Source organism: Solanum dulcamara, chromosome 5 (assembly GCF_947179165.1).
Source record: "Solanum dulcamara chromosome 5, daSolDulc1.2, whole genome shotgun sequence".
NCBI classification, from domain to species: Eukaryota; Viridiplantae; Streptophyta; class Magnoliopsida; order Solanales; family Solanaceae; genus Solanum; species Solanum dulcamara.
Window position 1 is genome coordinate 71,140,013 of NC_077241.1, and position 71,405 is coordinate 71,211,417.

Here is a 71,405-nt window from a genome sequence, read left to right on the forward strand (position 1 = left end):
TAGAACGTTACTAGACTTAGAATGTGTGTGGTTGAGATCTATGATACAGTTCATTAAAGAAAGTTGCGGCCTGAAAAATGATGTCAAAGTATCCACAGTTATATTCGAAGACAATACCGCGTGCATAGCTCAATTGAAAGGTGACTTCATAAAAGGAGACAAAACGAAACATATTTCACCAAAATTATTTTTCACATGATCTCTAGAATGGTGATATTGATGTACAACAAGTTCATTCAAGTGATAATCTTGCAGATTTATTCAGAAAAGCATTACCAACATCAACTTTTGAGAAGCTAAGATATAAAATTGGAATGCGTCGTCTCCAAAATATCAAATGAAGTTTTCATTAGGGGGAGTAAAATACGCGCTGTACTTTTTTTCCCTTAACCACAGTTTTGTCCCACTAGGTTTTTTCTGGTAAAGTTTTTTAATGAGGCAACACTCAAGACGTATTATCAGATGTGTGTACTTTTTTTTTCTTCACTAGACTTTTTTCCATTGATTTTTTTCTAGTAAGGTTTTAACGATGAATAACATCTATGAATGTTCAAAATAATTATGTATATTATTTCTTGTAAAACTTTTATTAACGAGACACCTTACACGTGAACATCCAAGGGGGAGATGAAAGGTGGTATAGTGGATGTTCATTTATTGGACCCACTAGACAAGTTATCCACAACTTGTATTTTATTTTGTCTATAAAAAAACCCATCTTAAATGAAAGATGATGCATATACTTTTTTGACTCCTCTACTCTTCTTTCTTTCTCTAATTTTTCTTTTCTGTTTTTTTTTGTTAAGTTAATTTATTTTGTAAGAATTTTTTTTTTTTAATTTTTTGTGTGCAAGGATGATACTCCTTATCCGGCCCGAAATAAATAGAGTCCCCCTTTTGTTTTCTCCTCAGTGAAAAAGCAACTTCCCTTTCCTCATCTCTTACACCTAGTTCTCCCTTCTTTCTCTACCCAATGGAGTCCCTCACTCTTTCTACTTCTCTATCTCTTCACTGTTCCTCCTTCAATCTCCGCCACGGCTCTCTTCCCAAGCTTTCACCCACTTTTTCACGACACCCATCTCGTAAAACCCCCTTAACTCTCAAATCTTCACTCACTTCCCACCAACCCACTTCCAAAACCCTTTCTGATTCTTCAATTCACAACCCCAATTTCGAAATGGGTAAGGCTGAAAAGTTGTCCTTGTTACTTTCCTCTGCTCCTCAGACCCCGGCGACGGCTATGCGTGGTGCGGAAGGCGACGCAATGGGGCTATTGTTTAGGGAGAGGATAATTTTCTTGGGTAGTAACATTGATGACTTCTTCGCTGATGCTATTATTAGCCAGTTGTTGTTGCTGGATGCTGTGGATTCGACTAAAGATATTAGGCTCTTTATTAATTGCCCTGGTGGCTCTCTCAGGTATTTGGAATTTTTGGTATTCTAATTATTACCCTGGATGATGATTAGCTGAACACAGGAGTAGAATTTATATCTGATTTTTGAAGCTTAGCTTTAGTTTGATTGTGATACCTTTGTAATGCAAGGCGAATTATTGAGTACCGGGAATGAAATGAGCACAGTGACTCATGTAGTCGAGCCCAGTTAGTTTTGGATTGAGGTGTAGTGTTGTAGTAATCTATGTTGCTCGGCCTCTCAAAAAATGTTGACACGCCCGTGTCGGATACTCCAAAAATGCACTACTTTTGAAGGATCTGACACGCAACCGTCGGCACTTTTGAAGAGTCCGACAACATTGGTAGTAGTAGTAATTGTTGCTTGAAAAGGTGTTACCTTTTTGGGTAGCGTGTGGTTGTTCCGAAGGTGCAAGCTACTTTTTGGTTTTATTTTTATTTGTTTTAAATGACTATGCTGCTGAAGATTCATCTTAAGATGGTGAAATTTATGTACCACTTTACATAGTGTCGGGTATTTTAGAGATCGGACTGATGAAACAGTTCTGTACCTAGCATGATCATTTAGGAGGAATGACGTGTGTCTCCATCATAATTTGACGTAGTTGGATATTTCATACTGTTAGTAAGATGCAAACTCTGATGTTGTGTATGTTGAATATGCGGGCCATGTGTGCTGTTTAAGACAAGCAGCATGAATGCATGGTGATAAGTTATTATTTGATAGGTAAATGTGGTTATAAGTTATTTTCCTTCCGTAAAAACATCAAGGCCAGTCTTGAGATGATAAAAGAACTCTAACTTTCGTATAATGTGTTGATTTCGAGTGATCATGTATCATGTTTAATACAAGTTGCAGAAATATGTGGTGATAAGTTATTTATTTTTTCTTGATGAATAAGTTATTTATTTATTTTTTCTTTAATTTTTTTTCCTTCCGAAAGCACGTCAAATTCTTGGAATAAGATAGAACTTAGTAGACATTGTGTATTTCTCCCCTAAAAGCTTTGACTTTATAATGTATTGATTCAGAGTGCCACATACATGTTTTTAGTACAAGTAGCACAAATACGTGGTGATAGGTTGTTTAGTTTTCTTAAAATTCATTAAGTCCAGTTTTTGGTTTCTACCTTTTAACCCAGGACATGAATATGCTCAATTCTAAGAGAAAGTGAATCTAAAATAAAAAGTCACATATCCCAGAACTATGAAGGAACTTGATGTTTTCATGAACTTTTGACATGACCTATATATAGAATATAGTGAAAGTGTGATGGATCCTAGAGCCAGATTCTGTTTAACCTGCATATGCAGCTTAAAACATTCTGATGCAAGACCTCAAGGTGTATCTACATTGCGTTCCATTAAGACCACTAGACAAATTTTGGAGTACCTACTTAATATCTTATGTATGATACAGTGTCAGCAACAAAATATCTTTTTATAAAGTGATGAAGGGACCAAATGGATACCAGATTACATTGTTAGGTGTCTAAGAGACTGATGATTTTATATATGTCAAATGGTTTTCACTGCTCCATGTCATTTCTTAGATTCTGAATCTTGAAGCGCAAAAAGGTAATACACACTCAAAGGGTATATGATGCAGGGATGAGTTAAATGTATACTTTTTCAGCAACCCTTTTCTAGCTTGTGAGGAGAGGATAAGAGATACTTTACTGCCATGTGACCAGGAAACAGCCTTGGAAACAGCCTCTGGCAGAAATGCAAGGCAAGGCTGCGTACAATAGACCCTTGTGGTCAGGCCCTTCCCCGGACCCCGCGCATAGCGGGAGCTTTAGTGCACCGGGCTGCCCTTCAATTCTATTACATCTTAAAGCCATTGCATATGGAACTGGGATTAGATTAAGAATTGAAGAGCAGAAAAACTTCATGTTAATTAGTGTAACTTAATTTGGAGACTTCATGTGAATGTGTTGAAGGACTTTATCATAAAAAAATGTGTTGACGGAATTTAGTTTTTCAATTTGCAAATTCAGTTTTGTCAGCATTCACATGTTTATCTTAGTTTGTCTCCATGTCAATTGTTAATAAAAAAATGTTGGAATCTTTTGTAGAAATACTTTTTCCTTTTCTCTCTTCTGATGTACCTCTTCCTGTTTACCAGCGCAACAATGGCTATCTTTGACGTTGTGCAGTTGGTGAGGGCCGATGTATCCACAGTTGCACTTGGCATTTCAGCTTCCACAGCTTCAATAATCCTTGCTGGTGGCACCAAAGGAAAACGCTACGCAATGCCTAATACCCGAATTATGATACATCAACCACTTGGAGGTGCAAGCGGTCAAGCACTAGATGTAGAAATTCAAGCCCGAGAAATAATGCATAACAAGGATAATGTTGTCAAAATCTTTTCCAATTGCACTGGACGATCATATGAACAAGTTGAGAAAGATATTGATAGAGATCGTTACATGTCCCCTATTGAAGCTGTAGAATATGGGCTAATTGACGGTGTTATTGATAGAGACAGCATCATTCCACTTATGCCTGTTCCTGAAAGGGTTAAATCTACATTGAATTATCAAGAAATGATCCAAGACCCTCAAAAATTTTTGAACCCAGATATCCCTGATGATGAGATATATTAGCTGGTGCAACAGGTACTTCCTTTGTTTTCTGTCTATGTTCCATAATCTTGACAGCTTATGAGTGGAGTCAGAGTATGAGCAACTAGCTACCTTGCACTCAACTCCAAAGAGCAGAGTGTCTTTATGGTTGAGTCAGGTTATATCAAAGAAATGAGGATTGAGTATGGTTCTTGTTAGGCGTCTTAATGTTTACTTTTTTATTTATTTATGATAAAGGAGTGTTCATGTTTACTTATACACGTAACTAGCTTTAATAATTTTCTTGATGGGCAACATATGTTCCTTGCAGTAAAATCCACTAAATATAGAGTGGATTTTAGGTATTTGTGTTGACATGTAGAATATTGTTTAAGGGAAACCGCAGTTGGGCAAGATTTAGAAGTTCAAAGAGGCATTAACGTTAAAAAGAGGCTAAAGGGGAAAAGTTCTGTATGTTGCTCACTTGCTCATTCTTATAATAGGAAGTTTATAAATGGTATGTGTCCTAGAATTATTCATATGGGTCTTAAATGAGCTTAAATAGAGTGGTATGGTCAGTGAGGGTTCACATATATCCAACCCCAATTTGCTTGGAATTGAGGCGTAGTAGTATTTGTATGAATGTTAGGTTCAGCAAATAAAATAGAATAAGAATAAAGAAGAGCCAACACTACAAACTCTATGCAGTGATCTACTCTATAATATTGTATTTTTCCAATGAATAGTAGGTTACAATTTTTTTTTTTTGAAAAAGGGAACATTTTACAAACACCAAAATTAGGTCATTATTGGAAAGGGGGTAATTGTTGCATCACCATTTACCAAGAATTAATTTGAATTAGATGGTAAAGAAATCAACATGTAAAGTTTGTAGCAAAAAAATTGACAGCTGTTGTTCTTTGGATGACTTGGGGAATTGGATTAAATTTATCTCGGAGGAAAGCAACAGGGTTAGTGTTTCTATGCATCTCAACTCATGGTGATACTTGTAAGTTGGAGAGCTTACTTTTAGTATATGTAGCTAGGCGGATCTTTTTCAATCTAAAAACTACGAAGGAATATCAAAGATCTACCTATCAGAAAAAAAGGAATATCAAAGATATAGGCCTTTTGCAAGATATTCAGTTACATGTGGAAAAATTGCAAAATGTGCTTCTTCAAGTTTATGGTTGAGTTGAATTTTAATGCTGACAGTATGTGTTACATGTCTATTAGATGAACATCCTAATGAATACAGAAATGTAAATAAACATCCCATGCCTCAGTAATTCTGGCAGATATTTTTTATGAATCTGTTGTTGGAGGTAGAAGTTAATCTTGGACCTTTGCAAGGGTCAAGTAGATACTGTTTTACAGTATGCCTTGAACTTTTAGTTTAGAAACAGCCGTGTCTGTGAGAATGCTCGTCCGTGGAAGACTAAAAACAGAAATGGAAATGAAAAAAGTCAAAAAAGAGAGAGAACAATAAAAAAAGAAAAAGAAAAAGGATTGATGTTAGTCATAGAAGGAAATGCTATCAAAAGACCTACAATCTCACGGAATCCATGCAAATATATAGCACAATGGAAACAAAAGATCTGTATAGGTGATACAAATTAGTCTGAAATATGTTTGCCATTTTAGGACATTTACTTTAGGTCATATGCTTTCTAGAAGTGTTTTTAGCCTCATTGCAGATTTTTATACTAGAAGAAAATATAAAGTATTATAAAACAAACTAAATTAGCAAATTAAGAAGAAAGGGAGACAGTAAGAGAAAGAGAGAATGGTTGTCTGTGCATTTCAATGCTGAGAATGTATGGCTATTTATAGCCAAATTACAAGGAAAAAGGTAGAGCTAATAGCAACTTGGCCATTAAGTGGGTCCCATTTTATAATGGAACATCCACTTCTATTATTTTATAATACTTTCCCTTAGATGTCCACGTAAAAGACAAATTCTAGTGAATGAACAAATATATATAGTTATTTTCAATACGCATTGATTGCTGCCTCATTAAAAACCTTGCTAGGAAAATTCAGTGGGACAAAATCTAATCTAAGGAGAAAAGAGTGCATCGCATATTCTACTCCCCTGATGGACATCCAAGGGGGAGTATTGTATTATAAAATAATAGAAGTGGATGTTTCATTATAAAATGGGACCCACTTAATGGTCAAGTTGCTATTAGCTCCCCTTTTTTCTTGTAATTTGGCTATAAATAGCCATACATTCTCAGTAATGGGATACATAGACGATATTTTTTTCTTTCTTTTACTGTCTCTCTTTCTTCTTAATTTGTTAATTTAGTTTGTTTTATAACACGAACCCAAAAGGAAAATTGAGTGGAAAGTTTCATCATTATCTCATTTTGATCCACGTGCCTATATGTGAGCAGAAGGTCCTCCAGAAAATCATCCAATTACAGAAAATAGCAAATCAAATGTCAGATGCATTTACTGATTTGAAACGGATAACTAAGTCACATATTCCTGCAGCAAATGTGCCTATCCGGATTGACATTCCAAAAGGATCATCTACTAGTGTCATAGCCTCTAAATCCCAAACACGCCTGAAGCGTGGTAGACCATTGGGTTCAAATGATAAAAATCTAAGCAAAAGAAGCGCGAGAAATGATAAAGATGACACTATAAAAGAATTTCATGAAGAAGTTCAAGATCTAATTAATACTGATATTTCTAAAGAAATCAATGAATTCGAGACTCAAGTGAATGAAGAACTTTCAATGAGTTCTACTGGTGATGGGATAAATTTAGGTCGAACGAAAATTATTGTGGATAATTTTTTTGCATATAATGTTGCAATTAATCATATGCAAGACAGTGAGGATCTTTAGCCTTAATATGTCGAAGAATGTTGACGAAGGTGTGATTGACCGAAGTGGCAAGAGACAATTCAATTAGAATTAGACTCACTTGCTAAACGTAAGGTTTTTGGACGTGTAGTCCAAACCCTTGATAATATAAAACCAATGGACTATAAATGGGTTTTTGTTCGAAAACGAAATGAGAAATGAAATTGTAGGATACAGCACGCCTTGTTGCACAAGGATTCTCTCAAAGATCAGGTCAACTATGAAGAAACATAGTCACTTGTTATGGATGCAATAACTTTTCAATATCTCATCAATTTAGTTGTACATGAAAATCTTGAAATGCATCTAATGGATGTGGTTACAGCCTTATCTTTATGGTTCACTTGATAATAAAATTTATATGAAAATTCCAGAAGATTAAAATTGCTTGAAGCATGTAATTTTAAGTCTCGAGAGATGTTCTCAATCAGATTACAAAGATCATTGTATGGTCTAAAACAATCAGGACGTATATGGTATAATCGCCTTAGTGAGTACTTGATAAATGAAGATTATATAAATAATGTCATTTGTTCTTGTATTTTTATTAAGAAAACGGAATCAGAGTTTATTATACTCGCCGTTTATGTTGATGACATAAATCTTATTGGAACCCCTGAAGAGGTTCAAAAGGTAATTGAATATCTAAAGAAAGAATTTGAGATGAAAGATCTTGGAAAGAAAAAACTTTGTCTCGATTTGCAGATTGAACATTTAGAAAATTTGGAAAGACATCTGCCTACGTTGAGAAAATTTTAAAACGATTTTACATGGACAAAGTGCATCCCTTAAGTACTCCAGTAGTTGTTCGATCACTTGAAGTGAATAAAGATCCGTTCCGACCTCCAGAAGAGAATGAAGAATTTCTTGGTCCTAAAGTACTATATCTCAGTGTTATTGGTGTACTTATGTATCTTGCTAACGCAATCAGACCTGATATAGCATTTTATGTTAATTTGCTAGCAAGGCATAGTTCTTCCCTGACGCGAAGAGATTGGAAAGGTGTCAAATAGATTCTGCGATATCTAAAGGGGACTGTTGATATGAGTTTGTTTTATACTAACAAAGATTGTGTAGACCTTATTGATTATGCAGATGCAGGTTATTTATCGGACCCACGTAAAACTAGATCTCAAACAGGCTATCTGTTCACATACGGAGGAACTGCTATATCATGACGATCTACGAAACAGTCTATTGTTGCTACTTCTTCAAATCATGCCGAGGTAATAGCGATTCATGAAGCAAGTAGAGAATGTGTGTGGTTGAGATCAATGATACAGTTCATCAAAGAAAGATGCGGCCTAAAGTATGATGTCAAAGTACCCACGGTCATGTTCGAAGACAATATAACGTGCATATCTAAATTAAAAGGAGGCTTCATAAAAGGAGATAGAACGAAATACATTTCACGAAAATTATTCTTTACATATGATCTCCAGAAGAATGGTGATATTGATGTACAACAAATCCATTCAAGTGATAATCCAACAGATTTATTCACCAAATCTTTACCAGACTCAACTCTTGAAACGATGGTACATAAGATTGGAATGCGAAAGCTTAACCATCTGAATCGTGGTCTTCATCAGGGGGAGTAGAATACGTGTTGCACTTTTTTTTAACTTAGATTAGGTTTTGTCCCACTGGATTTTCTTAGCAAGGTTTTTAATGAGGCAACAATCAATGCGTATTGAGAATAATTATATATATTTCTTCTTTCCACTCAATTTCCCTTTTGGGTTCCTTTTTCTCTCCCCCTAAATTGTGGGAAATTTGTTTCATCAAATCGACAATCTGCAAATCGAGTAGTGAATAAATCTCTGGTCAACGGTTCAAGGTAGTGAATTATAGAAGGTGAGTCAAACCCAACATATATGCCTAACCTTCGTTGAGAGCCCGTCTTAGTGCGTTGTGGTGGTGCTACAGGCACGTAAACCGCACAATCAAAAATTCGTAGATGAGTTTATTTGGCTCATGATTAAATACTAATTGTGACGGAGAGTATTTATTATAATTAGTCGGTTTGAAACGAATGAGTGCTGCTGCATGTAAGATAGCATGACCTCAAACAGAGGTCATGCTAGTGCGTTGTGGTGGTGCTACAGGCACGTAAACCGCACAGCCAAAAATTCGTAGTTGAGTTATATTTGACTCATGATTAAATATTAATTGTGACAGAGAGTATTTATTATAATTAGTCGATCTGAAACGAATGAGTGCTGCTGCATGTAAGATAGCATGACCTTAAACAGAGGTGGGCAATTTCGTTTTCATAAGTAGTGGTCTTGCTATCAATTGTAGACGCTTAATAAATGACTCTGTGAGGTCATTTTGAGTATGAACATGAGCAACAAGATGTTCAATTTTTATCCAATTGATGAACAATAATCATCAAAAGCTTGGAATGTAAAATCTTCAGCATTATCGAGGCGAATAGCCCTAATAGGATAATCTGAAAATTGCTTCCTTAATTTTATCATTTGTGCCAATAACTTCGCAATCGCTAGGTTGCGATATGATAAGAGACACACATGAGACCATCTTGAAGATTCATCTATTAGGACCATAAAATATCTAAACAACCCATTAGGTGGATGAATAGGTCAAGCAACACATGAAAATTTATCATTTGTAAGAATCTTTAGTTCTTTAATGGATGTCAGTTGAATTTTCAAGAATTCATCTCATCATTATTGATTCAGGATGACCTATTCGGTCATGCCATAGCACAAAGACATTTAAATCAGTAAACTTCAGATTTACGATCGAATATGTTTCAATTGTTCTCATTTCTACATAATATAGGCCAGAAGACACGGTTGGTAATTTCTCTAAAATATATTTCTGGCCTGAGACACTCTTGGTTATATTAATGTATTCAATATTTATTTCATTTAGTGCCTTAACATGATATCCATTTCGACAGATATCTTTGAAACTTAACAAGTTTCTTGTGGATTTAGAAGAGAACAATGCATCTTCTATAACAAGTTTTGTCCTTTTAGGCAGAAATATAGTAGCTCTTTCGGAGCCTTCAATCAATTTTGAATTACCAGAAATTGTTGTAACATTTGCTTTCCTTTTAAGCAAGTAAGAAAAGTATTTCTTATCTTTGAATATGACATGAGTTGTTTCACTATCAATCGCACAAATATCTTCATGATTGATTATTGATCCAAACAAAATTTGAGGCATATTCATATTTTCTTCAAAAAGAAGACAAACAAAGTAAATATTATTATTATTAAACAGGGCTATTATACAAATTTTATTTATTTATAGGATTAGAAAAAAAACATAAAAATACCAACTAGCATAAACAAAAGGAAAAGAAAATTGTCTAGATTATAGCGGGCTCATTGGTGATCATTTTTCCTTCAGGGATTTCAAAGAAATCAGCTACATCCAGATGCATAGGCTCAATATTATCTTCAGAGATAAAATTTGTTTTTGAATTATTATCATGATAAAATTTGTTTTTGGATTATTATCACCCTTTTCAATGATTCCTAATAGAGCTGAACCAGACGCTTTGAGGATCGACAAGTACGTGACCAGTATCCCATTCCTCCATATCTATGACACACTTTCTTGAATTTTTCTTTTGTACAGCTTCATATTTTTCACCTTTTCTTTTATATTGCTGGTCATTCTTTGATGCAAGACGACCATCATGATTATAATTTCTCTTACGACCAACGGGCCGACTTTCATGATTTTTCATTAATAGGTCGTTATGTTGTTCAGCAATAAGAAGGTGTGAAAGTAATTCAGAATATATTTTAAAATCCATTTGTGATATTGCTGCTGCAGGAGCATATTCGCGGGAGAAAATGTGAAGTATGATTTTTCAAGCTTGTCATGTTCAGTGACCTGTTCTCCGCATAAATTTAACTGTGATATAATTCTATACATGGAAGAATTATATTCAGTTATACTTTTAAAGTCTACTAACTTCAAATTGAACCAATCAAGACGTGCCTGTGGAAGAATGACCTACTTCAGGTGGTCATATCTTTCTTTCAAATTTTTTCATAGTTTAAGGAGGTCTTTAATTGTGAGGTATTGCATATTTAACCCCTCGTCAAGACGGTGACAGAGAAATATCATAGCTTTGGCTAGATGCCCGGTTATTGTCTTTGATGGTGTCTATTAGACCCATCGAATCCAGGTGGATTTCAGCATCTAGAGCCCATGAAAAGTAGCATTTGCTCGATATATCCAAGGCAACAAATTCAAGTTTGAAAATATTAGACATTTTAGAAAAATAAAATTCTTACCCTCCTTACCTGCTTAAAATAGCTCAAGAAAATGGAGTCTCATGCTAATAATGTGTTATAAAACAAACTAAATTAGCAAATTAAGAAGAAAGTGAGACAGTAAGAGAAAGAGAGAATTGTTGTCTGTGCATCTCATTGCTAAGAATGTATGGCTATTTATAGCTAAATTACAAGGAAAAAAAGGGGAGCTAATAGCAACTTGGCCATTAAGTGGGTCCCATTTTACAATAGAACATCCACTTTTATTATTTTATAATATAAAGGAAATGTTGGTCCGAGGTAAATGGAGAAACATGGTCAGGAAGGATTCATATAGTTGACCACAAAGTTGAGGCGTTGTTGTTCTTCTGCTTGCTCTATCCTGTAACAGCTAACCTCTGCTCGCTCAATTCCTGAGTCCCATGTCTGAACATGATTAAGCGTACATAATGTTCTCTTCTTGATCAATATAACTAAAAAATCTCTTCTGCCTCAGTTAAAGCGAATTGAAATTATAGTTTCTAATATCAGCAATACTTTATTTATATTGAGGCCAATCTCATTAACATTGCTAGCCTTTTGACAAAACTTTATTATTGTTGGATCTGATTGAGATCGGTTCTTTAGTCCCCCATTTTTTTTGGGTTAAACTTCGTTTTAAATGGTTTTATGTGATGGGATCTGTAGTTAATGGGATTTGGGAAGTGAATGGGGGCTGGGGCTACTCAGTGCATGGGGTCAATTGTGGAACTGTAGTTGCATCTGATATTGCTGAGGAACATAATTAGTTACGCAGTTTTATCAATCAAAACAAATCAGTGCGTTTATTATTATGCAGTGCTGTGATTAAAATGATACTCGACATCATCTGATTACCAAGGAGCGATAACAAAAAGCTTCCATTTTTTTTAAGTTGGCAATCTCCTTATTTGCTGAAATGAGTTTCTGGAGTTATTACTTTGCGACATAAATGTGATTTAAGATATGCTTAATTACTTAAACTGCTATTGTTTTAGCTGATGCACGTCTTTTATCAGGTAGGGTGGCTCTTGGCTCAGAAATATCGCATACCTGAACATGCAGCATTATCCTCATCACCATTGTTGTAGAATTTTCTAGGAGTTACAACGCAGACCATTCATGCGGGGAGATTTTGGAGAATGAATTTTATATTAAAGCCATAATTAACATTTGTATACCCTTTACTTTCTACGTAGTAACTAGTTTGTTTCCTAGATTTCTATCTTTCCTTTTCTCCCCCTTTTGTTATTTTTATTGAGAGTGGATGATGGTGGTGGATGGTTCAATACTATTAATATCAAGTATCAACCATATATTTCATAGTTTATTGCCTAAAATATAACTTTATTTTCATCTGTCCACAACTTGGCATTGGAGTGTGGGTGTTTGGTTAGGGATATTTCAAGATTAAATTTATATTTTGTTTGATTGAAGATATAATTTATTCTAGAATTAATTTATACTTCAAACTTTGATATTTTTATATCCTACCTAAGAGATGGGATAAATTAGTCCCAGAAAGATAACTTTGTTTGTGAACCAAACGACATAACTCACAAGGAGAAGCTACTCAGTCAACACGTTTCCTGTGTTTGATCAAATGATGCTTGTGAAAAGGTTTCATGAATTATATTGTTAGAAAAATGAGATAAAGTGTGGATGAAGTTAATACCTTGTAAGTCAAACGATCCTTTCTGTTTCCCAGTCAAAAGTGGGGTTTTTTGTGTCGAGTGAAGAACAGTTAATGCCAAAATCATATAGAATTAGTAAGTACATACATACATAAAAGTAAGACATCTTTTAGTTGACTCAACTATTGATAATGCTTTTCTCCTTTTCTTTCTCCGGTTTAATTATTCAATATCTGAATCCTATTGGCCAGAGTAATTTGAATTTGCGTCAGGTGTGCCATTATTGACTCGACTAATTTGACTTTGCGATAGAAGGGCACGTTACTGTCTTGATTAATTTTACATTGTGTTAGAGGGTAACATGCTTTTTACTTAAAGGTTCTTCATTTCATGGTTTGAACTCGAGACCTTTAATTAAAGATGATAGGAATTTCACATTTAGATGGTAACTGTTGAAAGGGTCACCCCACACTACCCCCACGGCCCCACCCCCTTTCCTGAAATAATAGCTTGCCGGCCTTCCAAAAGATACTCCACAAGAACACTAAACAATTTTATTTTGCCGGTTAATTCCATCTTCAAATGTATATTCAATTAAACTTTGTCTCAAAATATTAGGACTCATTGATAGACACCCTATTATTATTTTTTCCAGTTATTTTTATTTTCCATTAAAAATTAAAGAATTATAGTGTATGAATGCACTAGGCATATTCTTCTTGCTGTGAGAATATTTAGAGCAGTTTTGTATGATGACGTTGTGCAATATTATATAATCAATAGAACTAAATAAATGGACTCATACATAATGATTTTGGAGTCAAAATAAATAAATTATATGCAAAAGTGCATTCTTGGAGTTTTCCTCAAACAATTAATCAGAGGAAAATTAACAAACTAAATTTTATATGCCTCCCACAGCAATATTACGTCCAGTCAAATATCTTTTATGTATTACTTAATTCTTAAAGAACAAATGGCTAGTCAAAGATTTTAGATTTCTATTGTCGATGTATAAAAATACATAAAATTTTAGGTGAAAGAGTTATATCATACGAATATCATCCGTACACATCAACGAAAGTTGTTGTATTCAGGCGATGAGACTCCACACATACTATATCAACTAAATATGAGCGAAAAAGCTATATCAGTGCATATTGTATCAATACATATGTATATTGAATATTTGCTACAAAACCCAAAATATAACTACATTAAATAATATTTGAGACTGAAATTTATGTATTGTAAACACAGTCTAAATGTTTGTAACGTAAAGTAATTTTTCCATAAATATACTATAATGAGTTAATGATAAAGAGTTTTTTTTAGTGTCTTAATCATGAGGTTACTGAAAGAATAATTTAAGTATACTTTTAAACCATTAATGTTGTTTTCATTATGAGTTGCTGATGAAAATTATCAAGTGGCACAAACATTTGTTTATTCTATTATTATTTTAATTCAACGGGCATTTCATCAAATTTAATAAATACTCCTCAGAAGTTGGATTAGGTGAATAATTTTTAAATTCAGCGGCATAATATTATTCCCTCTATTTCATATTAATAGAATTTGTCAGACAATATATATTTATTAAGAAAAAAATTTAAGATATAAATTAAACATCACTTTCCACTTTTACTTTTTAGTAATTATCAAATTATTCTTGAAAATATAAATAATTCAAAGTAAAATCATAAATATAAACAAATAACTCTATTGAACTTATCACCTAGAAAATATAAATGAAGCACAAAAATAAAAAATAAAAATTAAATATTTTTCTTAAATTTTGAACAATTTACTTATTTTTGAACTATGAAAAAAATCCAAAAATTTAGTTAATATAAAATAGAGGAAGTATTTTATTATCGATTAATAAAAGGGAAGGAATTGCAATAATGACAGAATATCCTAAATAATCAATTAATTCATTTGTGGAGCAAAGTCTCACAAAATCCTCCCTATTTGCCTTCAATTACATCAAAAAATTCAATAGTTTTGATTCAAACACTTCCAACACAATATTGTGTTAAGAAATTCAATTAATAGTACAAATTATTATTAATTTAAAATTCAATAATTCAAAACCATAAAATTTCCAAACTCATAAACTTCAATTCATGGCTCCGCCAGGAAGCAGTGTTTTGATGGGAAGAGCCAAAATCATGGTTCACACTCAGTCTCTTGACCGTCTTCCCACATAATTTCATCACAAATTTAGGCTCAGACACTATATTTTTCCGAGTTTAACTTTTATATACCAAAAATGTAAGTAGTGTAATAAGTATCTGAAAAATTTGACTGTTGGTATGTTACAACAAATTAAAGTGCAGAACAAAGGGTAGAGTAATTTGATTTGACGATAATATTTAGTTTTTGTTATATGATCAATTTTTGAAGCTCTATTAGAAACAATCTCTCTGACCGTCTTCACACAGGAAAAAGACAAGTATAAGGTAATTGGAATCTAATCAATTTGAATTCTTGTTAATTCCATTAACTGTAGAAACTAATTTTTAATTAAGCCCACTATATGTTTGTCAATTTTTCTGACTAAGAAAGAGATGAACTTGAATGTGACGTTTGATGCTTCTATTATACACAAGGTCTTCCTTTTTAACTACAAAGCTGTTAGTATTAATCTTGAATGTTATTAGTCCTAAAGTCCTTCTACTGCTACACAATTTTTTTTTTCTTCAACAAGAAATTGATCAAAATTTATCTCTTTAGTTTGCTTCTATAGGTGCGCTTTTGTGTTGAGGCAGCAGCGGAGTGAGGATTTTGAGTTTATTGGTTTTGGAAAAATTAGGATTTTAAACACAAGTATAGGATTTGGGGTGAAGCTATTGGATTTTGCCGAACTCGTAGATCGGCTTGTAGCTCTCTCCTATGCTGAGGGATTGATGAATTGTGGAATTGTTAATTACTAGTTCATAAATCTTGGTAGGAAGTAGAGTTAAGTAATATTTTAGTCTACTTCCGTGTCGAGAAGTTCAGGGAAGGGAATGGAAATGGAGGGAAGAGGATATTCAGATTTCTATAGAAACACAAGTGAAGAATTGTTCATAAGAACTATGATGGAGAACTCAGTAGGAGGAGTGCCTGCAATGGAGATGTTGGGTTTTAGAAACATCTCTCATTCTCTTCGAACCGATAGTGAGGAACTCTTCAAAAGCTGGCTCAAAAGTGCAGAGGCAAGAAAATCCTTCCACTCTTATACATGTTGACTTTCATCTAAATGTATTGCATTCTCTAATCCATTTTTTGGTATTTATAAAGCATGTATAACAGTTCTATATTTGCCTGCTTGTTTTTTTGTATCTTGGCTGATTCTTTACTGTTTACTTCTCAGAATAATGGCAGTGATTCTACACCAATGGCTCATCGTGCTCGACAAGCATCAAGAAGGTTAGTGTGTTTGGATGTTCAATAAGACAGTCACATTTATCATTTCGCTTGTTGTTGTGAGAGTACTCTAAAGGTCTTTCTCTTTTTAAGTTATATTTGTGCATGATGCAATGGTTGCAATATGTAGAACACTATAAAGTTTGTTAAGGATTAGAGAAAGTGACCGCAGTGAGGATTCACTGAGAAATGAGACATTCATCCTTCCTTGATACAATGCAACTCTCCGTTTCACTTCAACTCTCTGAAAATCTAGTGAATATTAAGTATAAGGCAAATGGAGAAAGGTTCAGCTCTTTTCCAGTTTTCCTCTTGTTATGCAAAGGAAGCCAACTTCTCAGTGTAGCTATGATTTCTTTGACACTTATAAACTTCTCACTCTAACTTCTGAATTCAATTTTACGTCGTTCTACAAGAAGTGGGAATGATAACCTATGTCAGCGGAGAGGTGCATTAATATTTCAGATTTATGACATCCTTTCGTTTTAAAATGCAGGATCTCCAGTGAACTTGCTGGTCTATCTAGTCAGCAGAATGAGGGGATTCAGAAAAGAAAAATGGCTGATACTCTACAGCCACAGAATACATGTATTATCAATGAATCATCTAGCAACCTTAACCAACATTCAACCAGGTGATCTATACCTTTCGTGTGTGCTACAATTTACCACTTTAGGCATGTATCATTTAATTATGATCAGTGTTAAAAAAAATTCAAACTGAAGATCCAAAAAAAAGAAAAGAGTTGCATTTTTTGGGGGCTATTGCAATGTGTTATCTTGCTGCCTTAGGCTTAATCTAGATATTTCAAGCAATTTTTATCATCTTGGTAGTCAATCTGAAATTTTTGGGTGTAATAACCATTTTTCTATTGTCATCAGGGATGTGACAGATAGGGAAATGCAAGCTAGTAATCTGTTTTTAGCCAAGGTTTGTTCTGTAATTGCTGATATCTTTTCATAGAATTTCTCTTGATATCCTCATACGGAGCTTTCTTGCAGACCTGGTTCCATAGTTCTCAGCCCATGACGAGAAGTCGTTCATCTGAGTTAAGGTATCCTTCATATTGCATCCTTTATCGAGATTGGAAAACAATATCATTGGCTGCTTTTCTCAAATGAGCATTATATATAAACTTGGATTAGACCATCAAGAATTTTTTGTTCTCCTATATAGATTGAGTTTATCTAATTTGAATTGAAGGTTTCCAAGTACAAGAAACTACCAAAAACTAATTGGAGAATCTTTTTCCCCGTCGATGTATTCTGTTGATATGTTATTGCTGGATGCTGATCATTTCTTGCAATATTTTTTTATCTCCCTAAAAATTTCTGTAGGAGGAGGTATGCAGCCATGCAAAACTCACAATCTTCACTAGCTCGTGAAGCTTTACATAATATACCTGGAAATGCTGTTCATAACTTTAAAGAAGAAGTTTCTGATCCCACTGGGTACACCGACATGTCAATGTGTGAAATTACCAACCAACCCAATACTTTTAGGTCTCCATCAAATTCATCTTCATCAACTTTTGATACTCAGCAAGTGGATGGTGCAGATAATATTTCTTTTGTTGTAAGCATGCTAAAGGGTACCTTAGAGCGGAAGAAATTAACAAACTATCATACTGCTAGGGAAGCCATTGAGGAGAATATGTTGGGGTGTTATGGTAATCAAGAAGTCTTTTGTAACTCCGGTATGAATCAACATTCAGGGAATCATATTTCTATGAATCAAGGGACATATCAGGATGCATCTGTTATGGAAGTCACAGATACAGGGATTCTACAAACAGTTCAAGGGTCATTAGATGTCGTCTTAGAAAGTATCATGGCTCCCTCAAACCCAATCCATATGGACATGGTATCACAGGAACCTTCTCAAAGTGAATCTTCTGTTGCTGCACCAATAATTTCAATCGGTTTTGATGCATATGATGGCCTGAGCAATGCAAGTCAAGCTTTAAATGTGTATGAGGGCTCTAGAAATCAAGTTGGATATGCAAGGAGCTCTGAAAATGGTTCAGCTGCCAAGGGTAAATACAACATAAATAAGTTGTCTTTATTGAATTATCTATGCTGCTTTCTATTTGCCACTTGCATGTCTTAGCAAATTCATGCAAACAAGGTCTTCTTTAAACAGAGAGATGATTCTTAGATTTTCAAACTAAGAAATGATGCTAATTGGAACTTTAGATTTCACATAGTGCATTTATTTGAGATGGTTGTTTCTCCAAACTTAGTGTGCTTTGCACACAAGTTTTTTAATATAGTCATTTACTGTTGAACTGCAGATATTAGAGAACGAATATATGATAACGTGAAGGACAACCAAAAGGTATTCTCTCCTCATATGTCCTTGGAATTTGAAACAACATCACCTAATGTTCAACTTAGAATAGTGAGATAGTTAAGGCTGATAATAATTTCTCCTATTTGTTCAGACATCGCAGAAAGAAGGTTTAGTTCGAAATGGATCTTTGACATCAGTGCAATCAGGTAACTAAGACATTTAACTGCAATGAATAAATATCACATCCTTGCATTTTTCAAATCTATAAACATTGACCTTAGGGTTCTTTCTTTTTCCGGGAATAGAAGGAATAAAATGTTTGTGATATTTCTTCTGACATTTTTAAAGATCAAAGAGTTCTCAAAAGAGACAGCAAAGTAAATGTGAAAGGTCCATGCTTACCATGAGACTGAAACTGTCTAATGTAATGAAAGAATTGAACTCCAGCGACAAGTCAGACTCTTAATCTGTTTTTATTCTGATATTGAGGTTTATGCTCCAAAGTTCAATCTTAGTTCTGTCAGATCAAAAGCTTTATGGCTTTAATCGCACGCAGATGCTATATTGTATGACATGCATGTTGTTACTTAATTGCTTTCATGCTGTTGCTTCTAACCGGCATGGACAAATGCAGCGGAAAATGGAGATCCTAAGAAGAAGAGAAGGGTGGAGCGGTCTCGGAAGTATGTACAACTATTCTCAGAACTTGCATGAATCTTATTCTTTTTCGATTACATTCCTTCTTAGTTATTAGTCCTTCCTGTGGTTGGTAAGACTATTGAGTGTGGAAATTTTATGTAGATAGCACGTGTTATGCCTCCACATGTGACTTATTCCAGCTTTATTTTCCTGCAATGATATGAAGCAGAAAGTAGAAATGAGATTTCAAAAAGCATGAGATGTTAGTTAAGCCTTGATCTGCAAGGCCTGGACTATTTGATATTGCTTCTCTAAATGGAACATCAAAAGCATGTTTTTCATTGCATATACTTGCAAAAGTTTTGCACTTAATTCTGATGCTTTAACTTGATGGCCCACTCGAGTTTAGGCTGCTCGAAACTGCTGGCCTTGTGTTTGCATGGCCTTCTCCTGTCATGTCAAACATTTGATTAGTCCAAGCAGATGTTTGTCTCTCTTCTCTTCTCTTAGTACTGTATATTTGTTATCTTTCCTGTTCCATCTATGCTGTGTGACTGAGCTTATTTATTGTATTTAAATCAACTTTTTGGTACCTGACTCGAGCATGAATTTGCAAACTTTTGTAACCTAAATGTGTTCAATATATGTCTCTATCCAACTCAAGTATGAGCTGGAAAAGCGGCCTAAAATTGGGTATCTGTGCTGATAGTTTACTGTATGCTAATAGATATCATAAACTTTTTATCGGATGTGATGATGGTAAATGTATTCAAGTATGATAAAGCCTAGAGTCTTCTCTGGCTTTATAAACAAAATATGTTAAAAGATTGTTGAGCTTCCAGAGTAGAGCCAAAGCTGATGCCAGTTTATAACTGCTTGTGACTTATACCGGGATATCCTACCATTTCTTCTCTCTTTTTCAGTTTTTGCAACCATAATTGTGTGATGGTTAGATTTTGTACATCTTTGTTTTCGATATTGAGGCGAACCTTCTTCTGTAAGTGAAGGGTTATTATTTAGTTACTTGGTTGGTTTCTAGAATAGCTCAAAGCTTAGATTTAAGCCCATTTATGTGGTTCCTCAGGTGTATTCCATTTAAAATTTTCTCATAGAATATGATCCATTTCATAAGCTTATTGGTCTCAATGTGGATGCAGAATGGCAGAAGCCAAAGAGAGAAATTTAACACCAGCAATTCCTTCAGATATGCAATCCCTTATGAAACGCTGTGAGAATCTGGAGAAGGAAGTCCGTTCACTTAAACTTAATTTGGGGTTTATGAATAGGTACGTTCAAACACAAAAACTGAGGAATGATAGTCCAGAAACATGCAACACCTTTATCATAACATATAATTTTTGTGGTTCAACATTAGTTTCGTGGAAGAAATATTTTTCATTTAGCGATAATATCTGTCCATGTTTCCAAGCTTGTTACTACTATGTAGCTATCAATTGTGTGAACCGATTTCAAGGTTTCTCTTCACATCTGTGATATTGTGAACATTCAAGAATCAATATATAGTATAGACCTGTGATATCTAGGAAACTAATGCTTTACACGGTTTGATATCAAAACCTTCAATAACAAGTCTTTTGAAGTTGAAAAGGAGGGAAAGAATGAGATCATAGATTTAACATTAACTTCATGCATGCTTTTCCGTTTGGCGATAGGCTTTATGCAGCAGGCTTGTTAGGTTAGGTGGTTTAATAATCCTAACTCCGTTAATCCGACAAGTTTGAGGCAAAAAGAAAAAAGAAATCAGCTCAATAATGTACTCGCAAATCAAGATTTTTATGTTAGGAAAGTGTTATTTGAATCAGGTGAAGTCGAAACCTTCTATGCACCAAAAATTGAGTTACCTGAAAATGCTTTACTTCAGGGTGGTGACTACAATGAGATCCTTTCTGTTGTCTAATCTTTTTTCCCATGTTTACTGTTGTCTAATCAAAGTATGTAATTTTGTTGCATTTTACCTCATATCAGCAGTTTTGATACTATGTATTTGCAATGATAGTGAAATGGTAAAGCAATCATGGATTAGTGACTAATCAGTATTTTTGCATAAACACAGAAAGGATTCTGAACAGACTACGCAAATTGAAGAGCTGCAGAAGCAGAATGAGGATTTGGTCAAGGAAAAAGAGCGCCTTCTTGGAGAAATTGAGAGGATCATTTCAGAATGAAAAGTTTTAGATACTGTTGCTTTTTAGCAACTTCAAATGTGCTTCCTTAAGAGGTTCTATGGAGTTGCTACAAGCATAGGAAACTAGGCTGAATTCAACTCAATGTTTCATGTTTTCAGTTTGTGATCCAAAACTTTAGAACATTTTAAGTGTCAAAAATATAGTCCCATATAGAGCAGAATTAACAAAACTGTGATGAACTTGAACATTTTGTGAGTACATTTTTAGGATGCTTCTGTATGAACCGTGGAGTTTTAAAAGGTTTTCTACCTTTCTCATCGTCTTATCTTCTTCTCTACTAATATTTTGTAAAATTCAAATTTTCTATCAATATTATTTATGCTCTTTCTTTCTTTAACAATAAAATCTCCTACGTGACCAATTATCTTCCTTTCATTTCCTCCTTTCATTTCCTAGTTTTCTATCCATGATATATGTGGTTCTTTCCTCAACTGATGATGTTGAATTGTTTTCTCTTGGTAAAATAACAAATATACAGTTAAAAGATTGTACGTGGACTAGTAAAGTTTTATCTCCAAGACATTCATGTTTCTGCGCAAGTACCAAAAAAATGAACAGTTTGTGCTACATATTTGCTGTCTTCTTATCATAAACTGCATCCACAAGTATCCTTAACAAGATAGCAATGTTCTTCGTTAAGTGTGGAAGAACAAATCAAATAGCAGCAACCAAATTTTGGCTAGTGCAATCAATTAGATAACAAAATAATACTAGTTCTTGTTCAATCTTGTTTGAGGATTTAAACCGGTCAGTCCCAAAAATAGACAAACAATTTGGGGCCGGAAAATTCAAGGGACAGTAAAATTTGGGGTTAAGCTAAAGATAGAAAGCTCTGACAATATAAATTGATGATTTCGTAGAGCCATAGCAGAACTCCCTGGTAAAAGACAGGAAGAAAGCATCGAGGGGTAGTTAAAGCTACAAGCTTCCTGGCTAACCTGATCCCAGTGAAACCAACCAGATTCAGGTATTATCGGTTCTGCAGAACACAAACTAGAAAGAAAAAGCACCAGAGAAGGACAACATTAGACTTCATTCACCTGGGAACAGAATAATGCTCCGGGATAAACTTTTATAAGTATTTATTCCTGCCGTTTGTTCTGTACACAAGGAACTAGAATACAACATATGGTAGAAACACTATGTGTAATCTGTGTCTACAGGTACAAAGATATTACATAATTTCATATTTCCACTTGAACTGCCAACCGGCTCTAGCACTTCTATAAAAACGAGTGCTACATGCTATAGTAAAATGCTATTTCAGGGAGACCAATCCGTCTGAAATATTGAACGGCCAACCAACTAGTAAATGACACATAAGCTAGCAGGAAACAAACTCTCCTTAAACGGACTTTATTAAGTGGCAGAGTAAGCCTTCTCGCCACAGAAAGTTGATAGATGCAAGAAAACAACTTTCGTAGGAGTGCAAAAAAAATTACTGTCATCATGGAAGTACAGAAACCAGCAATAACTCCGGCTACAGCTTCCCATCTCCAGTGCCAGTATGAAACCCCACTAACATACCAAGACTTTAATATCCTCATGAATCTGCCACAGTAATATCCAATTAAGACAAATGAATAAGGCTGACAATGAGAAAGTAATATTTCAGTGTGACGTTCATGCCATTTTTTACCTATAGGGTGTAGCAAGACGCAGAAAAGGTAAATTACAGCAAACTGACAACCAGGACTCAAATCATACTTGTTCTTGGATGGCTACTAGATAATATGGCCTAACATTTCATTCCTGACCAATTTCAAGAAATATCAGCTGCATAATTAGTGTTCGCAAGCTAACAGAGACCATTTCTAAACTAACATATTAAATTCCAGTTTCAAGTAATGCCAGATGCAGAGTTAGCGTTTCTAATCTAACTCCATACTTTGAGCTTATTCATGTTCAGTTCAAAATATCAGTGTATAGGATATCACCTCTAAACCAGTTTCGTGATTAACTTGTGAAGGTAACACTTTTGATAAGTTAACTTGCGAAGATAACTTCCAATCAAAATGGGATCCTGAACGAATTCCCCCGGTCAGCTAGAGTTGTGGGAATGGAAACATACATGGAAAGTTAGAATTTCATACAAAGTGGCAAGCTTTATGTGGTTAGTAGTCAAAGAGGTCTGTCTAACTGAATAAAATCTGAAAAAGAGAGGTATTGTGTTCTAGATGTCATCTTTGTGGCAAGAAAGCTGAGACCGATTGCAATCTGTTGTGATGGGGCATTTAGCTGCGATGTTCCCGGCTGGTGCAAAAGACCTGTGTTTTTGCTTGCTTTCTCAAAAAGGTATTAGATGGGCAATGCCAAAAAGCTCTTTAGATTTGCTGAAGTACTGGAATGGGGAGGAGGTTCACCCAGGCAGAAAACCAGAGGGAAGTTGATACTAGCTTGCATTTGGTGGACTGTCTGGGGGTAAAGAAATCTGAGATGACTTGAAGATAAGGATAGTCCAATGCAGAAGATTAAGATGAACTCCCTATTGTTATTTCATTTTTGGTTTAAAGAAGAAGAATTCCTAGTGGACATTGAATCTATCCTAGAAATTTTAGAATCTTTGTAAGTAGAGAAGGATAGTTTTGTCAGCTTCATTTCTGTATATATGGCTTTGCACAACCTTTGTGGATTGATATATAAAAATTGTTCCCAATCTCAAAAGATATATGCCTCAATCCAAAACGAAAGTACGTTTAATCTCAAAAAGGAGTTCGAAGATTGTGCAAAGTTCAGTATTTAAATGGAGAAGGTAGAGTGATTGGTCCATTATCCCCGAGTTCCGAAGCTGGACCAACGAATTTCTCAGTCATTAAAACAAGGCCAAACTCATTGGCAACCCCTTAAAGTTGGCACGACTATTCACTTAGACACCTCAAGTAAGCCTTGTACATTTTAAACAACTTAAGTAAGGTCGGACTTTGTCATCTTGACATATTTCGCTGACTGGCAACTTGTGTGATTTTCACATCAAATAGGCGCAAGAGCCTAAAAACCATTTTTTTTTAATTCTTTTTATTTTCTTCTTCTTCTTTATTCTTTTTCTCTTTCTTCTCCATTTTATATTCTACCATTAACAAATCTTCCACCATTGAGATCTTGTTCACCGGAAAAACACTCCATTTTTTTCGACAAACACTCCATTTTTTACAAGCAACGTGTTGAAGGGAGGGATTGGAAGGAACTGAAAGTGGAGCAGGAGAGCTCAAATGGGTGCCTGAAATCTTGAGGCCACTCAATTGAGACGCCACGAAACTTAACTCTGAGCTCAGTTTCAACTTGGCTAAAGCCCTTTTGGTCACTGAAAATGTCATGTTACCACCCACCACAGGTCCTATGATGCTTATACCCGCCATGATTGTTGCCATTTTTGTTCCAATTTCTCAAAGCAAGAATCTTTTCACTCTTTTTTCAGTCAAGAATGTTGTTTTGATTTAATAAGATATAAACTCAGATCTGGGTTTCAAGAAATTTCCGACAAGCACTCCATCTTTTCCGGGAACGTTCATACAGATTTGTTAATATTTTCCGGCGAAACTCAGTTCTTGCTCCTAGAAGATCCTTGCACCATTTGAGAAATGTGAGGTGAGAAGGTGGAGAGGGGGGCGGGGGACGGATGACCACCGGTGAGGGAGTATTAATGGTTGGGAAGGAGGGGTTGGGTAAGTGGGAGGGTGGGTGGGGTTTTAGAAAGTACTTTTTCTATTTTCCTTTTTTGCTAAAAATAGTTTTTCTTTTACTTTTTTCTTATAATTTTTCTTTAATTATTATTCTAGACGCAAATGCCACATGTCCTCTTTTAATTAGTCATCATGCCACGTCACCTGCGAGTGTAATACACTTGTAATTTTAATTGATTGTCAAAAGAAGTGTTTATTAACACAAAGTTTAAGTTGTTTAAGTGTTCAACATGTCAAGGCTTACTTAAGGTGTCCAAGTGAAAAGTCGTGCCAACTTTAGGGGGCTACCAATCGGTTCCACCTTACAAAAAGAACCAATGCATCAATATAAGGCAACGTGGCATGCAATGTACGAAGGAACTGAAGAAGCAAATGAGACTATTTTATGGCTTGGTGTTTGGGGAGGTGCTTGATGATGGATGAGATTCCCTAAAAGGCTGTTTGGCAGACAGATCAAAGTCACAATAAAACTTATCCAGCCAAATCCAACATTTTGGTATGTCCGCAGATTGCATAACTGTGGATTATTTGCCTGAAAACCTTCAGTATCTTATCTTTTGAAAGACATTCCATATCTTCTCTTTTGTGGTTTGGCAGGAATTATTTCCCTGGATTATGGCTCATTCTGATAAGAATATAAAATGACCATTCTGAGCCTACATATAAAACTCCTAGAAGTTCCTAGTCGTCTTTATTCCTCTTGAAAGGCCACACACCACTACCCCTTCTCATCACACAAAATTCCACCATTCCCCTTCTTCTTGTTGCGCTACAATTCATCTTCTTCCCTTTCTCCACCTGAAATTGAGCTGCAAAACAACATCATCACCATCTTCTTTTGGTTTCAGTCATCTTATTTGACCATTTCCCTTCTCATTGATCTACAGTCCAGATCTCCCCTTCTCCCTCGGCTCATTTTGTTTCCTTTTTTACCCTATTAAAGTTAATATTTCAGTACTTTAATTAATCTTGTTACTGCAGTATAATTTCAAATTAGGTAAATTTGACGAGTGTTGGTAAGACATTGGTTGATTAATTCAATGATTACAACAACATAGCCAGCGTAATCCCACAAGTGGGGAAGGTAGGATGTACGCAGGCCTTACCCCTACCTTTGTGAGGTAGAGAGAATTAATTCTATGATTGAAACTAATTGTTTCTAAATTTGCATTGAAAATAGTTCAACAACCCGACATCTTTAAAAAACTGTAAGTGTTAAACCCAAACATTGAACAGGACTGGATGGCAATAACAATGGGACATCCCACCCAATCCTTTGTACCAAATGATCTATGTATAATACACAAAGGTAGATTATTGTTAGGAAGCATAACCAAAATTAAGGAAATGGGACATGCTGATATTTTCCACCTTTGTGTTATTGACCAGGGAGACTGAAGTGCAGTAGAAGGAGAGTATCCAGAACCTAACCATGCAGCATACGTAAGAGTGAAGTCAATTATGAAGATGACTTTAACGATCATATCTGGGAAGCAGGAAATGCATTATATACACCACTTATTAGCAGACCGAGTTGGAAACCTTGCAATGTGCATTAGAAAATGGGCAGATCAGAGAAACTCAACCAACACTTGATATTAGGCATTGATCCTCAAAAGGAGGAGCAGGGGTGGTGCAAACATCATAAAAGCAGATGAGCAATTGATGTCAAGTGATATCAAAACAATAAAAGGACTCAACGTCAAGAAAGAAGATCCAGGAGCAACAGATAAAACTCAAGAAATTTTGAGAGTTAATGCTTGTTTACATGCGTGTGTGTTTGTGTGTATGTGAGTGTGTGTGTGTGTGTGTGTGTGTGTGTATATATATATGGCCTGCCCCTCTACTCTTCTCCACTTAAATACCTGGCTTAGTCCCATGTGCAGGGCTAAGTCACAAGTCCCTCTTTGTCACTTGAACTAAGCCGGGGGGGAGCCTATTCCTTGCTTATCTTAACATTTGGGTGTATTTTTTATCACGTCATGAACACATTAAAGATGAAGGAACAAGAACAATATTTTACTAAAGTAATAATACTCACAAGATTAAATATCGAATAAACATCTCAATAGTTGATGGATCTTTTGCGTCGCAATCAAAAAAGCCTGCTTGATATATGTGCACTTTAGATATTCCCAATGTATACCAACACTCATAAGTCTTGTTTACCTGAAAAAAGATGTGCAGGCAACAGGATGAAGATACTTGATTTTGAAGGAAAATGAACAGGATGAAACTGATTCTTCCTCAAACGACCATTAATTGGGACTGTATGCTTCACACAATGCAACAGATCTATCTAGTGACTATATGATAACATAAAATTTGACAAATTCTTGGAATTTCACCATTTCAGTGAGAAGGAAGAGCATATAAGCAAACTGAACGCTTAAACTCCTTACAATCTAGGATCAAACTTTTTGATGTAGCAATTAGACACAAACATATACATCAAAATACAGACAAAAATTACTCATGCTGATCAATGGCTCCTTTTCAGATAAATAATCCTGTTCAGAATTCCTAGTTACTGCTATTAATTTTAGAATTCATTGCCCTTACATAAATAAGATCAGTTGTTTGACAGCTTTATCTTGAAAATAGGACATGCAACATTTAGTTCATTTAGAAAGTGAAAAGGGAAAATTAAGGTTATCGTTCTGCAAGAGTTGAATACACTTGCAGAAGGGAACACCCCAGATATAAATTTGATAGAGAAATCATGTCATTAATCTAGGAGTAAGGACCATCCCAGAGTAACGGAAGGCATAAACAGAAGTTATACCAATTAACCGGGATAAATTTCATGCTAAGAAGTTCGTTTTTAAGTAAATCAATGTTTCTCTTAAATCAATGTTTCTCTTAGACTCTTAATAGTGAGCATGCAATGTCCAGTAACTACCTCGAATTTATCCTTTGTCAACCATGCACCAGAGAAGTTTGGTCTACAATCAGATGGAAGGGCCTCATTAGGTGCCTCTGCTAGTGCAAGTCGTGCCTGACCTGAATGATCCATGTATTCGACCTGTTATTCAGAAATGCATAAGCAAGCAATTGAGTGGTTTGTGCACAATCAGTAAGAAAGTATCCATCTTCCCCCTCAAAAAAAAAAAAGGAAAACCAAAACTAAAACAAAACAAAATAGTCAAGAAAAGGGAATAAACAAGATGCAGCAACTCTCCAAAGTATTCCTTATTCGGTTCATTCTCCAGGATACACATTCTTTTTTCGGATAACTCATTCTCCATGATAAGCATGTAAGGATGTATTTTGTTCTTGAGAAATGCATAAGCAAGCAATTGAGTGTTTTGTAAACAATCAATATCTCTTCGCCACCACCGCCAACCCCACCCCCACCCCCACCCCCACCCAAAATAAAATGAAGATGATGAATACCAAAATGATCCACAAAAATGAAAAAAAAGGGCAGCCCGGTGCACAAAAATGAAATAAATTAAAATTAACAAAATGCAGCAACTTTTAGAAGTAATCCATATTCGGTTCATGCCCCAAAATAAACATGTAAGAATGTATTAGAAATACTTTGTAACAAATGCCTTCCAAGGAAGGAACACAAATAAAGGTCAGAGCCAAGTGATCCATGGATAGCACCAAGCTGAAAATGTTCCACCTCCTTTTTGTTAGGTAATTTTAGCTTCAAATGCATCGATCCTGCTGATTGATGCAATGCCAATGAAAGAGAGAATGGCACAGAGAAGATAGGAATAATTGTCATTGAAATCCATTAATATCACAGCTTATTTAAAGAAAGTGAAAAATGGGTATAGCAGGTGAAATTTAGAATATTACAAGTGACTAAGAGTCCGTTTGGATTAGCTTATAAGCTGCTTTAAGCTTTTTTGAGTATTTGGCTGGGCAACTTAAAGTCATTTTGTGCTTAAAATAAGCCCCAAAAAATAATTCGATTTGTTTGACTTAGCTTATTTAAAACAGTTTATAAGCTGAAAACAGCTTATAAGCCAAAAAAATAAGTTGAGTTACCCCAGCTTTTTTTAGCTTAAAATAAGCAGTTTAAAAAAAGCTTATCCAAACAGGCTGTAAATACACAGTCCAATTCTGCTAAAAACTAGAAGTTACAGAGCCATGTATTGATACATTCAATGAAAAATGTCGTCTTATGGGGAAAAGTAAAGAGTTTTAATTACTAATATCTTTCCAAGCCAAAAGAAATAGATATATACCAGAGAGCTTAAATGAACATTTGTCACCTCTGATACCAAGAAACTCTGTTCATTGTACATGATTATTATCTCCCCTATCATTTAGGGGTTATAATCAATCTTCAATTGAACTAGTTCTCCGGCATACAGCGTACATGACTTACAAAAATCATTATCTAGCAAAATCCTCGTGAAATAGAATGTTTGTCTAACGATGGAACTAAAACTAGAATTTCAGGTCAATTGTATAAGAATTTTCTCTTTTATTGACAAGTAAGAACTCTATTATATATTTATCCTGGAGACGGAACTCATATACAACAAGTATTCAATGTTCCTTTTCAAGAACTTTAACCGCATTAACAGATGATCAGATACAATCAACTTATCAACATGTGCACCAAAAGAACTTCAAATGGAAAATAATATCTAAAGGAACAAAAAATAGAGGTAGTCACCTTAAATACAGAAGCCCAATAGTAATCATAATGACATCGAAACTTTTTTCTTTCAGAAGGGTAAAGAACATGCTTTGCTTTATAATTCAACAAGCCCAGTTCACAGACTTTAGATGACCTTAGATCCACACCTGCGAAGAAGATAAAATAATTGCTTTAAATTGAAACTTAAACCAAAAAAGAACTGAGATTTAAACCAATCTGCACTATGTGTCAACAAGAATATGGCATTTTGTCATTGCTCCTGGTGACAGGGCTGTAACAATTTTACAAAAAATAGTTTCAAGAAGTATAAACAAGAATGCATTAGTGTATTACATCCAAAAAAAGAGGATGCATTAGTGTATTACTGCTAACAATGTTTTAAGCAAATTAGGCAGTTCTGTCTAATTAACTAAGTAAGTTGTTAGACTAAGAGGGAATTCATCTCTTAAATGGCAAAACTACGGAAGAGACTCTAGACTACTGCAGCTGCAACATGTAATAAGGGGTCATTTGGTACTTTAGACAAAATAAGAAGGGATATAATCCCTACTTTGATGTGATTATGCATGGGTCTAGCCCTCCAGGGGACATGTATAGTATCTATCTGTTATGTATATACAATATGGAGACAGATGTCAAAAGAAGTGATGACCTCTGTAAGGAACTTGTATGACTGTATTTGAAGCAGGTTTCATTTTTCTTCTATGGATTATAAGCTATATACACTAGTGTAAAGATTTTTAATACCATAAATGTGGTATAACCTACTATGACAGGTTAGTATTAATTTTATCAAGTTACATATTATTGTTTACTGTAGATTTTCTGGTAATTACCTTATTAATGACACGATTGTGTAAATAATTTTTACATCGTCAGTACACAAAACTTAAACTCTTCTTCCATTAACTAAAGTTGAAGCTAATGAGTAATGACCAACACTGAATATGCTGACCCATATCATATGGGCCATATATATCCTTATAGTTATAATAAATGGTGTATTTTTTCTTTCGCTAAAAAGCAACAGAGCCACCGCAATATGCAACAATACCCTTGGCAGCCACTTCACATAGTGTTATGACACCGCATTATACATATTGTCTCACCTTCGCCACCGGGAAAGCTATAAAAAACCCCACCCCAACACTCCAACCAGTGAGTGTCAGCCAATTTTTGGACTAAGATACATGAAGTAACTTGAATCTAAAAGCTTTCCCTCTTGAACTCATGATCATTCGCAATCATGATACCACCATAAAAAGGCAGTGTAATTTACTAGCAATCGGACACAGAAAGTTGTCGTCGAAGCTCAAGATAGAGAAGACTATATCAGTAAATATTTCCAGCTCTGAATAAATTTTCCTACAAATTTTGCTCTGAAGTCTCAACCAAATTACATTGAATGAATATGCTACTTTTACAGGTTGAGATTTTAGTTGGTCCATAACAAATTTCATCAATTAGCACAATATTATTTTAGTTGAGAAATTCTTCCGTATCTCCTCCACTATTCTTACTTCTTACACTTACAGCTCTCCTTTGTACATATCTTTTATAGCACTTTTACATCTGATATGAATCTATTTCTTCTCTACCACCCGCTAAATGACTTAATGACACTCTATGATATGCTTTCTCAAGATCAAATGAATATCCTGTAGAAGTCTTTCTTCTTGTCTATAAATTTTGATCAATCTTCTCAACAAAAAATTCCTGGCAACCCAAAAAAAAAAAAGAGCACATCCATTAATGCAACTCAAGTGCAATGTTCTGAACCACAGGAAGGTAATGTCAGAATGAAGGTCTTCTCAACCATTTGAGCTCCAAATTATGTTCGAGTCTTTCAGGGATCTTCAATTTCAAAGCAACTACGCGTACCCAAAAAACAACCAGCACCAATCAAATTCAACACGGAACTCTTGAGCCATAAATGATGCTAAAAACACAACAAGGGTTACTGAACAATTTGAGATTCTAATTCTCATCAAACTCTTTAACTTCATCCAGATACCAAGACTCCAAAAAGCAAAACCCACCAACAAAATTCAGCAAGAAAAAGTTATTTAACACTCCAAAAAACAAAACACACCAGCAAAATTGAGCAAGGAAAATGAATCAACTTACTGCTAGATACAATTTTGCATTGAGACGGAAGAGATATTGGACTTGAAATCGACAGGTTCCCAAGAAAAACAGCTAAATAAAGCAGCGAAAATGATATTGTAAAGAAAGCACAGAAAAAGACAATAATCCCCAATAATCTGCGGAACCGTGCTGACCCACCAATCTCCTTTCTCTTCTCTTCTACCTCTTCGGGATTTTCCGCCAAATCCATGGAAGCTGAAAATTTGCCGCAGAATTGCAGTACTGAAAAATTAGTCTGTATGATTTGCGGTTAGATTGGGAAATCGAGAAGGATTCCGGCAGCCGGAGATGTCATCCTGTGATCGGAATATTAAATATTTAGGTTCAATTTGTGTTTGGGAAGAAGATATTCTTCAAGGATTTTAGCTTCAGTCGTTTCCGTTCAGGTTCAGAAAGTCAGCACTGGCGGACTCCCTGGCCATTTTCAGTTTTTTTTTTTTCTTTTCTAAAATCATACTTAAATTATATTTCAAATTTAGATTATGTCCTTAAAATATCATTCTTACCAGAAAATATTCTTCAGCTATTTAAAAATTAACAACTTTCATTATTCTACTAGAATTCGTCATGAAACAAAGAGATCCCACAAAAATTAAATCACCTCTTCGTATTTATTATTTTGAGATACGTCAAAAATAGTATGGCAAACTTTTTTGACAATTGAATTTAGCATTTTGCAAAATCTTTTAATTAACAATTTTATTTATTTATTTTTCTGTTATTTTATATTAAAAAACTTGTCAATTGAAATATATTTTTTCTCAATTGAATTTGCTCGAAGCGGTGTTTGTTGGAGACTTTCACTTCTAATAATGAAGAATGAAACTTGAATGCGGGTAATATCAGAATTTTGATCACTTTAATATAGATTGTCCCAAAAAAATTATTGATCTAACTACAATTTGATTTTGAAAATATTGAAGATAATTAAGCTTCGACTTTTTTCGTTGGTAAAAGAGAAAAAGAGCAGATCATGTATCCTCCACACCTCCCAAACATTTTGTTTCAGCAAGCACTAGTGTCCAAAATTTTAATATTCTTTTTTTCGGGATCTTTTTATAGCAAGTAATGAAATTATGCTAGAAAACTTTTATCGATAGTTACATGAACTGAATATGTTTTTGTTGGATCCCTTAGTTTTTTGTCAATATCTAAAAGAAGAATGAAAATTGTTAACTTTCAAATAGTCGGAGGATATTTTGTGCAAAAAAAATATTTTAAGAATGTAGTTTAAATTTGAGGTATGGTATAGAAATATTTTTGGCCAAAAACTCGCATTTTCATTTACGTTTTGTTGTACTAACTAATTAAAGTGGATTATTTTTCTTTTTTTTTTGTTTTGGGCAAACTCATCAATTTTTGAGAATATAATTTATATATTTGCCAATTATAACAAAAAAAAATATATGAAAAACTTATAAAATTAAAATATTTTATTTCTATTTTCGACACTCAAGGTTTGATAATAATCTATAAATGTGAATCTAACTATAAGTATGATCATTAATTTAATTTAGTAGTAAGTATAGGCTCAACGTAATGAAATCCACAGTATAAAGGTTCATCAGAATTTCATTAATTGCACCTAAATTTCTTCTTGTTTTATTGATATGAAATATTGTGAATTTTTTGATAGTTCATCTTACTTGTCAACTATATGATTTTGGGATATCCGATAGTACTTGTTCAATTTATAAAATTAGTGAATAATTTATCATGATATATCTGTTTTACTCTTACTATTAAATATTAATTTACTTTTAATATATAGATGACTTGTATTTAATAAGATAATTTGATAAAATTATCTCTATTATTTATTATTTTTTAATCATCAATAATAAACAACTATCACTACACAGACGGAGTAATCAAGAGGAAGAGGAGGACCTAGTCCTTCCTCAATTAATGATATGGCTCAAACTAGTATGCAATCATTATTGTTATTAATAACATGTTTGATCTTGAATGTATTATGTTAGTATTCTTATAAAAAATATTATAAATTATAATAATTATAAAAAATACTATAAATTATAATAATTACTATTTAAAAATATCTAAAAAAAAGTGGTACGAGAAAGCCTTTTTTACTCTCCAAATAATTATATTGCCACAAATTAAAAAAACAACATGATGTTTAATAAGAGAGAAGTATCAAAAACATTTTTGAACTTGGCGTGGATTATTGGTTTCATTTTTGAACTATTGATAGGCTTTAAAACACTCCTCAACTTGACGAACTAAGTTTAAATACACCCCTCCCACTTCTTCATATACAATAATGTGTCATTCACGTGCTAAACGTAAATTTTTTTAACTGATGTGGAATATATATATATATAATTAAAAAATAAAAATAAATGATTTTTGTTATTTCTTTAATTAAAAAGATAAATTAAGATAAAGAAATAAAAAGAAAGAGTTTTGTTATTGTAAAGTTCAGCAACGAGTCTTCCAGTTTCCACCTCTCTTCTCCACCAAAGCTTTTCTCCAACATCACAATATAATCCTTCGATTGTCATGGAAATCAAAGGGCTTTAACCTAGAAAATGTTGGTTAAAGTATTGATAAGTGTATGCTTTTGTAGTTATTTATTTTATCAGGGTTTCGTTTGAATTTTTTTACTGATTAAATTTTGATTTGAAATTTTTTAGGGCTTTATTTTCTTTCATATTTTGCTCATCTTGTTAAGCATCGTCTTCAAGGTTAATATCTTCTTCGATTTTTGTTTGCAACAAGCTCGAGCATTCAACTGTAAGAATTGAATGACGGAGCATTAGTGACCAAGTTTAATACATAAAATAAATCCAACAAAAAAAACTAATTCATACCTCATAGTTTTTACAACCCCAAAAATCTTCTTCCGGAATTATCATCCAACCATGAAATTCTTAATGTTGTCGTAAGTCTACATCAACAAAAAACAATCATGAACATAATAGGAGGAGAACAACATTGTAGCTATGAAATTAAGCAATTAAAAAAAAAGATTGAAAAAAAAATGAATCTTAGTTGGAGATCTTTGTTAATGGATGAGAAATTTAATAGGAAGAAGAATAGTAGTAGCAGTTAGTAATTAAAAATTGAAAGAAAATTTTTTTTAAAAAAAATAAAGCTGATGTGACATTTTTTTTATCCTTTCACACGCTTAAATAAATTGTAGATACTTGTTATGTCATGTGACATGGGAGGGTTAACTAACATGACATTTTACTAAAATCAAACAAACAACATGACGGTAACAATTGGTAGTGATTTGGGTGGTTGTGAATGTGATGTCGGTTGATGTTAGTTATTGACGTTTTTAATGGTTTTGATTGAAGAATATATGATGATTGACGATGTGTTCGTGATAATTGGCAGGATGCTAATTGTGATGAAAGGGGTGGTTGGTAGTAAGCCGTAGTGATGTTAGTGACTGAAAATGGTGGCGGAGATGATGTTGTTGGTGATGGCGGCAACGAATATAATTATAATGATGAATGTAATAGGCGTGATAGTGTTTACCATTGATAGGGGTTATAAGTAGTAGCAAAATTAATATTTTTTATTAAAGAGGTTCAAAATATGAAAAATTAACACATGAAAAAGTAGAACGAAATTCAACATCTATTATATATATACATTAATAATACTAAATTAATTTTTTTACTCCCTGTGTCCATTTTTACTTGTCCACTATATTTAAAATAGATGTCCAACAATTTTTTTCCAATTTATGAAATCAAGAGATAATTTTAACTTAGTTTCTAATTTACCTTTATTATTAATTAGTAGTCATTTTTCTATTATATTTTCAAGAAATTGTATTTATTATTTTCAAAAGGTGATATGATAAAATTATTTTTCTATTTATAATTTTTTAAAATTGTGCAAAGTCAATAGTGGACAAGTATCATTGGACGGAGTGAGTAAAAAATAAAAAGTTTATATAGATTGTAATCATGCACATGCATGCTAACATGGTCACTTTTGATTGGGTGATACAACACAACACATCTTGTAATTCGGGCCAGAAAAAGGCTCAAACATGTAAAGTAAGTGGGAAAAATGAGCTAAAAGGAATGTTTGATAGTGGAACGAAGGATAGAGGATTTATATATATATTTTTTTTGTTATAAATATATAATCAGGAGTTAATTATAAAGAAGTTAATTATGAAGAAATGAGGTTGATTTGAAATATTTGTAAATTTAGGATAAAAAATTAAAATATTAAAATTTTTAATAAAACCCTAAATTTTCTTCGTTCTCTTCATTTTCTTCAAACGCTCTGTTTTGTTTTCTCTCCTCTCTTCTCTTTTGTTTTCTTTCTCCTTTATTCATCTTCTCTGTTCTCCTCTCCTCTTTTCTCTTTTCTTTTCTCTAATTCTTTCTCCTTTATTCATTTTCTCTGTTCTCCTCTCCTCTCTTCTCTTTTCTTTTCCCTAATTTTTTCACTCCGATTTGATTGTGAAAATTATTAAAAAAAAATGATGAAAAGAGAAAAGAGGAGAGGATATGTTATTTATATAAACATGAGTTATTCAAGCAACCAAGAGATGTTATTTAAACAACCCTAAGTTGTTTAGTTCAAACAACAGAAGTTGTTTAAACAAACAAAAATTGTTTAGTTCAAACAACCAGAAGATATTTAAACAATCATAAGTTGTTTAGGTATTTTTTATGATTCTTTAGTTAAAATAATGGGAATATTTTAAATATCAGTTAGTTGTTTGGAGAAATATGAAAATATTTACTAATTATTTTGGAGATCGAGATATGAAAATATTTATTAGTTGTTTAGGCAAATATTTAAATATATGCTAGTTGTTTGGAGACGATGATGACGTGGAGGAGGGGAGGTTGGGGGAGGATGGGGCTGAGGGGTGGATGAGGGGCAGGGAAAAAAAGAGAGGGGGCCTTTTGTAAATTAAAAAAACTTGTGAGTTTTTAAAATATGTGTCATTATTACTAATTAATGAAGAGCCCCTTTTACCTAATTTTTAAAACTTGTGTCCTAAATTCTCAAATAGATAACTCAAAGTCTCTTTTAATTTCAAGCTCCAAGTAAGTGGGGGGATTGAATTAAAAGAGACATTTGAGAGTGTAAATAAAAAAATAGGACTCAAGTCTTGAAAATGAAGTAAAAGAAACTCCTTTTTAATTAGTGATAATGACACATATTTTAAGAACCCACAAATTTTTTTAATCCACCCCACAACCCTATCCTCCCCCAATATCCCCTCCTCCACGTCATCATCACCTCCAAACAACTGGCAGATCTTTAAACATTTATCTAAACAACTAACAAATGTTTTCATATCTCGATCTCCAAAACAATTAGCAAATATTTTCATATATCTCCAAACAACTAGCTGATATTTAAAATATTCTCATTGTTTTAACTAAAGAATCATAAAAATCACCTAAACAATTTAGGGTTGTTTAAATATCTTCTGGTTCTTTGAACTAAACAACTTTTGATTGTTTAAACATTTTTTGGTTATTTAAACAACTTGTATTGTTTGAACTAAACAACTTAGGGTAGTTTAAACATCTCCTGGTTGCTTGAACAACTTCTGTTTATATAAACAACATATCATTTTTTTTTATAATTTCCACAATCAAATCGAAATGAAGAAAAAAATGAGGATGACAACATCCGAAGAACAAGAAGATGAAAACATAAAAAGTTTGAAAAAAAAGGGGAAAACGGAGAAGAAAAAAGGCAAAGAAATTAAGAAAGAAGAAGATGAAAGGGAAAAGGAATAAGAGAATAGAGCGATTAAAAAATGGAAAAGGGCCAAAATTACCCCTGAACTTTGAAAAATAGTTTTTATGCCCTTCGTTCTACTTTAGGGCCAATTATACCCCTACCGTTATACTTTGGGCCAAATATGCCCTTGAGATTAAGTCTGTTTTTTTATCTATTTTTTAAAATCAGTTTTTTTTATTTTAAATTTGTTTTTAAAATCTATTTTTATATGTTTTTTAATTCCATTTTTAATCTATTTTTAAATCTGCTTTTTAAATTATTTTTTTTTAAAATCTGTGAATGCAAATTTATTTTAAAAACAAATTTAAAATAAAATAAAATAAACATATTGTAAAAAATACATAAAAAAACATATTTAAAATTTTTTATTTTAAATTTGTTTTTAAAATCTGTTTTTATATGTTTTTTAAGTCCATTTTAAATCTATTTTTAAATCTACTTTTTAAATATATTTTTTTAAAATCTGTGAATGCAAATTTATTTTAAAAACAAATTTAAAATAAAATAAACATATTGTAAAAAATACATAAAAAAACAGATTTTAAAAAAATAAATTAAAAAGCAGATTTAAAAATAGATAAAAAAACGAAATAGATTTTTTTTAAAAAAATATTTTTAAAAAATTGTTTTAAAAACATATTTAAAAAAAATTAAAAAAACATATTTAAAAGGGGAAATAAGTTGACCAGTGAGAAACTGACACATGACATTCTGTTATACTCAAGGACATATTTGGCTCAAAGTATAACGGTAGGGGTATAATTGGCTTTAAAGTAGAACGAAAGACATAAATAAACTATTTTTTAAAGTTCAGGGGTAATTTTGGCCCTTTTCTGTTAAAAAAATGAAGAAAATGAATGAAATTTAGTATTTTATTAAATTTTTTTGATCTTTTAATTTTTACCCTAAACTTTTAAATATTCTAATTCAATCTCATCTCTTCATAATTAATCCCTAATTAAATGTTTATAACAAAAAAAATAATATATAAATTCTCTATCTTTCGTTCCCAATTAAGTGCAAAATCAAAGGTGGCTTTTGGCTTTTTCATACACAGAAAAATTCCCGACGCAGTATCGGAAGCGAGAGGAAAAATGGCGAGTGGCGGTGGCGGTGGCGGTGGTGGTGGCGGTGGCGGAAAAGTGTCGTTCAAAGTCACTCTTACGTCCGATCCCAAATTGCCGTTCAAGGTGTACGTATTCCTCTTTTTGTTTTATTTTTCCCCGTAAAATTGATATTTGACTTGTGTTTTTTTATGGATTTTTTTTACCCTTTATTGTTCGATCAGTTTTAGTGTGCCGGAGGCAGCTCCGTTCACCGCTGTTCTCAAATATGCGGCGGAGGAATTCAAAGTCCCTCCTCAAACAAGTGCCATCATCACTAATGGTACCCTTTTCCTTCTCCTTTTGTTTTCAGTTATGGATTTTCTATTTTATTATTGTTAGATTATTTCGATTAGGATAGGTGAGCTCTAGCATGTAAAACGCAGGTTTGTTCCTGGAAACGCAAAATAAATTATGTATATATTGATACAAATTGGGATTGAGGATAGTTGATTGATTAAGTAAAATTATGAAATTTTGATTTCATTTAGGACGAATTTTGTGGAACTTCTATAACAACATAACAACAAGAAGAAATTAAACTCAGTAGTAAGAACGAGGAGACCAGCAAGTCTAAGAAAATGGATATGGGGCTTAACTTTTCCTGATTGCCAAAGGCCGAATGGAGACCTACTTGGTGTTTATTATTGAAAAAACTTGACATAAAAAGAAAGGCTTTATAAGGAGGCAACAACCATTCCTCCAACACCTTCTATACGTCCAGGGCTGTAAATTTGGAGTGTGGATATATAACATTGGGTTCTAAGTCCTAAAACTAAGTAAACCAAGAATAGGGATGGATCTGGTACTGTTGTAAATGAAATGGTGATGAAGCCTAATTCAATCGTAAAAAGTTACTCATAGAGCGAGGATTGATCTAAGGTCCTATAAGGAGACAATGACCCATTCCTTCGCCCAGTACGAGACATTCTAACAGAAAATAACATCAATTATGAAACCCGTAGAATGCTTGTGAAGAACTGCTATCAACTGGACCAAATGCTGGTTTATAATATTAGCAGCCTTAAATTTCTCAATTTGGGTTGGGGTATTGGGATTTTAGGTGGTCTTGGGTCTGCTATTTTGTCTCATGAGTCATGAATGGTGGTTTTTGTCCTGTGGGCAGATATTTTTTGGTAAATTTTCATTGCACTTCTAGGTGTTCTCTTACTCTTAGTTATAGTTATTTAACTACATAAAAAAGTTCCTCCTATGGAATATGCAATTAGACAAACAAATTAGTCAAGGCAGGCAACACTCAAGAGAACTCTGAATTAAGTTGATGTGGTGTAATCCTTCTTGTCAAACCCTTTTTTGTACTTATGGATAAAAATGATATGTAGTTTTCATCAGTTCCTGATAGATCAAAGTTGGTTCTCGGTGAATCTTTAATTCGCGGGTAATTTTTTTGGGATTTAAAGTTAGAAAGGACAGTGTTAAAATATTTCCTGTTAAGAAAAGTGATGTTTGGAATTGGCAATGTAAATGCGGATTTCCTATTTGGTACTAAAAGAGTAGTATCTTCGAGTCCTTTCCAATGTTCTGTTATTCTTCAGTCTTCAATTTCAATGCCAGAAGGGAGTAAAACCAATATGCTTCTTATTATTGCTTGTTTCCTTCTCTTCTTCTTTTTTAATTATATTTTTTTTGTTCTTTTGTCTTGTTGCAGATGGTGTGGGAATTAATCCTCAACAAAGTGCAGGTAATGTTACACTTTATAGGAATATTTTGTAGTTACCTCCTTTTTTTTCCCTGCTAAATAATGGTTTATTTGTTTTGTGGATGATAATAATATTTGGAATGGAAGTTTTAAGATATATATTCCTCGTGTCTGATAAAAATTTAGTGCATTAAGATCCAAGGAATTTCCAAGGATTAGTATCTTATTTAACGAAAAAACTGGTCTATCTTTAGTCTTACCTTATTATTATTATTATTATTATTATTATTATTATTATTATTATTATTATTATTATTATTATTATTATTATTATTATGTTTTTGGATGAAATAAGAAAGCATGCAAATTTATATACAAGTTTTTCCTTTTTATTATTTTTCCGTCTTTGTGAATTTCACTGTCTATTACTGGAGAAAGAGTAGTTGCATGGAGCTCAAGGAACTGTGAGAGTTTTTGTGCTAGAAATGCTATAAATCATTAGTTAGTGGAAGAATAAATTCATTGTGAGTCTCTCTTTATCTTTTTTTTTGGGAGCATTTGAGAATGCTAAAGATATTCCGTGGAGAAACTGTTTGTGTTTTTTCATTGTGGATTTATCTCTCTCTCTTTAGCCACAGTTGGCTGGGATAGTTTTTTTCGTTTACGCCTGACTTGATTAAATATCTTATCACTGAGTTCTGAATTTTATCTTCCTAGATTATCCGTTTTGAATTTCTTTTAACTTGAATGTCATTTTTCAGGTAATGTCTTTCTCAAACATGGATCTGAACTGCGCCTAATTCCTCGGGATAGGGTTGGTGCTTCGTGGCTCTCATTCTGAATGTTTAGCTCTATATTTCATCTGCCTAGGACTGCAGGAATATTCTTTCGTGAATGATTAGCACATTATGTTTTGATGTCGATGTTGTAATGCTAAGTATAGTTTGAATATCAGATTGAAATGAATAATATCTATAAAGAGAATGAATAATGGGTTTTGTTGAGAGGCATCTTACTTGGGGATTCAATTTGCCATGTCAAAAATTTTATTTTATTAACCAGTTTAAGATTAGTCATGCTATAAATCCATAACCAAGAGTTTTTACTTTTGATATGATATATTATTTACATTCAACCTTTGATGCTCATTGTATTTGGTAGTATCTCATATTTGCAGCAGATGCTCATGGGAGTATTCAAATAAAATGGTTATGCTGTTGCTTTATCTAGTCTTTCTTTTCCTATTTATGCAATTTTCTTTTGGCTAAAAGAATTTGTTCAGTTTCTGAGTACTTGGTAGGTTTCTTATGCCTTTTTGAGAACTGTTTCTTCTTCTTTTGCCATTTGGTGTCTGAATGGTTGGTGAGCAAATAATCTATTTGCTGGTGATTAGATGTTATGTTAAGATACTTACATATCCCTTGTTTGGGAAGTAGGGAAAGGAAAATTAGAGGAAATATAAGGAGAGATGATAATCTATTTAATTTTCCTTTCCCAAATGTCAATCTTATGAGTTCAAATAAAAAAAAAAGGAGAGATTAATTACACATGGAAATTTTTGAAATTACAAAACACACTTGCATGAAGGCCTCAATTCTATTTCTTTTGACAAGTCACACTTCATCCCCATTCCAATTACCTTTCATCTTGGGACCAGTAGGCCCTTCTTCTCCGTAAACTTCATTTGGCAATACTTTCACCAATTTCTCAAATGCATCTTTCAAGTTCCCTTTCAATGAGCTCTCAATTTTCTTAACTTCATCCCCAAGTGTATAACTTAACTTTGGTCCCCATTCTCTTGTATAATTTAGCCATGCTGGCTCAATTATTTCAAGATTTTCAGCTGCAACTATTGAATAATTCTTCCCAGAGTCTAAAACCAAGTTACTCTTAGCTGTATCATTTCTTATCCCAATATCTCCAGCCCCTTGTAAAACTAAACCTGGTTTAGGGAAAATGGCATGTCCATTTAGTGAAGAATAGGCCACAACTTTGTTACTACCCTTTTGAAATTCCAATGATGGTGCATCAAGCCATGTCCCTCCACTATGTTCTGAGAAGTAAACTTTGTGCAAAACACCATTGAAATTGCTAATCCTAAGTGTTACATGTTCCCAATCACCCACGTGTTCGCCTATTTTACCTAATGGTACATCAATTAGGCCAACTTTGGCTTTTCCAGGTCCATTGAATGGATGGAAAATCCACACAGCTATGTCAGTGAAAGTTGCCCCTAACATTGGCTTAATGTGGAGATAAACCTCCGAGTTTAGCAAATCTCCTTTAATAACTTTTTCTTTGTCCTCTTCATCAATTGGCAAGTCTATCCAATAAGCACCATCATTTGGACCATCTTGTGGAAGATTTGAGCCATTTGGTTTAATAGGACTAGGATTTGATTCTTGACCTTTTTGGTATAACAAAGCACCATTAGCAAAAAACCAATTGACAGAGGAAGGAAGGTACTTTTCTTTGGGGTGAAAGTATATAATTGGAGAGTATTGTTCAAATATTGCTTGAATTTGGCTAAGGTTAGGCATAGAAGAAAAGGTACTAAACTTATTGTTTTTTAAACAAGCAAGGGATAATGTGTTGTTAGAATCATCAACTTTATCACTTGTGATCCTAGCTAAGAATGTGCCTACACTAACCCCTTGTGCTTTTATGCCCCTTTCTCGAGGTCTTACGCTATGAACGTTGATACCATTCGTATTGCTTGTTGTACCTTCACTCCATATCCAACTCTCAACGTCTAATTCATCCGTTAGATCGGATCGAACACATTGGACTTTGTCTAAGGCTGGTTTTTCAGGTGAAGTTGTGACAACATGGCCTAAAGCTTTATAACCCTCAGGTGAAATTGGTAGCCAAATATAGCCATGATTAATGCTATTTTTGTTCTTGAATGTTGAGGGCTCACTACTCCAAACAAGTGAGTAATCAATTGGATTCTTTAGAATTTCACCAACATTGTCTTTCCCTACAAGTAGCCAACCAAAAAGGGGTTTATTGTTTGGTTGGCAATAACATCCAAACATAGAAAATCCATCTGGAATTGGTGAGGGCTCATAAAATGTTACTCCAAGATTGTCTGGTCCTCCTTTATCAATAGCCCAAACTTTGTTAAATGTCACAATTTGACAAACTTCTAGCCCTCCTAAATCAACATATCCACTTCCAAAATCCCCTGTTCCTGTCATTAAAGCTTAAATTTCAATAAACTTATCACAAATAAAACAAAAGAGCAACACAAAAGAAAGATATACTAAAAAAGGTGGACTCCTAAATTAAATCACTACCTAAAAAAACATGAGTTGGCGACAGATAGACTCTCTAGCTAAACAATACTTATTTAGCAACGAATTAGCTACAAATTGTCAAAAATTTCCATTAGTTACTAGCAATTTAACGACAAAGTTTGTAGCTAATTAAGAAAGTGAAATTTCAAACCTGGTGGCCAATTGGGCAATGGAGATGGAAGCTTGAAAATTGTATCAATGGGCAAAGATTTGATTCCTTTGTCTAGAGAAGGAATACAATTTCCCATGAGAGATTTTTTTTTTTTTTTTTATGTGAATAGAAACTTAGGATAGAACATAGATTGGGAAACATATCCTAACAAGTAAATATATGACAAAAAAAGCATATTCCAGTTTTGAGGTGGTTGAGAATTGTAGACCAAGGTAGGCAATTAATTTACAGGTCCCATCAAGTTATTGAGTACAACAAGTTTTGTTTTGACAATAAGCTACATACTGTATATATATATATATATAATTTCGTGCAAGCATGCTTGCTTATCACTAAAGAAATTAATACTCTACACATTATTCAAGCAACAAAATTCTTTTTTTTTGGTTCATGTTTGAGTTTTATTTGCCAAGGTGCTAAGTTTTTCAATAATTCTATATACTATATGTTATCTTGTCTCTTGTCTAAAATTCAATTGTTAGTTGTTACATAGCTCATTTTTTAGGTTTGATTCAATTTCTTTCTTCAAAATTAATAAATCAACAATTAAATATTGTCTTTTCTTTAAATTAGTTTAATTCCAGATCAATCCTTCAATTTGATGTAGCTTATTGGTTGCCTTGTATAAGGGTGAAGCCAAGTGGGGACAAAAATATATATCGTATACGTAAAGTTACAATAATTTTTTAAAAATAAATAGTAGATATTGAATCCTCTTTTTCACACGTTTGAAGTACTCCACACGTACCCTTAAATTACAATCAATTTCCATGCAGTAACAACATGCGTGATGTATATATATGTGACCGACAAAAGAAATTAGTCAAAGTTAATAATGAATGGTGGAAAATATGCGACATATTCATATAGTCTTGCATATGTGCCGGCAGATGACTTTATACCCATTTTAGAAAATACTCCGTTCACTTTTATTTATTCACTATTTCAAAAATAAAATTTCGTTTTTACTTGTCATTTTCACATATTAAGAAAAGACAAAAAAAGAAATCATATTTTACCCTAGACATTAATTACTTATTGCCCAAATCAGTTTTCAATACCTAATACTTATAAATATCAATTAATAGGGTAGCGTGATAAAATAGTTATGTCAATTATTATTTTCTTAATGAATGTATCAAATTTAAATATAATAAGTATAAATAAATAAATATATATATATATATATATATATATAAAATATCTAATTTTACAAAAAATTCTGAAACCCTATGCATTGTGTATTTTGGTCTTCAGAAGTTGTTGATATAATAACTACTTACTTTTACTTTTGAGCATATGCATATTTATGAATTATGATAGTGAAAGGAACCTAACTCATCTAACAAGTCACAACCCCATTTTCCATTTTTTGTTAGTGGCGGAGTCAAAATTTTCAATAAGAGGATTCAAAATATGAAAAAGTAGATATACGGACTAGTCGAAGGGGGTTTGACATTTACTAACTATACATAAAAATTATTTTAACCATATATAAATAGTATAATTTCTCGCTGAAAGGGATTCGGCAATATGGCTCCGCCCCTGCCTCCCACATCTCCAAACGTAATAAGTTACTAAATAAAATTGGTGACCTAAAATTAATAGTAAGAGATTTCAAGTTTATTTAATATGAGTGCATGTTGTGCAAAAAATAACATATATATTGTTAAAAACCTATGTGAGGTGTAAAATAGAATTAAAAGAGAATAAGTGCTAAGCTCAAAATGATAAAAGTAACCTATTTCAGCTACTTAGTAGTTAAATTTGAAATACTTTGCCTATTGTCTAATAAGTAGGACAACAATAAATGAGATTAGGAACCCGTTTGGATTGGCTTAAAAAAAGTAATTTTTATGTATGAAGTGTTTTTAAAATTTTGAAGTGCTGAAAGTTATTTTTATAAATAAGCAGTTCAGTGTTTGGATAAAAGTGCTTAAATGAGGAAAATGATGTGAATTTTAGGGTTAAAAGAATAAAAATGGTAGTTTGGGAATTTAGTTAAAATATAAGAAATATAAAAATAATTTCCATGGTTAAAGAAAATGACTTTAAGCACTTAGAAAAAAAAAGGGTTAGGAATCCTAACTTTTCATTTTTGACCGACTTTAAGAACTTCATGGCTTAAAGTTAGCATTAGACAAACACGTCCAAAAGCTAAAAAGGGGTTTTAAGTTGATTTTGACCAACTTAAAGCTAATCCAAACGGGCTCTAGGTTGACTTATGTATTATAGGCTTAAGTAATTAAATGAATAGAGAAAGATAATTATACAGATGTAGTAAAATAGTTGTAGCAGAAGAAAATAATGACAGGTAAAACTTTTGACATATTTGGGTCATTTTCGTAATTAGTTGATGGCTCTTTGGAGGCGTTTGGTCATGAATTTTTTTTATTTTTTTCATGGAGTTGGACTTCAAAAAATATATTTGGCCAAAATTCTGAAATTCAACTGGAATTTCGAAATTTTAAAGAATTTGAAAAACAACAAAAAGGTATTTTCATTCCAACAACTCCAATTTTCAAGTATCGTTTTTCATTTTGAAAACAAAAACTATTTTTTTCAAATTTTTCAATAAAACACGGAAACCTATTTAATGTTATTTTTCTTAGCTAGTTTTGGAATGAATAGAGATTATATTCCTAGTATTATGTATTTATTTGTTTTGATGATTTAATGAAGTGACAGTATATATAATTTAATTATGATTAAGTAAAATAAGTTATTCATGTATAAAATTAGTACGACGTTTGATAGACAGAATTATCTGATAAGTGATAGCAATAACTGGTGGGAGATGACAAATATCTCATAAAATTAATCGTAATGCACGAAAACTAGCCCGAATATCATTATCATAAAAAAAACATCAAATTTCTTGTCTTTCGTTTAGAAGGAGTTAAAGACTAATAAATTAAGGGGTGGAAAAGTGGGAAGAAAGAAAAAGTATTATCCAAAAGGATGAGAGAGTTCATTAGCAGCAAAACTTAGAGAAGTTGATTGATAAAACGCATTTGTTAGAAGCGATTTACTAAGTGCACTCAATAATTTGGGTTCATTTTTGAGTATAGGTTTAAAATAGTCTCTATAATATGCACTAAATAATTTTGATATTTTAAATTTGTTAAAAATTAATATTCTTAGTCTTCGACGAATACTTAAAAAATATATGTTTGTTAGGTTTTACGAAGAGAATGGGAAACTTTTTTATACCTTAAATATTAAAAAGTCTCATCAAATCTTAAAATATGTAATATAAATTTAAAACAAATTAATTTAGTTTCATTAAGATATTTATTGTTTTATCCTTTATAATTTTTCTAAAATAATTTCCTCGCTTCCTTCCATTTCATACCAGTGGTCCCTAGAAAAGAGTGTGCAAAATAATAATAAAAAAAAATCGATTAATGGTTTGGTTTGATATTGGAAGAAAAAATTTGATTATATTTGGATTAATTTGGTTTAAATTAAAAAAAGTTATTCCGAGATCAAATCAATCCGACATTATATATATTATATATAATTTTTAAAAATTTATTTTATACATGAAAGTATTTACTTTGATATAATTTTGAATATTTCTTATACTTTTTCCTAATTTTTATCTTTTAAAATATTATTTCAAGTTTGAAACTTAGAATTTTGAATGGTACCATGAAGGTTATAGTCCATAGATATAACTTACTCTAATAAAGCTCAAATCAAAACTAAAGCAATAATAATGCTAACAAAAAAAATCATTCAACACTAAGAATGACAATAATATTGAATATTTGTTAGTTTATATTGGTTTAGGCAATTATAATATATGATCAAATTTCAATTTTTCTTTAATGTTTGGTCATGTAATTAATGCTTATCAGACATATTTTAGCATGATTTAGTACTTTTAAATTATTATCATTTTCATTATGACATATTAATTTGCAATAGTTATTTTATGCGATTTCATTATTATTTTTTGTTGAATATTTTAGTGTCATCATTCATCTCATATTTTGTGTTATTTTCTTCAGAAACATCTTAAATAGTTGTATTTTGATAGAATTAAAGAAATATTTGAAACATAAGCTAATTATATGCTGGTATGAATACTTTACCGAAAAATCCGAAAATCTAAGAAACCCGAAAAATTCGAAATTGAAAAACCCGAGTTTAATTAGTTTAGTTTGATTTATAGATTTGAAAACCCAACACAAATAGTTTGATTTGATATTTGAAAAATCCGAATCAACCCGCCATCTATTCCTAATCTCCAATGGAAATCAAAAAAATCTATCCATTTATAATCCTCTACTAGTTGGATTAATGGATCATCCGATTGGAAATGATAACACACCCCTACCCTTTTCTGTACAAAAATTCTTTTAAATTTCTAGTTTTTATATAAATAATAAAAACATTTCAATCATTTTAATAATAATAAAAATGGAGAATTTAATTTCTTTTATTCAATAAATTGTATAAACAAATTACATTTCAAGAAGGCAAAATATATATACATCTATCATGTATGTTATAACAAGTTCCAAGAAATGGAGGTTTAAATATGAAACAATGCTAGCTTATATATTAAGTGTTTTTTAAAACTTTCACAACATAACCTTGAATCATTCTGATTTCGTATAGATAAGTTTTAAAATCATTAAAATGTTCAGTTAAATATTTCTTTAAAAATGTATATTTTATCACTATTTTATTTATTAGCACACTAACCATGATAGCAAGTTTTTGGATGAATAGAGGATTATACTCCTATTAATTATGTAATTATTGGTTTGACGATTTAATGAAGTAATCATAAATCTTTAATTATACAAATAGATGCTATGCAGTGTATGCACCTATTAGTTTAGTGTAAATACCTTTTCACCATATAATATCATGTACAAAGTTTTGAGTATAAATGACCATTCTATTCAATAACACATATTCATGCATATTTGACACAACACACAAAGTGGATACTGACACTGTTTGATAACCAACAACAACAACATATCCATCGTAATTTCCTAAGTGGGGTTTGAAGAGGATGGTGTGTACGCAGACCTATCACCACCTTATGAAGGTAGAGAGGTTGTTTCCGATAGCACCTTGACATACCCAAATTACAAAATATGTCTCATGTGATAGGACATTGATTGCAACTTGCAAGATTGGGTTAAAGTGGGATTTGTAATCTAGCATTTTCTAGTCTATTTGGATGAAGAGAGGGTTATTCAAAATACGGAAAGTGTGTTTCACTGAGCAAGCTCCATTCTACCCTAGAGTTATAGTTTGCTAATTTTTGAAACACTTCCCATAGCTTTGGCTCTCTGTCTCAGAACAAATTTTTGTGTCTTCCCTGTTGAGGTTTTTGGCAAATCATCGAAAATTACTGTCTTAGGAGTCATGTAACGTGGCAAACGATCACGGCAATGTTTGATAATCTCATTGGCACTGGCATTGTATCCATCCTTCAGTTTAACAAATGCACAAGGTGTCTCACCCCAGTGATCATCTGGTCTTCCTACAACAGCCGCTTCAAGAACAGCTGGATGGCTAAAGATTACAGACTCCACTTCGATTGTACTAATGTTTTCTCCACCAGATATAATGATATCCTTCAAACGATCCTTTAACTCTATGTAACCATCAGGATGCTTCACTGCTAAGTCCCCGCTTCGAAACCAGCCCCCTTTAAAAGCATCTTTTGTTGCATTGACATCCTTTAAGTAACCATTCATTACAGTGTTTCCTCTAATCATCACCTCACCCATTGTTTTTGCATCTGGGGGTACACTCTTCATTGATTCAGGATCCTTTACATCTACTTCCTCCAATACAAGATGGTTCACTCCTTGACGAGCTTGAATCTTAGCCTGCTCATCAGGTGACAGAGAGTTCCACTCTGGTTTCCAAGAGCAAACACTTGCTGGACCATAGGTTTCCGTTAGGCCATATCCGTGAGTTACATTGAAACCAAGCTCCATCATCTTAAGTAGTACTTGAGGAGGAGGAGGTGCAGCAGCTGTGAGCACGTTTACGGTCCTCGGAAGTGGTCTTTGGACACTTGGTGATGCATTTATTATAGTGTTCAAAACCGTAGGTGCTCCAGCTAAGTAAGTCACTTGATGCTCAACTATGCTGTTGAAAATCCCTTCTGCAGTGACATTTCTCAGGCAAATGTTCGTGCCACCCTGTGCTGCCATAGCCCAAGTAAGACACCATCCGTTGCAATGAAACATGGGAAGAGTCCATAAATAGACCGGCATTGAAGCCATTTCAGCAAGAAGAACTGAAGCCAGCGAATTAAGATACGCCCCTCTGTGACTATAAATGACCCCTTTAGGTCTTGATGTTGTTCCTGATGTATAATTGAGCGCAATAGCATCCCATTCATTATTTGGCCATACTATCTCAAAATTAGGTTCTCCGTTAGCTAGAAAGGACTCGTACTCCAGATACTCTGAAGCCAAGCTCCTGCTATTATTCTGACTGGATAACTGCCTCTCTCTGTCAGATATCAGAATTAGATGGGGCAACTTGTCACTTGCCTTGGACAGAATTTCTAATGCACCCTTAGCAACATCGAGCAACTGGTAATCTACAAATATGATTTTGGCCTCTGAATGTTTAAGTAACACAGAAACCATTGCTGAATCATGACGTGTATTAAGTGCACACAGAACTGCCCCAGCCATTGGTACTCCAAAGTGTAGCTCATACATTGCAGGAATATTTGGAGCCAAGGCAGAAACCTGCTCAGAAATTTAGAAAAAAAATTAGAGCAGCACCACTATGAACGAGCACTCATTTTCCTCCTGGTAAAAATACAAGAAAAATTAACTAATGTTAAGCATCCATATAAAACAAACAAGATCAACTAATTAAGTGGTGGAGGCGGCAAATGTCTTATATGGACTTGTCACTGATACCTAACTCATGCCCTTTTACAGAATTGGTGTTGTTTTGATTAATCAGGTGGCTTCCTCTATATCATATACTAAGAGGGCAATGCTCAATATTTATTGATTAGTTTCGAGTCAAAGATAAACTTACATTACATGAAATAAAATAAAAACAACGTGTTGATTCAGCCTGCACCAGAAAATAACAAAAATAATACTCTAAATCAAGAAAACCTGTTTTCACCTAATTATCCACCCAAAAAAAGGACTTTACAGTACTAATCTCTAGATGAACTTATCTTTCACTTTTCAAAGTCACCAACACTCGACTTAATTGATGAGACACTTCATCTAACAAACAGAGCTCCCACCTAAAATGAATCGTAGGCATAACTCAACCCGCAAAAGCACTCATGAGATGATGATCGCTGAAAACCATATAATAAGATCAAGTGCTACATCCAGTACAGATGTGAGACTCTAACATCTTCCACGCCCAGGACTAAACAGCTGAATTATGTAATTGATTAGAATTAATAGTCTTCTTTATCTAATAAACACAACTCACACCTAAAATGAATTGTGCGCATAATTCAACTCCAAAAGCTAACTGGTGAGGTGAGAATCACTGAAAAGCATATAATAAGATCAATTGCGATGTAGGACTCTAACATCTTGCATGCGGAGGACTAAACATCTGAATTATTAAATTGATTAGAGTCTTCTTTATCTAATAAACACAACTCACACCTAAACTGAACCGTGGGCACAACCCAAAAACCAAATCATGAGATGATGATAGTTGAAAACCACATAATAAGATCAGGTGCTCCGTCCACTACTAATGTGTGAGTCTAAAATTCTGCACGCCCACGACCAAACATCTGTTGAATTATCGTGGACAATGTAATAAGAAGGATTCAACATCAGGTAAATAATCAATTAGGATGAATCTGACTCCGATAACAACTCATGAGTCTGAATCTGATAAGAAATGAATCTTGTGCCTAACTCAACTGGAGTATTGCCCAAGACGATAGAAGAAGACCAAGTCCCCCGTTCACACCCGATGCAAGACTCTAACAACAACACATTCCATTGAGTGCAAACGGATGACGCCTAAGTAGATGTACAGTTACCAAATAAGAAAATTAACCAGGAGAGGAGATCGAGAAAGACATACCACATCACCACGAGAAATTCCGAGGTGGGTAAGAGCGGAAGCAAGTCGGAGACACCGATCACGGGTCTGTCTCCAAGTAAACTTGACATTTCCATGAACAATAGAGATCTTATCACTATACACCTTTGCTGATCTTTCGATGAAGCTTATGGGACTTAATGGCACAAAGTTTGCCGAACATTTCACTGTGCCTTCCATTTTCTTGTGAGATTTGAAAATGAGGCTGGACGACTGGGGAAGGGATAGAAGATTCAAATTGAACAATTAAACATAATATATTATTTTTTAATAAATAATTTATTGTAATGATTTTGAGGGTGATTTTCAAAAATTTGTACAAAAATACATGAACAGTAATATGCGTGAACAGTAACACGCATGAACAGTAACTTTTTGGGCAGAAAATGCCCCTTTCTTCCCATTTCAATAGTTTTCATCATTTGTTTGAGTTCTTGAACTCCTTGAGGTAATTTGAGAAGAGATTTTCGAGGCAAAGTGTTGGGTAAGTGATTTTTGACCTAAAACCTTCCTTTTTCATTAAGTTTTTGACGATTTTAACTCTTAAATTTTAGTTTCAAACCCCAAAAATCCTTGTTTCTTCCCTAATCCGAATTTAAGGAAAATTATGATTTTCAACTCGTTTTGAGCTTTATTTTTATGGGTTTTTCAACCATGAGTTCCTTATTACCAATAGAATGGGATTGTTCAATAAATTTCCAGATTTGACCCTTTTCGAAAATAGTTAATGTTTGGACTATTTTACCCCCGGTTCCGAAACCTATCAATATGGGTGTCATTGGACTCCTTGTGACGTGTATGTTTCATTGTTGATAGTGGGTTGTCATTCCGGGCGCTGAATTCGAGAGTTGCTTGTCCAGTGGAGGTATTCGAGTGCGGGTTCGACAATTGAGGTAGGTTTGACTATCTTTCTTTGAGATTGAGATGGGGTAATTAGTCATTCATATGTTATAGACTTTGGGATGGGGTTGTAGTATGAGTTGAGAATGTTATATATATTGTGATGTCTGTGTGGAGGCTTATTTATTAATGTGTTGCCGTGACGGGGTTTATTTGTATTACATAGCCCGTGTGGGGGCCTTATTTGTTATCTTATTTGCTTTGAGAGCATGTGAATTATGATTTGCCTAAGAGAGAGGCTTGAGTATATTATTTGACTTGTGATGTCGCCTGAGAGATTGAGTTGGGTTTTGAGCATACTTGAGTATTGAAATATTGTTGAGAAAGGGGTGAATATTTAAATGAAAGTGTGTTCTTCCCGTTACTATTTATTGAGGGTGAATATCATGTGTAGGTTAAGTTTTGAAAACTTTGAACCTTATACCACATGTGAGTTGATTATTACTTCCATGCATATGTGTTTTGATGCATTCATCCTCATTCATCATATCATGAAACATGGGAAGTTGAGAAATATGGAAATTCCTTTTGAGAAAGAAAATGAAACACCTTTAAACCTTTGTATCTTGAGTCCCTGACCGAGGCAGTTTTCCGGCAGGGTAGTGGATGCATTGTGATCCCAACCTTTGTATCTTGAGTCCCTGACCGAGACAGTTTTACGGCAGGGTAGTGGATGCATTGTGATCCCAACCTTTGTATCATGAGTCCCTGACCGAGGCAGTTTTCCGGCAGGGTAGTGGATGCATTGTGATCCCAACCTTTGTATCTTGAGTCCCTGACCGAGGCAGTTTTCCGGCAGGGTAGTGGATGCATTGTGATCCCAATCTTTGTATCTTGAGTCCCTGACCGAGGCAGTTTTCCGGCAGGGTAGTGGATGCATTGTGATCCTAACCTTTGTATCTTGAGTCCCTGACCGAGGCAGTTTTCTGGCAGGGTAGTGGATGCATTGTGATCCCTTAACCATGAGGAGGTGGCAAGGATAATGAGATATTGTGATTGAGTTATATGGTCTGCAAGACCCCCATGTGCCTTGCTTGGTAGCACAGCTCAGCAGGTGTATACGACAGTCTGTGCGACAGTCTTGATTCCACCGTACCACCACATCATTGCATCATCATATTGCATTGCATTGCATTGATATTTGTGCTGCTTGAATTATCTGGTTAATTGTGATTATGAGCTGTTATTATGGGTTTACTTTACTCGCGTCAATATATATATAAATTGGCGGCACCGATGCCGGAGTGGGACTTTTCTGTATGCAGGTGGATGTGTTCCTTAGTTTATTTCATAGGTTTGATTAATTCCTTATACTCAGTCAACTAAAACCTACTGAGTACATGTGAATTGTACTCACCCCTACTTCTGTGTCCCTTTTTGATGCAGATACTAGTCGGGGTACCCCACGTGGCAGTTAATATTCTAGCGGATTGTGTATTCTCAGATTAGTGGTGAGGTCCCGGAATTCGGATCGTCACTAGTCTATCTTTATTTTTCAGTCTTTTGTATCATTCAGAGACTTATGTTGTATCTTCAGATTCAAATCTTGTATTAGATGCTCTTTATACTTATGACACCAGGTTTTGGGATAATTTCTTCATTGTTTTTTTTTCTTCATTTTATTTAAATCGTGGCATCACTTTCCCCTTTGGGAGTCTTGTATGAGTTTTATTTTTAGGGTTACACATCAGATTGGGTTTTGAGATGTGTGCCATCATGACCTCAGTTTTTGGGTCGTGATATTTATAGCCTTATGAATTAAGAGAATAAGGGAGAGCAATATTTTTTTAAGCGGATCCCACAAAGAAAGTGGAACATTCACTATTTTTTTTAAATAACACTCCCTCTTGAATGTCCACGTGTAATGTGCCTTATTAAATTTTTTACAAGAAATAATATACATAGTTATTCTGAACACCCATAGATATTGTGCCTCGTTAAAACCTTACTAGGAAAACCCAGTGAAAAAAAACCTAGTAAAGAAAAAAGAGTATACACATCTGGTAATACGCCTTGAATACTACCTCATTAAAAACCTTACTAGGAAAACCCAGTGGGACAAAACATTGGTTAAGAAAAAAAGAATACAGCGCGTATTTTACTTCCCCCGAAGAGAACATCACTTAATATCTCGAAGACGACGTATTCCAATTTTGTATTTTATTTTTTCAAAGGTTGAAGTCAGCAATGCCTTGGTAAATATATCAGCTAAATTGTCACTTGAACGAACTTGTTGGACATCTATTTCACCCTTTTTTTGAAGATCATGAGTAAAAAAGAATTTTAGTGAAATATGTTTTGTTCTGTCTCTTTTGATGTATCATCCCTTCAGTTGAACTATACATGCAGCATTGTCTTTATACAATATTGTTGGAACGTCTCTTTTCAAAGAAATGTCACATGTTTTTTGAATGTGTTGAGTTATTAATCTTAATTAAACGCATTCTCAACTTGCTTTATGAATGACTATTATCTCTGCATGATTTGAGGAAGTAGCAACCATAGTTTGCTTTGTTGAACATCATGATATAGTTGTACCACCACATGTAAATAAATAGCTTGTCTGCGATCGATCTTTATAGGAATCAGATAAATATCCCGCATCTGCGTAACCAATCAATTGTGACGTGGATTCATTTGAGTAAGACAATCTCATATCAATGGCCCCTCAGAGGTATCTGCATATATGCTTAATTTCATTCTAGTGTTTTCGTGTTGGAGAAGAACTAAATCTTGCTAACAAGCTTACAGAGAAAGATATATTTGATCTAGAATTGTTGGTAAGATACATTATTGCACCAATTGCACTAAGATATGGTATTTCAGCACCAATAAACTCTTCATTATTTTTGTGAGGTCGAAACGGTTCTTTATTAATATTAAGAGATCTCACAACCATTGGGGTACTCAATAGATGTGCTTTATCCATATAAAACATCTTTAAAATATTTTCAATATATGTTGACTGATGGAGAAATATCTCATTTGCAAAATATTCAATTTGTAGACCAAGACAAAATTTTGTCTTTCCAAGGTCTTTCATTTCAAACTCTTTTTTCAGAACTTTTACTGCCTTTGAAAGTTCTTCCGGAGTTCCAATAATATTCAAATTATCAACATATACTGCTATTATGACAAATTTAGATTCAGATCTCATCATAAAGACACAAGGGCAAATTGGATCATTTCTAGACTCTTTTTGTAGCAAATATTCGTTATGATGATTGTACCACATGCACCCTGATTGTTTCAACCTATATAAGGATTTCTGAAGCTTTATTGAACAAGTTTCTCGAGAATCCTTGTATGCTTCAGGTACTTTGAATCCTTTGGAAATTTTCATAATAATGTCGTGATCCAATAAGTCATATAAATAGGTAGTGACCACGTCCATTAGGTGCATTTCAAGTTTTTCATAACTTGTCAAATTCATTAGATACCTGAAGGTAATTGCATCCACCACAGGGGAATATGTTTCCATATAATCAATGCCAGACCTTTACGAAAAATCTTGGGTTACAAGTCGTGCTTTATATCTTACAACTTCACTTTTTCATTTCGTTTACGCACAAAAACCCATTTGTACCCTACTGGCTTGACACCTTCAGGTATTCGGATTATTGATCCAAAAATTTCACATTTTTCAAGTGAAATTAACTCTGCTTGAATTACATTCTTCTATTTTGGCCAATCATTTCTCTGTCTACTTTTGTCGATAGATTTTAATGCAAGATCCTCACCTTGTTGCATTATTTCAATGACAATATTATAAGCAAAAATATTATCGACCACGATATCATTTCGGTTTCACCTTTTTTCTGTCGACACATAACTTATTGAGATTTCTTCATTCTTATTATTTTTAGGTACTTGAACCTCCTCTGTCGTATCACCATTTGTTATGTCCCTAGGCTCTTCTTGAGCAATTGCCTCCAAATTATAATCATCTTGATCATTTATTCTTTTTCTTTTTCGAGGATTTTTATCCTTGAAATCAATTGGTCTTCCACGTTTTAAGTATGACCTAGACTCATTTGCCTGAACAAGTTGTCCTATCAGGACATCAATTTGAACTTAAGCATTAGCAGTTGGGATATGCGATTCAGTAACCCGTGGAAGGTTAGTAAATGCATCTGGCAGTTGATTTGCAATATTCTGCAAATAAATCAACTTTTGAACTTCTTGCTCATATTGATTTGTTCGAGGATCTAAATGAGATAGTGAAAATGAATTCCAATCTATCGCATTTTCCAATTGCTTATGTTCTCCCCCTAATGTTGGGTATACTGATTCATCAAAATGACAATTAACGAATCTTGCCGTAAATAAATTTTCAGTCATAGATTCCAAATATTTTATAATAGAAGGAGATTCATACCCAACATATATTCTCAACCTTCTTTGGGGACCCATCTTTGTGCGGTGCGGTGGAGCAATTGAGACATATACCGTACATTTAAAAATTCTAAGATGGGTATATTTGGCTCCCTTCCAAAAGCCAACTGTAATGGGAAAAATTCATGAAAATTTGTTGGCCTTATGCGCACAAGTGTTGCTGCATGCAAAATAGCATGCCCTCATACCAAAGGAGAAAATTTTGTCCTCATTAGCAATTGTCTAGCTATCAATTGAAGGTGTTTAATCAATGATTCTGCTAGATCATTTTGAGTATGAATGAGCGATCGGATGCTCAACTTTTATTCCAACCGACATACAATAATCATTAAAGGATTGAGATGTATATTCACCAGCATTATCAAAACGAATTATCTTTATTGCATAATCTGAGAATTGTGCTCTTAACCTTATAATTTGAGCTAACAATCTCGCAAAAGTCATGTTGCGAGTTGATAATAATCACACATGCGACCATCTTGTAGATTCATCTATCAAGACCATATTATATTTAAATGGACCACATGAAGGGTGAATTGGCCCACATATATCACCCTGTATATGGTCTAGAAATGTAGGGGATTCAATTTCAACCTTAGTTGTTGATAGTTTAATAATCAATTTTCCTTGGGAACAAGCAACACAAAATAATTTCTTAGATTGAAGAATTTTCTCATTCTTCAAAGTGTGCCCATGTGAATTCTCAATAACTCTACGAATCATATTATAATCGGGATTGTCTAACCGGTCATGCCAAATGATAAATTTATTATGGTTAATAAATCTTTTATTTACCATGGCATGTGATTCAACCACATCAATACTTGTGTGGTATAACCCAGAAGAAAGTGTAGGTAATTTTTCATGCACAAATCTATTTCCTGCTTTTATTGTAGTAATATAAAGGTACTCAACCTTTTCTTCATTAGCAGTCTCAATATGATAGCCATTTTGGCGAATAATCTTGAAACTTAATAAATTTCTTTGAGACTTACTATAATACAAAGCATTATTAATAGTCAATATTATTCTCCCATGTAGTGATAAGGTTGCTCTTCCAGAGCCCTTAATTATTTTTGTATTACCGAATATTGTATTAACATTGACCTCTTTCATAACCAAATGAGAGAAATATTTCTTTTCTCTAAATATAGTGTGCATTGTAGCATTATCCAAAAAACACATATCTTCATTACTCCTCTTGGATTCAATTGAAGATTGAGAAACTTATTTATATTCATAAAATAAAAATACATTATAAGAGATAAAATAAGTAATAATATTGCTAGAAAATATAAGTCCTCTTTTTTTTCTTTTTTAAATAGATAAAAGTAAAAACATGATAATCAAGAGTACATAAAAACGACAACATATTGTAAATCATACAATAAAATTAAACATCAGTTGCAATTCCTAAAGAAGTCTTCAACCTCCAAATGAGTAATATCATTGAAGTCATTAAAATCATCATCCTTCAAAGCCAAATTTGCTTCAATATTATCATTGTATACTTGCGAAGGTCCTGCCTTAACATTATTTTCAAATGTCAAGTGTGGCTCTATTCGAGGATTAGAAGAAGAGGCATCACCTTTATTTGTCTTTCTTTTGAAGGAATTTTCATAAAGTCTAGCAAAATACTCAGGTATTCGACATTCATTTTTCCAGTGGCTTTTCATACCACAACTATGACAGTTACTTTTTGAAGGACTACTTTGAGAACTCATATTGTTCTCCCTTTTATGTTGATCACCACCACGATGATTATTATATCGTCTTCTGCCATTGCCACATCCACGCATATTATTGTGGCCTCGATTTTTATTTTGTCTTCTTTTAGACTGGCCATGTGCTTCTACCACATTTGTTTCCAGTAACGGAACAGTTTCAATGGGACGGGCTTCATAATTTTTTATTAAAAGAGCATTATGTTGCTCAGCCACCAGAAGGCATGAGATTAATTCAGAGTATTTCTAAAAACTTTTTTCACGGTATTGCTGTTGTAATATCATATTAGAGGCATGAAAAGTAGTTAGGGTCTTTTCCAACATGTCCTCATCATTTATAGTTTCCCCACATAATTTCAATTGGAAAGTTATTCTAAATACAACAGAATTATATTCAATTATAATTTTAAAATCTTGAAACTGTAAGTGCATCCACTCATAATGAGCCCTTGGCAATACTGTTGCCCTAATGTGGTCATACATTCCTTTTAAACCTTTTCACAATTCAAGTGGATCTTTCACTGTCAAGTATTCAACCTTCAAGCTTTCAACCAAATGATGACGAAGGAAAATCATAACCTTTGCTTTATCCTGACTTGATGCTTCATTTTCTTCGATTATAGCATCACCAAGATCCTTAGCGGTAAGGTGAATTTCAGCATCAAGTACCTATTACAAATAATTTTTGACAGAAATATCAAGTGCCACAAACTCCAATTTTGACAAGTTTGACATAATAAAAACTATCATAAAAATATTTAAATTTGATCAAACCAATAAAATTTTAACCATTGAAAATTAAGAATAACTTATACGATATTTTGATAAGAAAATTTATTTTTATTAATTAATAAAGTCCATTACCATCTTATATTATTTAGTGAACTTAAAAACTGAAAATATTCAAATGTATACTTGTGTTTAGGATCTGAAATTAGAAATAATTATATCATCGAAACATATCTTATAGGAGACTTCGTGCTGATAACGTGTTATAAAATAAACTAACTTAGCAAAATAAGAAAGGGAGACAGTAAGTGAAAAAGAGAGTTGAGAATATATCAATGTGTGTATGAATTACACACTGAATGAGGCTATTTATAGCCTGATGAATTAAGAGGATAAGGCAGACAACAATATTCTTTTAAGCGGGTCCATAAAGAAAGTGGAACATCAACTACTTTTCTTTAATAACAATAAAATCAATAACAATCAATTTCTTTTTTTTTGGCCAATTACTTAAATAATATAGTATATAACATCAATTACGACTTTTAGTACATGTTTTACCTTTATCAAAAATAGCAGTACTCGGGTCCCACAAAGAAAGTGGAACATCAACTACTTTTCTTTTATAACAACAAAAGCAATAACAAGCAATTTCTTTTTTTTTGGCCAATTACTTAAATAATATAGTATATAACATTAATTACGATCTTTAATACATGTTTTACCTTTATAAAAAATAACAGTACTTGTCTTACCCGAAATAGCAAAAAAAGAATAAAAATATTTTTTCTCTTTCTTCCCCTCTCTCCTTTCTCTTTCTTCCTTTCTCTCTCTCTCTCCTTTTTCCTTTTTTTTTTACGTTTTTCCTCTCTCTCCGTTCTCTTTCATCCTCTTTCTCCTTCTTCTCTTTTTTCTTTTTTGGTCTTTTTTTCCTTTCTCTTTCTCTTTCTCTATCTTTTAAAAATAATAATTAATTATTCTAATTTAAAACTTAATTTTGAATTGAATATTATGGGAATGATAATTTTACTATGTTTTAAATTAAATATTTTTTATATAAATACATATATAATGCATTTCTAATTCAATAAAAGAAATAATATAAAAGATAATTATAATAAATTTTGAATTCAAATATATTATACATATTATAGATATATTTCAATACACATGGTGAATACATAACTAAAATATTTTTAATACAATAATATATTTCGTTAATAAGAGAAAAAATAAATTATAATAGATTTTAAATTTAATATATTATAATTAAAATGTGGTGAATATGTAATTAAAATATTTTTAATACAAATGTATTATAAGTATTATGTGTGAATTTAAAATATTTCAATACTATTTAAATTAGTTTTAAATTAGGATGATTAATTATTATTTTTAAAAGAGAGAGAAAGAGAAAGAGAAAATGGAAAAAAAAGAAAAAGAGAAGAAGGGAGACAAAACAGGTGAGAAAGAAAGAGAAAAATAGCTAGAAAAAGAGAAGAAGAAGAGAGAGAGAGAGAGAGAGAGAGAAAGAGTAATGGGTGATTTTAATTATTAAATAAGATAAATATGCTATAGACTATAATAAAAAAAAGTAACCTAAAAAGGGTAATTATTAATCTAAAATAGTTCATTTATGTAAAAATTCCCTTTTTTGGTTTTCCACCCTGTGTTCGGAGTCCGTGGAGCCCCGCAGGGCCATTTGGTGGTGACGCTCCCAACATGATTTTTTCCATATCCAGAGCTCGAATCTGATTCTTTGATTAGAGATGAAACAGTCTCATTATTGTACCACAACTCATGTTAGTGCAATAACAATCAATTTTGATTTCTTGTTGCTGAATAAAAATCAAACTTCTTCAAGATTTGTAGGATCATAAGTGAGTGACTGAGGAGCCCGTGAGACACACTCAACTCCTAGAGCTTTTTCTCTATAGAACTGTCCAATGTCTTCCATCCTGAACATTTCGATACCCTTATCCAAACTCCCTGGCCCACCAGAATCACCTGATACAAAGATTTCCATGGAAGGAGATCATCCATTGGCAGAAACCTCCTTCAAAGAAATTCTTTTAAACAAAAAGAAAGCCTTAAACCACACTTATGATCCTCAACTCTTTCTCCCCAACAATAACTCCGACTCCTCACAAGGACCAATTATTATATCTGAAAAAGACAAAGAAAGAATATACAATCCTTGGAGGAACTCAGTCATTGTTAAATTGTTTGGAAAAAAGTTAACTCACAACTATCTGAAATTAAAACTCGTCGACATGTGGCAACCCACTGAACCTCTCAATATAATAGATTTAGGATGGGAATTATTTATTGCAAAGTTTACCAAAAGAGAAAACATGAATAAAGCCTTCCATGATGGGCCTTGGTTTGTAGTTGGAAATTTTCTATCAGTGAGAAGATGGTAGTCCAACTTTGTCCCATAAGAAACTATGGAAACATACACAACAATCTGGATAAGACTTCCCCAACTCCCTACCGAGTTCTATGACGGAGAAATCCTAGAAAAAATCGAAAAAAAGTTAGGAAGAGTCTTGAAGATAGATACATGCACTTCAACAACCTTAAGAGGCAGATACGCCAGAATTTGCATTCAAGTTCCCATCGGCCAGGCGGTTAAAAAGAGGTAACAATTGAAACCCATAACCAAAAAATTATCTATGAAGGAGAAGGAATCTTATGTACAGGATGTGGAAAAATTAGGCATGTTCTCAAAAATTACACTCAATCCCCCAAGAAAAAAACTCCCGATAACCAACCCGCAATACCCATCACTGTCGGACGACCAATGGCACATTATCACTTTTCCTAAGAGGAAGACCAACAAGGCAGACCCCCCTCCCCCAAGTCCAGTAGCAGGAATGGAGGCCCAAAGGAATAACCCAATACCACACCAGGTAAGAAAAGTGTCAATGAGGACAAGTAAGTACCCCATACCTGTTAAACACAATGCTAATAATTTTCTCTACCTGCCAGAAAAAAATTAAAAAAATCATATCTCTTAGAAAATTACTTTGAATAATAAAGGAAAAGAGATTTTTAACAATTTTTCTAAACCGTGTGGGGCTTATTTGAACGGTCATGTCCCACATCTTCTTCCAACCACCTCCTTAAATACCACTTCTTCCGAGGAGCATCTGAAAAACTCCTCAACTCTGCCACCCACTCCCCAAGATAAATCCTCTTCTTCCAACTATAAGTTGAACATTGAAGAGGGTGGATTAAATGGGACCCACGGGGTACCTCACCTCCTCCGTTCCAAAAAATCCTCTAAAAATAAAACCATGAAATAAAAATCCACCACTCGAAACCCCTACTCCGTAGTAATCATCACCATAATTCAATTGAAGTGATCCCAAATGTCACCTCGATTAACTATATCGGTGACCCTTCTTCTATGGCCACTGAAGAAGCAATTTCCAAACTTTCTCTTCCCCCTAAAAAGCTCTTTTCCTTCTCTGATAATGACGTCTCCACCAACTCCTCCATTCATCCTCATCTCCAAACCAACACCACCGGACCACATGTCATCTTCCTGGCTGGAGATGGCCATACAAGGAAGGTTGATCTTCTTGCAGGTAAAAATAGGGGAACTGCCGATTATCTTGATAGTCCAAGACCCAGATTACCTCACCCATATAGCGAAGGAGGGACTAGACTATGCGATGGAGGAAATAGGGAATTTGGTGTGGATGCACGCACTGAAATAAGCACAACTTCTGGAAATCTAAGATCCGATGACACTATCAGAAATGACCTCCTAATGTCTCAATCCTTCCAAGCCATGCCGTTCTTTCCTATAGCCCCACCCTCCCAGGAAATTATGAACCTATCCTTCATACCATGGGTACAACAAACCCCACCACCATCCAAAGAACCTCAAGAAGAGGGAAACTTAGTAGCAGAAGTCATAAGGAAAAGAACAAGAAGCTGGAACTCCTCTTAACATCCTTTGGGGAATAAAACACCCAAGCTGTAGTGTTAGAAAATTGTCTACTGAAATAATTCTCCGAGCTGTCTAGTGAGACAATCATGGTGTACCTCCCAAAGGCACGGAAGAAATGCTCCTTGAGCTTGAGGAACGAAAAAGAGAAAACCCATCTAGCCTTTGCCTTGAACCAAGTGTTGGACACTCTGAAGCCTTCCCAAGTAGAGAATGGGAAGAAGCCATTAACAGACCCTCCCCCTCAACTGACCATGATGAATCTCATAATATAGAATGTTAGGGGAGCCAATAGCTCGACCTTCAGGCGTCAATGTGAGGCAATGGTGAAAATGCACAATCCTATAATGTTGGTGCTCCTTGAAACAATGATGACTGAACACAAGAGACTGATAGAAGTCCTCAACTACGACTCTTACATCCAGTCTACTGCAGAAGGACTCTCTGGTGGTATGGTTATTCTATGGGAAAAAAAGACTCTGAAGCTCAGTGACATCTCCATCACCCCTTAGACCATTCATGTTATGATCTAGGTAACCAACGATCCTAAACCTTAGTTTTGTATGTTATTTATGCTAGCAATAACTACTATACTAGGACTTTATTCCGGGAAGAACTTAAGGACTTTACTGATAGTATAGATGGGGACTTGATTATTGAGGGACAATTCAATGAAATCTTTAAGGGTACTAAAAAAATTAGGGGTAGGAATATTAATAACCACAGGGCAAATGCCTTTAGAAGTTGCATTAACCACTGTAAGCTTGTGGACCTGGGGTTCAAAGGTTGTAAATATACTTGGACCAACAAGAGGTATAAATACAGACAAAACCTTATCCTTGAGAGACTTGATAGGTGTGCTGCTAATAATTCGTGGATCCTTAGATAGACCCAATCCACTGTAACACACTTCCCTAGAAGAAAATCTGATCATTGCCCCCTTCTAGTTAATTTGGAAATCCCCCAAGCCTCTAACCTCAGAAAGCCCTTCAGAATGGAGCTCATGTGGTGTGGACATCCTACTTTCAAAGGCCTCATTAAAAATTGCTTTGACAATTCTAAAAAACTTTCCAATGTTATTAATACCTTTCAAAAAGATGCCACAGCCTGGAATAAAAATACTTTTGGTAACATTTTTCTTAAAGTGAAAGGTATTCTTGCTAGATTAAATGGCATCCAGAAATCCAATTCCAACCACTATAGTATTTCCTCCTCCAATTAGAAAATCAACTCTTCAATGACTATGATGCCCTGCTCAAGTTTGAGGAGGAATTTTGGAGAACTAAATCCAGGATCAATTGGCTCAATGAAGGTGATGCCAACACCAACATCTTCCATTATTCTACAGTCAATAGAAGGAGGAGGAATAGAATCAACAGTCTCAAAAATGAGGCTAGAAACCTCCTCACTAACCAGAAAGACATCTCCCAGCACATAACCACCTACTTCGCCAAGCTTTTATCCATTAAAAAAACCCACTCTACCATCCACAAGCTCCACCCTCAGCAGAATTTCCATTATCAACAGCTTGATGTCCATACTCTAGAGGCTCCTCTAAGAGACTCTGAGACTCTCAAGCTATCAACTCTTTCAGTCCTCTAAAGGCACTAGGTCTTGATGGTGTCCACCCACTCTTTTACCAAAAACATTAGCAGGAAGTTGGGAACAAAACCTCTACCTTCTGCAAAGAAGTCTTTGAATCTGGCTTCATGCCCCACCACCTTAATTCCACCCTCCTTTGTCTCATCCCTAAATTCCCTAATGCCTCTAGTATCAAAAACTACAGACCCATTGGGCTTTGTAACATTGCTTACAAAATTATCACTAAAATAATAGTGAACAGAATCAAACCCATCCTCTTTGACATCATTATCCCCAATCAAGGTAGCTTTCTTTCCAATAGAAAGGCAGTTGATAATGAAATCATTGTCCAAGAGTATATTTCTCACTTCAGGAAAATGAAAGACAAGAATGCCAACATGATACTCAAGCTAGACCTGAAAAAAACCTTTGAAAAATTGGAATGGTTCTACATTAGAGACTCCCTTCTCTATTTCCACTTTCCCGCAAAACTCACTAAACTCATAATGTCCTATGTCAGCACCAGTTACATCTTCATTCTTGTGAATGGTGAAAAAATCAACTTTTTTTAGCCATCTAGGGACATCAAACAGGGTGACCTTATATTTCCTTACCTCTTCATAATCTGCATGGAAAGGCTCTCAAGAGACATCAACAAAAAGGCTCAAAACAAATCTTGGTATCCCATCAAGATTTCTCATAGAGGCCCCAATCATTCTCACCTCTTTTTTTGCAGATGACCTTACTCTTTTTGCTAGGACCAACCCTTTGAATTGCAGAACCATACTACTTATAATGGAGGAATTCTGCAAACACTCAAGTTAGAGCATCAACTACTCTAAATCCAAGGTGATCTTCTCCGTCAACTGCACTTCTAAGAATGCAAACATCTGCAGTAGTATCCTGAAAATCCAAAAATATGATACCTTTGGGAAGTACCTTGGATTCTCTATCTTCCATAAAAGGCATATCCATAATGATTTCCAATTCATTATTGACTCCATGAACAATAGACTTGCTGGCTGGAAGACTAATTTCCTAAATATGACTGGAAGAACTGTGCTGGCAAAAGCCTCTATAAGCACCATCCTAGCCATATTATGCAATATATCAAGCTACCCAACAAAACCAGCAAAACCATTGACAAAATCCAAAGAAACTTTGTCTGTGGTACCAATAATGAGAAAAAGAGACTTCATCTTCTAAGTTGGGACACCTTAAATAGACCAAAGGAAATGGAAGATCAGATCTTCAAAAGATTGTGCTAAAAAATAAGGCACTTCATGCTAGTCTAGCATGGAGAACCTATAAAAATCCTAACAGCCTGTGAGGTAGGATTCTGCTGAACAAATATTCCAAACACATAATAAATTAAAAAAGTAAGCCTATCTCTAGGACCTAGAAGTGTGTCATGAAAGGATGAAATGACAGTACTATGGGGCATAGGCGGATTATCCACAAAGGTACCAATATGAACTTTTTCACCCATAAGTGGATACCCCACCATGACACCACTAGGACTACTATCCAGATGCCTCTCTAATCTGGAGAAGAGAACCTAAAAGTTAGTGCTATGGTATGCAATGAAAATTGGAATTTTGAAGAAATCTCTTTCATACTTCCTGATGACCTTAAAGCTTGTATTGAGGCCATTCATCTCCTTCATGATAGCCCCAATGAAGATACGCTAGTTTGGGACTTAACTAGTAATGGAAAATTCTCTACTAGTAGTGCCTACTTCCTCATCAATAACCAATTGCAGAGACATCCTCCCAACACCCTTGAGCATAATTTCAATTGGATTTGGGAATTGGAATGCCCAAACAAAATCAAGACCTTTATGTGGCTCATGTAGCACCAAATATTTCCAACTTTCTCCTACCTTAATAGAATAAGGATCATTGTTAGCTCCTACTGTCACTACTGCGACAATCCCATTGAAGACATTGACCATATCTTCTTCAGATGCCCTCAAGCCACCAATTTCTGGAAAGGTCTCCTTACCATGAACACCTCTAACCACAAGCTTAGCATCCCTAACCTTCCTCATTTTAACTGGATCAATTACTGGGAAACTATTAATAACAAACCCTTTAACTCTTTCCTTGCTTGGGGTAACATCCTTCCTTTCTGCCTTTGGACTATCTGAATACAAAGGAACAATAACCTTTTCAACAATAAGAAGGAAGGAATCCAGACCAAAAATGCTTTTAACCAAGCCTCTGGGAACCACCTAACCATTAAGAAAGCTCCAGCCCACACCAAGCCTACCAACAATATTCTTGTCAAATGGAAACCTCCTGATAGATATAGATATAAGCTCAACATAGATGGTGCTGTCAAGAATAGCCCTGGGTGTGGAGGACTGGGATGGATCATCAGAAATCACAAGGGAGATTGGATCATTGGCTTCATCAGTAAGGAAGCAATGTAGCCCCCCTGTTGGCTGAACTTCGAGCCCTCAAAGAAGGACTTCTCATGGCTATTTCTAACAACCTCAGTCCATTTGATATAAATTTTGTTACAACCCGTATTTTGTACATTTGGATATTTGGGATAATTGTAACAAATGAAGGATAATGCTATGTTTTGGTCTTATTTGATACATAAGTTGCTTATGAAAATTTTGGATGTGGAAATACTAAAAAAGGTTAAGGGAAAAATTGAAATTTCAAAAACTTAGTTTCATGAATTACAAGATATATATATGGACTAAGTGATTGGGGTAGGAACTTTTTAAAAAACAAACAAACAAGAGAGGCCCAACCATAAGGAGTGGCCCATGGTCCAAAAAAAAAAGGTCCAAGCCCATGAAAATTCATCCATGTGATGAATAAATAAAAGGAACACTTAGTCATAAATTTCTTAGAACATTCAAGACAACTTGAGAAAGGAGAAGAACAAAAGAAAAAAGAGGAAAAAAAAAGAAAATCCACCAAGCCTAGGGAAATTTTGGTCCTTGAAATGTTGTTCCAAAAATTATTTTCTTCTAGTATTCCCACCAATTCAAGGGCCCTCTACAACGTGGTATAGTTATTTTGAAAGATAGGGTGCTTGTTTCATCAGTTTGACACCTTGGTCAAGTGAAGGAGTTGTGAGGAAAAGGTAAGGATTAATTCCATTTTAATATGTTGTGAAGGTTTGTTTACATTGTAGAGTGTAGAGATGGGTAGACTTTATGGAAATATGAAAGTTTGCATGGTAGTATAGTGCCGGGTATACATGTTCTTATTTGGGCAAGATTTATTAATTTTTTCTTGTAATATTCTAGTAGTAGTTATTCTAGTAGTGGTTATTGTGGATTTTATATTGAAAATGGAAGTTGAATGAATTTAATTGAAGTTAGAAATATGGGGTAAGGTGATGAGATGGAAAGAATTAAGTTTGTGTAGTAGGTTAGTTGTTGTTGTGATTCTTATAATATAAATGAAGCTTAAATAGTTAAGTTGGTATTGGAAATGGATTGTAGGGAATTATGTCATTCTAGTGTGATTTTATAATATTATGGAAATAAAGTTGTTAAAGTGTGGATTGTTGTTGTTGATTATGAAGTTGAAAGAAGAAAGCGTATTATAATAGCTTTGTTACATATATGGAGATTTTGGGTGAAATATGAAATTGGTAAGTATTGTATAGATTAAATTGGAATTTTCTTGGCCTATATTTGAATGGTCTTAGAATGATATGTATAAACATAATATGTGGATATTGACTTGAAAGTGCAAAGTCAGATTGGAAATTGTTGCACTATTTGATAAAGAAATCAATTTATGTTATGATGCATTTTAAATTGATTGTTGAGGTTATTGGTGTTGTTGTTGGCATAGCTGTTGACATTGTAGCCGAGTTGAAATCTCGGGATTGTTGTATATCTAGGGGAGATGCTGCCAAAATTTTTGTAGACAAGTATTGGTTAGAATTAAATTCTTAAAGTCTTATAAATAGTAATTGGTAAATATGACCAATTGTAGATTTTGGAGAAAACGGAAATTGAGTTTGGACAAGCGTAAGAAGCCAATAAGGTATGTAAAGTTTTACCTTTTCTTCTCTTGGCATGTCTTAGGTGTAATAGGTCTGGATACGACTCTCGGGGACGGCTCTACACTTCGAAATCGACGCCTAAATTTGTCCCTTTTCTATTCAATAGAATTGGATTAAATATTTATGAATAGTTTGGAAAAATTGTCTAAACTTCTAGAACTTGCACAAATAGGACCCGACTACCTTAAAATTATTATAAGTAACGTTATAAAATTTAACGCACATAATTTGTATACGCTACCTCATTTGAACGAGATGAGCCCCACTATTCCTGAATTTTTCTTTGTTATTCTGTTTGACTTATGTTAAGTAGAATTTAAAGAAAACTCTTTACTACTCTTCCAAATATTAGACGACTATTATTTTAATTATTCCATTAAGTCCCATAATATATTTTGAAACATGGAGACGATTTCAAAAAATTATTTAGACATAGACTATCGTGACATCGGAAAGACATGTACTATGATTATTGTTCAATTTTTTTTATATGATTGGTCATCAGAATTATGTTATTGAGTCCCTATAAATATTTTGCATTTTAAATTGCATCTAGTTTCTCACTACTCTACTCGTGCATACTGTAATCATTCTTTCACTGAGCCTGGGCCAGGATATGTTATCAAGCGTATTTCTCTGTATTTTTCGTCGTGTCCCGACGTGAGAGGGCAGGTATTACAGGTACATGGGTTTGTGGAGTTAGGTTGTGCCATGTACATATATATTGATGAGATGATGTGATATGACCATCTGATGTGATATGATTTGTTATAGAGATATTCCTTATTCTGGAGTTATGCTGTGAGGTGACGCCAATAATGGGGTGGCGATCACGATTTGTTCATCGAGTCTCATAATGGGGCCGGATACGGCATATGCTTTTCAGTATGCATTATCTGTGTTTATGATAGATATTTTGATATTCTGGACATTTCGTTCATTTTCCACATATGTTGCCAGGTTATGATTTTATTTATTACAGTTACTGCTTTACATACTCGGTACATTTTTCGTACCGACCCCCTGTCTTCGGGGGCAGCGTTACATGCCCGCAGGTACAGAAGTTCGATTTGCTGATCCGCCTACTTAGGACATCTGCCGTGTCATTGACAGTGCTCCCTTGTCCGGAGCTTATATTTTGGTACTGACTCTTTCTATTGTGTATATGTATACGTTGCTCAGGGGTACGACAGAGCCCTATCCCATTATATGACTAAACTACCGTTCTGTAGGGGTCTGTAGATATTTGCTGTGGGTTCTGTATATGTTTTGGGTCTTTGTATTTCGTGACGATCATAGCGGCGTTTGTGCGCTACATCTGTTTTTGGTGTGCTATCTAGTGACTTCAGTTGATTTCTCTATCTTAATTATGTGGCTATAATGCTAGTTTGGGCTAAGGGTACGTGTGGGTGTCCAACTCAGGCACGAGTCATGGTCTACGGGGTTGGGTCGTGATAAATTTGGACTCACTAGAGGATGTTAACTCACTACATCATGATTATCCCCTCCATCACAATTTGATTTATGAATGCATGTCATTGATAAGGAAACTGGAAGCAGCTATGCTGGTGCACACATTCAGGGAGCAGAATAGGGTAGCTGACCTACTCAGCATGTAGGGCCTGAAGTGCACAGTTTTTGGAAGACTAACATTTTTTATAGTTGCTCCAATGTTTGTGAACAACACACTATGGACAAACATTTTAGTAACAATGTATTTAAGGAAAATCAACGTTTGTAATGATTCTAATCATGGCCATACCACGACCGAAACATACACTGCTCCTGTTGCATGCAACAGACCCTTTATATTTTAAATTATTATAATATCTATCATTTGAATAAAAAAAATAAAAAAATAAGTGAGTGACTAAGTTGTTTGGTTATTCTTTATTTGTTAATTAATTTGTTTTTCTATTCCCCACTTGTCTTTTAATTTTATTTTTGTATATGATTGATTAACAATTGAACCAAATTAATAAATATATATTAATATAGTATTATGGTTTTGGAAAAAGAATACCGAGTCATTTGGCTGGTGGCAAGAAAATCTCACGAAATTATTATCTCTCATTTTTTTTATATATGAAATTGAAAGTGAGATAAAATAATTTTAAAATTAATTAATATTTTAAATTAAATATAGAATAAAGTTAATTTCAACTTTTTTTTATTTCAAAATTATTATTTCAAATGATTAGAGAGTTATATAC

At 33.8% G+C, this 71,405-nt stretch overlaps 6 protein-coding genes across 8 annotated transcripts; 3 read left to right on the forward strand and 3 right to left on the reverse strand.

The window, feature by feature from the left end:
* Positions 1-895: 895 nt before the first annotated feature.
* On the forward strand, positions 896-12,463 carry LOC129889591 (ATP-dependent Clp protease proteolytic subunit 4, chloroplastic). 2 transcript variants are annotated; one of them, XM_055964965.1, is made up of 3 exons: positions 896-1,419; positions 3,541-4,036; positions 12,158-12,463. In XM_055964965.1, the coding sequence occupies exons 1-2, from the start codon at positions 974-976 to the stop codon at positions 4,022-4,024; spliced, it is 930 nt and encodes a 309-aa protein (XP_055820940.1). In that variant the 5' UTR covers positions 896-973; the 3' UTR covers positions 4,025-4,036; positions 12,158-12,463. The 2 variants fall into 2 exon arrangements, with proteins under 2 accessions (XP_055820940.1, XP_055820941.1); XM_055964966.1 differs by lacking the exon at positions 12,158-12,463 and adding an exon at positions 10,675-10,825.
* A 2,946-nt stretch (positions 12,464-15,409) lies between these two features.
* On the forward strand, positions 15,410-21,581 carry LOC129889592 (protein CYCLOPS-like). Its single transcript, XM_055964968.1, has 11 exons — positions 15,410-15,975; positions 16,134-16,189; positions 16,683-16,820; positions 17,068-17,116; positions 17,188-17,240; positions 17,524-18,221; positions 18,480-18,523; positions 18,630-18,684; positions 19,113-19,161; positions 20,275-20,403; positions 21,192-21,581. Exons 1-11 carry the CDS (start codon positions 15,787-15,789, stop codon positions 21,301-21,303), a joined length of 1,572 nt encoding a protein of 523 aa, XP_055820943.1. The 5' UTR covers positions 15,410-15,786; the 3' UTR covers positions 21,304-21,581.
* A 774-nt stretch (positions 21,582-22,355) lies between these two features.
* LOC129889593 (uncharacterized) lies at positions 22,356-32,231 on the reverse strand. Of its 2 annotated transcripts, none has more exons than XM_055964970.1 (5): positions 31,915-32,231; positions 29,644-29,774; positions 27,907-28,029; positions 27,046-27,173; positions 22,356-22,875 (listed from the first exon to the last, which is right to left on the reverse strand). In XM_055964970.1, exons 1-5 carry the CDS (start codon positions 31,964-31,966, stop codon positions 22,563-22,565), a joined length of 747 nt encoding a protein of 248 aa, XP_055820945.1. In that variant the 5' UTR covers positions 31,967-32,231; the 3' UTR covers positions 22,356-22,562. The 2 variants fall into 2 exon arrangements, with proteins under 2 accessions (XP_055820945.1, XP_055820944.1); XM_055964969.1 differs by having other exon boundaries at positions 31,756-32,231.
* A 6,326-nt stretch (positions 32,232-38,557) lies between these two features.
* On the forward strand, positions 38,558-41,303 carry LOC129889596 (ubiquitin-fold modifier 1). Its single transcript, XM_055964972.1, has 4 exons — positions 38,558-38,728; positions 38,825-38,922; positions 40,309-40,341; positions 41,061-41,303. The coding sequence occupies exons 1-4, from the start codon at positions 38,631-38,633 to the stop codon at positions 41,138-41,140; spliced, it is 309 nt and encodes a 102-aa protein (XP_055820947.1). The 5' UTR covers positions 38,558-38,630; the 3' UTR covers positions 41,141-41,303.
* A 492-nt stretch (positions 41,304-41,795) lies between these two features.
* Positions 41,796-43,934, reverse strand: LOC129889594 (hypothetical protein At1g04090-like). The gene is made up of 2 exons (XM_055964971.1): positions 43,750-43,934; positions 41,796-43,492 (listed from the first exon to the last, which is right to left on the reverse strand). The coding sequence occupies exons 1-2, from the start codon at positions 43,844-43,846 to the stop codon at positions 41,913-41,915; spliced, it is 1,677 nt and encodes a 558-aa protein (XP_055820946.1). The 5' UTR covers positions 43,847-43,934; the 3' UTR covers positions 41,796-41,912.
* Positions 43,935-48,664: 4,730 nt separating this feature from the next.
* Positions 48,665-52,086, reverse strand: LOC129889597 (butanoate--CoA ligase AAE1-like). The gene is made up of 2 exons (XM_055964973.1): positions 51,847-52,086; positions 48,665-50,513 (listed from the first exon to the last, which is right to left on the reverse strand). The coding sequence occupies exons 1-2, from the start codon at positions 52,042-52,044 to the stop codon at positions 49,044-49,046; spliced, it is 1,668 nt and encodes a 555-aa protein (XP_055820948.1). The 5' UTR covers positions 52,045-52,086; the 3' UTR covers positions 48,665-49,043.
* Positions 52,087-71,405: the final 19,319 nt, after the last annotated feature.

Excerpts from the sequence above, each read along its gene's own strand:
- LOC129889596 (XM_055964972.1), top strand. The coding sequence starts at position 38,631 with ATGGCGAGTGGCGGTGGCGGTGGCGGTGGTGGTGGCGGTGGCGGAAAA. Across the intron at positions 38,729-38,824 it reads CCCAAATTGCCGTTCAAGGT|TTTTAGTGTGCCGGAGGCAG; the intron begins GTACGTATTCCT and ends TTGTTCGATCAG. Across the intron at positions 40,342-41,060 it reads TAATCCTCAACAAAGTGCAG|GTAATGTCTTTCTCAAACAT; the intron begins GTAATGTTACAC and ends GTCATTTTTCAG.
- LOC129889593 (XM_055964969.1), bottom strand. The coding sequence starts at position 31,966 with ATGGATTTGGCGGAAAATCCCGAAGAGGTAGAAGAGAAGAGAAAGGAG. Across the intron at positions 28,030-29,643 it reads ATTGGGCTTCTGTATTTAAG|GTCGAATACATGGATCATTC; the intron begins GTGACTACCTCT and ends TCTGAATAACAG. Across the intron at positions 27,174-27,906 it reads TGACAAAGGATAAATTCGAG|GTAAACAAGACTTATGAGTG; the intron begins GTAGTTACTGGA and ends ATCTTTTTTCAG.
- LOC129889594 (XM_055964971.1), bottom strand. The coding sequence starts at position 43,846 with ATGGGAAATTGTATTCCTTCTCTAGACAAAGGAATCAAATCTTTGCCC. Across the intron at positions 43,493-43,749 it reads ATTGCCCAATTGGCCACCAG|GAACAGGGGATTTTGGAAGT; the intron begins GTTTGAAATTTC and ends CTTTAATGACAG.
- LOC129889591 (XM_055964965.1), top strand. The coding sequence starts at position 974 with ATGGAGTCCCTCACTCTTTCTACTTCTCTATCTCTTCACTGTTCCTCC. Across the intron at positions 1,420-3,540 it reads TGCCCTGGTGGCTCTCTCAG|CGCAACAATGGCTATCTTTG; the intron begins GTATTTGGAATT and ends CCTGTTTACCAG.
- LOC129889592 (XM_055964968.1), top strand. The coding sequence starts at position 15,787 with ATGGAAATGGAGGGAAGAGGATATTCAGATTTCTATAGAAACACAAGT. Across the intron at positions 18,524-18,629 it reads ACGTGAAGGACAACCAAAAG|ACATCGCAGAAAGAAGGTTT; the intron begins GTATTCTCTCCT and ends CTATTTGTTCAG. Across the intron at positions 20,404-21,191 it reads AATTTGGGGTTTATGAATAG|AAAGGATTCTGAACAGACTA; the intron begins GTACGTTCAAAC and ends GCATAAACACAG.
- LOC129889597 (XM_055964973.1), bottom strand. The coding sequence starts at position 52,044 with ATGGAAGGCACAGTGAAATGTTCGGCAAACTTTGTGCCATTAAGTCCC. Across the intron at positions 50,514-51,846 it reads GAATTTCTCGTGGTGATGTG|GTTTCTGCCTTGGCTCCAAA; the intron begins GTATGTCTTTCT and ends ATTTCTGAGCAG.